The sequence below is a fragment of the Pollachius pollachius genome (assembly GCF_949987615.1).
Source record: "Pollachius pollachius genome assembly, chromosome: 5".
NCBI lineage: Eukaryota > Metazoa > Chordata > Actinopteri > Gadiformes > Gadidae > Pollachius > Pollachius pollachius.
The window spans coordinates 11,119,985-11,192,073 of record NC_136938.1 but is presented as its reverse complement, the minus strand read 5'-3'; the positions used below and the strand labels follow the sequence as shown (position 1 = coordinate 11,192,073).

Below are 72,089 nucleotides of genomic sequence, written 5' to 3'. Positions count from 1 at the left end.
AAAATCTGGGTCCAGATCTGGGCAGTCACCTCTCCATATTCTGTCTAGGGGTAGATCAACATATGAGGCCTCCAAAAAAAAGTATACAGTGTGGACACCATACCCCTGTTTCTACCCTGTACTGTAAACAATTTATACATTGGATGAGTAGGCAAAGGTTGTTGCCATGGAACACTGTGTGCTTTAAGAGCTGATCTGAGCTGCAAATAAAAGAAAAACGAGGAACCGGGCAGATTAAATGCACCACGAAAATCTTGAAAGGAGGGTAAGCCCTTGTCATCATAAAAGTCATTTAAAAGGCAAATGTTATTGCCACTCCAATAAGATGGTGAGATAGGTCTTCCTCCAATTAACAGACCCTTGTTAGTATATATAGGTGAATGTGAATGCCACTTACAGGAGATCTTACAACCCCGTTCAGCTGTGCGCCATGTCCGGATGAGATGGGAGACAATTGGGCCAAAGCGTAACTGACATTGCTTGACTGAAATATTAGCAAAGAGGACATCCTGCAAATTCCATGGTCTTACTATATTTTCTTCAATAATACGTCTGGAGACAAAGGCAGTAGGGTCACACCAAACTGTTATCCGCCGAAGAGTAAATGACCAAAAATAGAATTTAAAATTTGGCACTGCAAGACACACATCTTCCCTTCTCCTCTGTGTAGTGGTTAATTTCAGACGTGGGCGTCTTGTATTCCAGATAAACCGGGAGATGCTAGAGTGGATTTTTGACCAGAAGTTGACAGGAGGAGAGAGGGGGATCATTGAGCTCACAAAATTTATTCTTGGGAGAATATTCATTTTCACTATTGAGATACGGGTGCGAAGAGAATTAGGGAGGCAGATCAACCTATCTATGTCTGCCTTAATTCTGTTCCATGCTTCTGAGTAATTGTGTGTCACAATGCGGGTTATAGATGAAAAAATATCAATCCCAAGATACTTAAAGTGCTGAACAACCGGAACATTAGCTGGAACTTGCAGTGTTTTAGCTGGCTAATTTAAAGGTAAGAGGTCAGATTTGGACCAATTAATTTTGAATCCTGAAAGACCACCAAACTCCTCACAAATTGACAGCAGATTAGGCAAAGAAAGTGTAGGGTTTTCCATGACAACTAAAACATCATCAGCATATAATGCTTCATGGTTCAAGGGAAAGTGCAAAGAGTGCCGGACTTAAAGGGCAACCCTGGCACGAGAGCCGAGGGGTTAGAATATAGTACCTTGACCATATGTATAAAGTCCTTACCAAAACCCATTTTTTCCAGGACAGACCACAAAAAGGCCCATTCAAGTCTGTCAAATGCTTTCATAGCATCAAGGGAAAACACAGCTACAGGTTCTGTTTTGACACTTGCAGCATCTATTACATGGAGAAGACGTCTTACATGATCCGGGCTAGCCTTGATTTTATAAATCCTGTCTGATCACAGTTAACTAGTCCTGGTAAATAGTCCTGAATACGTCACGAACACACTGAGAGGCCTATAATTTTGATTCTGTTGGATCCTTATCTTTCTTTAATAGTAATGAAATCAGAGCTATATTTAATCTCTTGAGAAACCACCTTCATCTATAGAGGCTCTAATCATATCTAAGAGTAGTGGACCTAGTTTGCTCCAGAATGTAACATACAACTCAGGTGTATTCCATCCAGTCCTGGGGATTTATTCCTTTGCATTGTAAATACAGCCATTTTCAATTTTTCTAAAGAAATCGGGTCATCCAGGCGAGTAGAGTCACCTGCTGCAAGGTGAGGTAAATGTAATTGACCAAGAAAGTTGCTGCACTTATCTTTATCTAGCTTGAACTCTGACTGATATAAATCAGATTAAAAGGAGTGGAGAGTCTAATTTATTTGCTTAGGTTCAGTTATGATTTTTCCACTGGAAGCTTTGATGGAGGGGATATCTGCAAAGGGCTCACTAGATCTGATTTTCATGGCTAAAAGGTGACTAGGTCTGGACCCTTGGAAATAGTAGCGCTATCTAGTTCTATGTATAAAAAAATTATGAGCGTTGTTTCAAGATATCATTTATTTATTTCTTTATCATGTGACGTTGAGATGCTGTTTGTTTGGAGTAGTTATTTTGCAAAATGTAGTCTATTCTAGCAAAGTCTGCTTCTAGAGTTTTTAATTTGGCAGATCTAACCTTACTTAAATTTGCGGAAAACAATATTGCATTACTTCTTATAAAACATTTAACAGCATCCCATTAGACTCTAGCGTCCTCAAATGAGCCTACGTTGTATTCTAAGAATTCATCTAGTTGGGTCAAGAATTGTGATCTATAATCCTCATTGGCCAATAATGTGGTATTAACCTCAGCTGCCCCCGCCCCTGGGGGCAGCTGAGGTTAATACCACAAACAGCACCACCATGCTCCAACATGTCCATGGTGCATACCCACGTAACGGGAACAAGCTCGGATAAAAGCCCATGATAACCATTTTTACCTAAACAAAACACAATTCTAACACCAAGCAACTAAATGAGCCCGTAGCAAAACATGCAAAATGTGCATGCGCGCATACTAGCCGCCGCCGATTTCGCTACTTCATGCCACCCACACACAATATATGTCAAATGAAAGCTGAGGCTCCACAGATTCCAATGAACACAGATTCAAAAAAACTCACTGAACTAGCAGCCAAAGATGAGCAAAATAAATGGCGAATGGTGTTTTTTTACATGGATTTGGGTCCCTCGATTTGACTGACCCTCGACTCTATTGGCTCTGACGGTTCGGTAGAGGGGTCAATCATCCAAATTGACCAATGCATACCCAAGATATCTTCCCGCGTTTGACTGGATGTCAGCATAATTCGCGCCAGAAGCGCCGAGAACATTCTCAGACCAGACACTCTGGCTAGATATAGACATACGCTTCTACAACACGCTTCTTACAACGTTTGCATTCCTAGTTAGCTAGTAGTTAGCTAGTTATTTTGTATTTTCTTGCCTTTTTTTTCCATTTGTTATTCTTTTCAAATAAATAATGGCAGGCAGGAGAAAGACCTATACGTTTGCGGAGGCATTTGCTATCATTACTAGCCACAGTGGGGCTACTGTAGTCCCTCTCGAGTCCTCGTCTGACGACAGTGAATTGCTGTTGCCAGAACTGGACACAGAATAATTGTACTGCAGGAAGTGCCAGGTCCCTTTGTGCTTCACTTCCAAAAAGAACTGAAAATTGAAAATTGACATTTCTTACTATGTTCTAGCTAAATTTACTCTGACACAGTAACATCTATATTGATTCTGACACTTTTGCAGCCACCTCACAGGTGTTACCTTCTTTTTGAAACCAACTGTATTCATATAGCCCTTGTAGTTGTGGAGGCATACTGTATTCATTTTGGGCATGTCATTTCAGGCAGGAGGCCTGTGAAATAGGCCTAGGGCTTAACAGGTTAAAGCGCCATCTAGCGGTGCGTTTTGATATAGACCCAAAGTAGCCTGACAGAGTACTCCCTTATGGTCTGACAAAATTCTCACCCTTTTATTTTTTATAGCTCTGTGTTGGGTTCTAAATTCCCACATGGTCATCGCAGGCTGATAACTTTGTAACATTGGCTGATATGAGCTAACACCCTAACCCTGTTGATGAAGATGCTACACTTGTGGGTACCAGCAAATCTTTAAATGCTGAAGCTAAACATTGGTGAAAGAGCTGCCAAGAGGGGACGTGAGGGTAAGCCAATGCACATCATGCAACGCCTCTGCCTGACATTTGGTACTACAAAAGCCCTGGAGAACTCTTCCCCAGAGGGGGAAGAGTGTATGAGCCCCCAGTTACCACCAAAAGGAACACGTCAGCCACTTTGGCAGGGCTGAACGAGGTGGGGCTAGATGTAAAAAATCTCTGATTTAGGAAAAACCTGCACGTGAGGGAAAGGAAAAAGTACATGGGTTGAAACAGAGTTCAGGAATGGAGGGGGTCAAGATTTGATGGACCCCATTTCAACTAATGAGCAGAGGGGGGGATTTTTAAGGATGTGCCTACGAACAAGTTTTGTGCAATATACTCATGTCCCCTATGCTGTGACTCCGACTGCCGAAACATAATTTTATTATTATATTAATACATTTTCCAAAAACATTTTTTTCTTCTTCTTATCCTTTTTCCACAAATGATTTTTTTCAGCCTCTTATGTATTCATACCATGTATTTTTCTCAAAAATGCAAGCAGTCCGACTTTCTTTCGACTCCTCTCTCAAACGCTGAAAAATTCATACTGCAAAGAATCACCATAATAAACAGGAATGTCTGTTGGTGGTTAAGTATGAGACAGATTCTGTGGAACCAGAAGAGCAGTAATGTCCTTTTGCCTCTGAATAAGGTCACAGATACCACTTTGGTTACCATCATTTAGTATAGAGGGTGTAGTGCTAACATACCTTTTTGCACATGCGTCTATACAATTTGCTTATTCAGTATTGAGTCAAATGGGATGTATCATGAGTTCTAACAGATGGACCATGAGTTGTTTCCTTTGGTCTAACAACCTGCTGCTGTGAGGACGATTCGCATTCCCATCAATACATTCTAACTTTGTTGCTCAGGTAAATATTCAATTGCATGTGTATTTAATTTAGCCAATGTTTCCTTGTGAGCAGTTCCTTTACTGAAATAAGAATTCCTTGTTACCTTATTTCCATTTGACAATACTTTCCAACAGCGCCATCTTGTGAATTCCCTATCCCTTGAAGAGTCTGCATGATCAAGAAAGATAGCACTTCTTGTAGGGCTACAGCCCTACCAGAAACAACTCCCAAAGCCTCAACTGAAGTTCTTCCCAGACCTACATCCTACCCATCCAACATGCATATCAGAATCAGAGTACTATTTTATAAAAAAAAGTTATGAGTAAAATACACATGAACTTATTTTAATCAATAAGGGGCATGGTGCAGGCTCCTTTTGACATTTTGACCCCAGACTTGAAAATGTGTACACAGGCTAGCTGTGATTACATGCTTTAAGGAACAAATTTCCAACTCTATCCCACCACAAATGGGGAACTAGAAACGCCCGCTGTTTTATGCCTTTTTGCGCGACAGTTGGGGGTCACTACCCTTTTCCCGCCCCTTTGAGATGGCTAGGGATGCCAAAATCCTTAACAACCACCCTAGCAATGATAGCAAACGTTGTAGCATTTTGGTCTGAAAATATAAGACAACCCCATTTTTCCTCTTCGCTTTTCCAGGAAAGAATTCTCGTCTTAAATTCAGGTCATTACGGTATTATAAACATTTTCCGGCTAGACCCAAAATAATACTTGTTATAACTTACAAATTTAACGTTTACATTCACGGAAACAGATGCCAAATCTATATCAACGTATTGCATTTTCTGCTGAGGATAAAAGCCGCGTCCGTCTGTTTTTGTGGGCATGCGCACTGATTGCCCACAGTGCTAAAAATTCGTAGGAATATTACCAAAAAATCGTGTTATAGGCCTACACATTTTTTGTAAGACATACAAACCGTTTGATGAGGATATGTTGTCCACAACCACATATGGTGGTTTAGTTTCACGTGGTTGAACGTATGCTTTACTGTCTGAGTAGAAGTGATTTAAATTGTGCTCATTCATGTCACATCTTTATTTTTGACATATATATATGTGGCAAAGGCATTTGTTTTCCTGGATTAGCCTTTATTACTTCACTTAAGATAGTTTTTCTAAACTACCTCAAGCCAGTGATCATTAGCAGACAATTTCATCTCATAAATACATGTGGGTTGGTATGTAATTTTTATATCATTATAAGGTGATAAGTACATTCTAATGACAGAATATCTCACTGCCTTACATCTGATATGACTAAGATATTTGTAATGTGGTGATCTACTGAGAATCCGGAGAAGGAGGATAAATGTTTGTTTCGTTAATGAAGAACTGGGGTGGGATACATGGAAGGGGGCGAACCTCTAGGCCCAATGCATAGAGTGTTGTGATTGGTCAGTGCATGTAGGAGGAATCTAGCCTGGCTATTGCCAGACCAAGCTCAATCGTAGATTGCACATTGGTCTGGGGAAGTTGCTGTCATTTTCTTCAGCACACGAGGCGTGATCAATGGGCCTAGATCAAATTACTCTATATGCAATTGGCTGCTTGCCATCGCTTCCCTGTCGTCTTTGTGTTAAACCAGCCAATAGCGGGCCAGGGGGGAAAGCCAGCTTGCTGATTGGCTCCCGCAAAAATGTATCGAAACTAGAAAGAAATGTATTGCTCTTCTCCAGACCGTTCTGCAGGGCGAACTCAAATCGTCGGCAGAATGGGCGGGACTACCCAGTCTAGGAGGAATCCACGCATCCAGAAAAGGAGTTGATTGTAATCCAGCCCAGGTTTTTGTTGTTACCTCTTACAAGTGATAATAAAGCCTTCGGCTTTCGCGTCCTCTTAATTTGTTAAAGTTTGAGTTTTTTCAACGATACAAACATGCATCCTATGTTAACCGTTTCTGTATAATGTTTGATGATGATGATGATGATGATGATGATGATGAAGAGTGCATCTTCTCTCCGTCTCTAGATGGAGCACCGTCAGAAGTATGGCAAGATTTTCCAGCCTCGCTTCGGCCCCAAGCTGGTGTTGTCCATCGCTCGGTTTTGTAACTGTAAAGGCTCAGATACTCCAAGTGTATTTTTGTCCTCTCTATAGTATTGCAAAAGATGGCTATGATAGTTCCAGCACCAAAATTAAAATGACTACGCTAGTCAAGCCTTAGCAATGCAACGAGCCAACAGCACAGAGAAAGCGTGAGATCACCAAAACATAAAAATAGTGAAGAAGTTCAAAATCAAGGTGCACGTTTCCAATTCCTTTTCTCCCAAAATGAATGACTGCGGAGAATACTTGTTTCAAAATGTATTCTTGGGCTCATGCAAGATACCCAATACAACCACTAGAGTGCTTTCCGTGGTTACACAACTTCTCTGCTTATTATTCCATTATTATTCATCCATGCGGGGCTCTAAGGGCGGGGCCCTCAGTTACTTCCAATTACTACTACTATAATAGCAGGCCTGTCTGAAGTTACTCATGTGCCAAGCAGCCTGCAGCTCACACACACACACAGCACACGCAAACGCATACATGCACCGCAAGAATGCACATACACACCGCATACACACACCGCACACACACGCACATGTGCACGAACATACATGGAAAATAACACACACACACACACACAAACGCACGCGCACACACCGCAGCGACACACTCGCCGTCGACAAACTCTCCCAGGTAACACCTTCTGTCTAAAGACTGTAGAAATTGCGATAAAAGAAGGGAAGAGACAATTTCTCACCTCGACAAGCAACGGCGGGTCGTTCATTTTGTCATATGAAAAACCTTAAATTCAAACATCGCACCGACCGGCATATCAACACAAAAGTCACATGATCTTAAAGAGACAGTGTCCCTATAATACAGAATGAAAACATGTCAGTAACACAGTATGGTGAATTATGTCTATAGATTCCACCACAAGACTACACTTTGTTGCTCAAATGTCCCCCTGAGCCTCCCGAAATGTCTTTACACTTTGTTTCTTAAACTTAATATAACTCTCCTCCTTGAGCCTCCCCAAATGTCTCGCAATATCGATATCCCCCCTCCCCCCTGCTTGTTTTATTTTTCTTATGTTTTGTGTGTATGCTATGTGTGACTGTAGGCTTCTGCTGCCTGTCTTGGCCAGGACACTGGAAGAGATGTTTAATCTCAATTATGATTATTATTTTCAACTAACCAATAGTAGTTGCCTTGGACTAACAGTAAAAGCTATTTAATAATAGTTTTACATGCATAGTATACTACACTTTCCATTGAACAATTACCCCAGTTACCATAAATTGACAAATTTTATAATGTAATAAAATGCTCACAACACTACCTGCTTTCAGACACCTGTGTAAGTCCTGATATTCTCCTGATGGGCCATATGTGTGAACAACATATCCTGACAATTGTACCCTTAAAATCTCCTGTTCCCTTTTGTTTGCTGAATGGTTAAAAAATATTTAAATGTTGCTTTTAAAGGGGAACTATGCAACTTTGGCCACCTTGCTGTTTTCTTAGTTTGCGCTCGCATTGAGCTGCCCCTACAGCTTCGGAGGAGATATTTTACAACACTGTTGTAACAACTCATTGACGACCCTTCCCCATCCACTTCTACGCCATGTGCATTTGTTTTCAAAGAAGCCGGCGAATGCATGGAGCCATGTCCGAGGTAGATGTTCATAAAGAGTAGAGAAGGTTATACATTTTGAAAGGGTGTATGTGTTACAATAAACCCATCCTTTTTTATAGTTGACGGGGAGATGTTATATCCTAGATCAGAATTGTGTTATCTTTGGTTGTTGAACAGAACGATCAGTGTAAGAGTGTTCGATAGCATTAACAATTTGCGCAGCAATCGTACATTTATGTATCTGCTGAAGTACGTCACTTGTGTACGGAATTACAGGGAAATGGATTCAGAGATCAAGACGGTATGCTGTCGCTAATCCCCGCAGGAGTTGTCATAGGCAGATGCTGTGTCTGGAAGATTAGGGACACATTTATGTTTACGTGTAAATGCTTGCAAATAAACATTGTAAATATGACGTGACGGCACATACGAGACATGTATCTTTCTCACTGTGCTTTCTCTACAGCCATTAACTGAACAATTGCACAATAAACGGTCAAACTCTTGACATGAAAAATTATCATTTAAATCCACAAACAGCATATGTGTAATCCGGGGCATATAAAGAACATATAAAAAACATGTCTCGTATGTGCCGTCACGCTCCCTGCGACTGGCGTGGACAAGACCAACAATCTCCCCATCGGCATAACTGAAACTCAGGTTAGCCCTCGGTTTTTTCTCTTAACCTTAAGAAAGGGTATAAAAATGAGTGGGGGAGCTGGACCGAGTAAGAAGCCAAAAAAGAAGCCGGAAAACGAGCTGAGAACGAGAAAGGTGAAAGCACTAAAATGCCAGTTGTCCGGACAGCAGTCGTTTTTTCTCACAGCTAACTTAAAAAGCCAAAGCCGCCACCGAAGCATCGTTCCGGGTGAGACACTTAATCGTTGAGAACAAGAAGTCCTTCCAAGACGGAGAGATGGTAAAAGAGGCATTCGTTAAAGCAGCTGACTCATTGTTCTGAGACTTTAAAAACAAGGCAGAAATATTATCTTCGATCAAAGCTCTCCAGCTGTCAAGAAGTACAGTTACACGGGGCAGTGAAGCCATGGCTGAGGATTTGACGCAGCAACTTTGGAAGGACATCGCAGATTGCGAGTGCTTCTCACTGCAGTTGGACGAATCTACGGACGTGAGTGACACAGCCCAGTTGTGCATTTTTATTCGGATGGTGTTTACTGACATGACTGCAAAAGAGGAGCTGTTAACACTACTTCCCATGAAAGAACACACGCGAGGAGAGGATATATTTCAGTCTTTCAATAACTTTATCACGAAAACCCAGCTCCCAGTGCACAAATTGGTGTCCATCACCACGGATGGAGCACCCGCAATGGTTGGCCGCGTGAATGGATTTATTGCCAAGTGCAGGGAGGACGAGGCTTTCCCGGACTTCCTGAATTACCACTGCATAATACACCAACAAGCGTTGTGCACCAATGTGTGTACACCAATGTGCTAAAATGCTCAACATGAAAGAGATCATGGATGTGGCAATGAAGATCGCCTGTTCTATTCGTGCCAGATCTTTTCAAAGACGGCTATTCCGTGCAATTCTGGAGCAGGCTGACTGCGACCACACTGACGTGAGATGACTTAGTCGAGGGAAATTCCTGCAAAGATTTCGAGAGCTCTGTCCGGAGATTAAGGAGTTTTTCTGTGTAGCTGGACATGCAGAATACAAGCAACTAAATGACAGTCAGTGGTTGTTAGACTTAGCATTTTTAACTGATCTGACAAACCTATTGAATGACATTAATGTAGAGCTGCAGGGAAAAGACAAAACAGTGATTAATATGATCAGCTCAGTTAATGTTTTCAAACGAAAGATGCAACATCTCTCCTTAAAGCTGCGGCGCCATGATTTGGCAAACGTCCAGAACCTGGCGTCAGAGCTGGAGATGCAAGAGAAGGCCTGTGTGCAACTTGACAGTGCACGCTACACAGAGCAGATAGGCAAATGTCTGTCAGAGTTTGACAAACGCTTTCAAGACTTTTCTTTGCTCGAGCCAGTCGCTACATTCATGTGCTATCCTTTTCAGGAAGATGCTGAGGTTGATTCACTCGTATCAAAAATTTTTACACTGTTTCACCTGAACTCTTCTGGAGTGGAAGATGAGATTTTGACATTACAAGCAGACATTCAGCTGAAGTCCAGAGCTCATGGAGAGTTCTGGAACTTACTCACAGAGGAAAAGTACCCCAACATGAGGAAATGTGCTACCTCCTTGACTGCTTTATTCGGCTTCACTTATTTATGTGAGTCAGCCTTTTCCCACATGAAGATCATTAAGTCCAAGTACCGTTCCACCATAACTCATGATCATTTGGAAGTGTGCTTGAGGCTGGCTGTCGGCAGCTACTGTCCAGACTATGCATCCCTGGCTGATTCCATTCAGTGCAAGTCATCAGAATAAGGTAATGACAAAAAATGTACATGGTTAATTGCGTTGTGTTGTGCAATATGGGCTCATGCTGTTATGCAAGGGACATCAACATACATTGTACATATAGAGAATTCTCAATATATTCATGAATAAATATGTTTAGCATTTTTGTAGTAGGTAGATCATTTTGACTTGATCATTTTATAAGTAGCTTGCATGCTGAAAAAGTGTGAGCACCCCTGATATAGGCTATACACTCTTAGAAAAATCTGAGGCATTCGAATAGCGGTCTAGTGATCTAAATAAACAGGAACCTGGATTTGGGGATTTAGCCTGTATCTGGGGGACGAGACAGACCAACAGCAAAACAAACATGAAAACAAATGTGTTTGGTAGCGGGTACGCTAACACCCCAGCAAACAAGCAAGCTAGAAACATACAGGGCTCACAACAAAACGGTCGAGCAAACACAATTTTACAGAGACTATCAACATCCAGAACCACAATACAAAGAGGACAAAATTCACCCAGGGAACTTACAATTTCAACTTGTGTCTGGCCTCTCTGTCGGTCAGTCTCCCTTTTCTTTTCTTTTGTTTCTCCGACATTGGGTTTCTCTGTCTCTTTTTAGTCGGCTGATCCATGATGAATGTAACAATCCCTTCGCTACTTGTGTTTATATCGAGCCAGTCCCGTGTTTGTGGGCCTGTAGTGCCGTAAAGCAATTCGGTGCTTCGCGAGACCCAAGACTCCCGCGAGAGTGGGCGGCGGGTCGCCGGCAGAAACTTGCATGTTCCCTTTTTTCCGCCAAGATGCGCTAGGGGGAGTCGAAACAGCGACCAATCGACCAATGAAGTGATATAGAACCATCACAGTGACTCTTAACCTGTTAAATTAAGGTAAATTAAGCCGAAAAAGTTGCATAGTTCCCCTTTAAGAGTCATTTGTGGTGACCGAATGTTATACGTTGTAAAATTATAGGCAAAATGTTATTATATTATGCGCTCAGAAATTTGTTACATTATCGACTGGGGTTTCCACATTATTGCTGGGTTTAATTACAACTAGATGTTGAGCGTGCGCGAAAACTCTAGTTATAGTAAAAGATGTAACCAACTAATTCATTGTGTTACTGTTAATCAAATCAAGCCAATCACAAACCACCTACAACCTCTCTAGGCTAAAGTTTCTGGCTGAGTCTGATATCTGGGCAAGATGGGCCTATATGTTGGTCTGAAGGGGGTTAATTCAATCAACTAGAAGTGGGGGTCAGAGACAGGGCTCTGTTGTTGAGCTGTAATACGAAAGAAGGGTCATTTGATTTAAATAAAAAACATTCAGTTGATTATTTGCTTTAAGATAAAAGGGGGGTTAGAGACAGACGTCTGGAAGGGAGGGGTATGAGAACAGGATGAAGGTGAATACACATAAATAGTTTGATAAACTCAAGTGTAGTGCATCGAGGAAAGACCGGTGTCCTTGCAGAGAGGGAGATTTAATCAATTAAAAGTGGGGTTCAGAGAAAGGGAAATGGCAGAGAGGGGGAAAGCGGCATGAGGTGAAACCATATCTGACTGTCTAATTGATACAATCCTCAACAAAAGCTAGCTCTTAAGCAAGGTGCAAATCCTCCTGACAAATAATCACATCATCATACAAGCAGTGTGTGCAACTCAGAATATGACCATGGCCTGGGGTAAAACGCATGACAGCAGACAAATCAAACATTCTCAACAGTAAAGCTATTCGCTAATCTTGTCATCCACGGGTATCGCGTATACCCGTGGATGACGGGTAAACACGAGTGGAGTTTAAATGCTTTTAAAAAGCTTTGGTTTTCTGAACCAATTTTATCTTTGGTCTGGCTCTTCATGTTATTAATAATGTAAATTTAACTTATATTTTTCCTTTCATGTACATATTACATTTGGGATGTATCTGGCCAGAGCTGGCACTGCTGCTATCCCATATTTTCAATTTATCCTCATAGCCTTAACACTTGTGAGGATATGGCTTTTTATTATGATTTAATGTGAAATCTTTTTAGCGATCGAAACATGAAAGTTCCCAATGTTTACTGCCAAATAACAGTGACTAATGTTAAGGTAATATTAAACAAAAGCCTCAAGCTGCCATCCGCCTTGTTTAATTACTCACTCCAATTAGGTGGGCACTCAAGCCAGCCCTTACCTATGTTTCTTATTAAGCTTTCTTATAAGGTGAGTGCTGCTAGGCAGCTTATGGTCTTCTTAGGTTTTATCCTTTCTTTCCCTATTATTCTCTACAAGCCATTCTCTAAACTCCATTCAAATTTGAAATGTTCAAATTTGCTTTGAATCGCCCGCTATTACTAAAAAGATGGATGTATTCTATAATTCTATACTACTAAAATATTCAAATTTTAAACATGATTTAAACATGATATATATATATTGGAAGTCAATGGAAAGACCTCAAAGGAGTCCAGCAATATCTGTGTAATTTCCTGTGGAAATCGAGCTGAAGAAACTCAGCAGCAATAACGTTCACAGAGTCATGTTGCATTTAATCATGGAATTTAATTTCATTGTAATGTAATAGCCAGACTAATGTAAGTCAAAGTAGTGTTAGCCTGCTAAGTTTGGATTAGTCTATTAAGCTGTTCTGTGCCTAGAGGAAGTGCCTGTATTTTATGACCACAATTTGATACATTGCTCATTTTAACGCCCATACACAATGACTGTACTTAAAAAGCAGTAGAAAGTTGGTGCGGGTCATAACCATGGGGATAACATGCCCTCCTCCTTCCAATAACTTAGGCAAAAAACATATTTTTATTGGAACTTATGGTTCAAATTCAAGCTGAAACAGTGGGTTAATTTACACTTTAACCAATGTAGCTTTATTAACATATGTTGAGGCATATTTGACACTACACTCTTGGCAGTTTCTGCAGTTAATACTGCAGGAAATACATTTCCTAATATAATATATTGTATCTTTATGTGGAGGAACAAATTAAATAAAATTATTCTAACGGTGCTAGCCAAATTTATCTTAATTCATTTTTTTTATGAGAATAGAATTTCGATTAGGGCACCCTGAATTACATCACCTTTCCCGTCTTTACTGCACCACTGGCTACATAACATGTTAGAGTCTTTAGAATGTTGGGGTACATAACATTCTCTTATGGGTCTTTAAATGTTTGGGTACATAACAGAGGGTGTGAACCACGTGGTAGGCGACCTTGTCAAGAGGATCAGCTTCCTAAGCAGCCAAATATTCGACGGGGAGTCTGTTGTCAACATCAATGACCTGTTCTTCGAATTCACTATGAAAGCCAATCAGGGCGCTTCCTACGTGCAGAAAAAATCTCAACCTGTTTCACTAGAATAGGAGTCCTTCTTACTCTCCTCCCTCCTTCATTTCCTCTATCGTCCCTCTTCCTCTCTTACCCTGCTCCTCCTTAATTTCCTCCTCCTCTTTTCTCTCTCTTCATTCTTCCTCCTCTCTTCTCCTCCCCTCTGTTTGTGGAAAGAAGTAACAGTTATTGTAAAACTTGATGTGGAAGACATTGCAGTAATGGGGGAGGAAGTTTGGTTCCACTTGGCTGATGAAGGAATGTTGGATATCAAGGGGATGTACTGTAGAATAGGAAAGGTTAATAACTACCATAAGTTCCAATGCTATTGTCTCTGGCAAGGGTTCAAATTCCACCCGCAACCCTTTGGAACGGCGCTGCGCGTTGGTGTTTATGTTTATGAGAGGGGGAGAAGGAGGAGGAGGAGGAGGAGGAGGAGGAGAAGGTTATATTGCTTTTCTTCCTCTTTAACCTACTTTGGTGTCGGACTGATGCCAAAAGTATGCTAAGAAAGCATATGAAAAGATGTGGAAATGTTTATTGTGAAAAAAAAGTCTAACAAAACGCCATTTTGCAAATGTAAAAATTATCATCATATTTCTTGTGCTTAGGCTTTTCACATGATTTTGACATGGAGGCGGGCTGTATGGGGCTTTATTGGTCACAAAACAAAAGCACTGATATGCTTCTTGTCTACCAGCCTGACTAAGGGCATGCAGTTTAGGGCGTTAGTTTGTGCATTAGCTTCCGAGCCGACAACTCGCTGGATCAGCTACTGGCTCGGCTTGTCCACAGCTTCCGAGCCTAGCAGCCAGCGTGCTGGTTGCTAGGCTCGTGTGCTGCAGCCTCAGGAGCTAATGACCAGCCATGCCAGTAGCTGACTCAACGTGCTGCTAGGCCACCTCCAACGTCAAAGAGATATCCAACATTGGCTGTGTGTGTTGAATGGTGGGTGTTTATGTGTTAAATGGTGTATGTGTTGTGGGGTGTAGGTTGAGTGGTGGTGTGTGTTGTGTTGCGGTGTGTCTTTTTCTGACTGCACTCTACACAAAGTAACATGAACAACAACAAAATAAACAGAAACAAACACAGAGGCAATTGGATAAATTAATTGTTGAGGACTGATAATAAGGAAACAACCTTGGTAAACCTAGACTGCACTTGGTTAAGATATGGACTTGATACTCAGCTGTCTGCTGCTTCTGCACAACCCCTTACTCTCTTCTCTCTCCCCCCCCCTCCAACACCCTTCTCCTGGTCAAGTCCATGTTAGCAAGAGTTTGTAGGAGGTCAAAGGTCAGACAGAGCGGGGGGTGGGAGATGACAGGGGGTCTCCTCACCCACAAACTGGTTACCATGGAGATGAGCCTTGAGGAGATCTATGCCAATGCGACCAAGAAGCTGCTTGCAGGCATCAAAGCGGGAGTGTGTGTGTGTGTGTGTGTGTGTGTGTATGTGTGTGTGTGTGTGTGTGTGTGAGGGAGAGAGAGAAGGTATGTAAATGGATGGCCTGGTGTTGACTTTTGGTTTCAATGTGTGAGATGGTGTGTGTTTTGGTTTGAGTGTTGCATTTCAAGGATGACGTTCCATGGCGCTAACGTCAGGGTGTCATTCCGAGGTCAACACATACACACACATACACTTTCTCCACCGTTAAAGATATACTCACCCAGATCCAGTTTCTTGTCGTTTGCTTGAGATCCTCACAGTGGGGGACTTTAATCTTATTGCCAGCTCAGTGTGGCTGTGCCGCACAAACACTCTGTTACACTTGTATAACAACCATTTATACAAGTGCATAGAGACACTGAGTGTGTGTGTGTGTGTGTGTGTGTGTGTGTGTGTGTGTGTGTGTGTGTGTGTGTGTGTGTGAGTGTGTTTGTTTGTTTTGACATATTAGGGATTAATTATTTTGTTGTTTACACTGGCTGGTGCTTGTAACCTCTGGCACATTTCCCTAGCTGTCTTTATTCTAATTTCTATTTTATTGTCGTTGTTTTCCTTTTCTTTCTTGTCTTTTCTTTTTTATCCATACACTTCTCTGTATCTATTTGCAAGTATGTGTACTAGATATAGTGTATTTTTTCTGTATATTATTATTTAACAAAATATGTCACACTTTTATCTGTTTATCTGTATTGTTTAAATAAAAAATTTGATCACGAAAAAAGGGCAAGAATTTTGCTTTTCTGCATCGTAGGTAAAATTGTTAAATGGTAATCATTTCTGCTTCTCTCATTCATTGCTTTATCCTCATCTGTTGACACTCCCTTCCATTATGATGTTGTTGCATTTGTTTTGGACTTTGGCATTTGTGCCAATTTGTTTGTTGGATTTTGAATTTGTGTTGTGGATTTTGCCTTTGTGTTATAGAGTATGGATTTGTGTTGTAGCTTTTGCATTAGTGTTTTTCCATTCATGTGTTTTTGTTTTTCGAATTTGTAAAGCGTTTTACATCTGCCCCCTTTGTCCCTTGAAAGTCATGCCAAAAAAACACTTCTTCTTTGATGTTAAAGTAATTTCCATAAACTAAATAAATGATGGCCAACTTCCAGAGTGAGGTCCATCATCCCAATCTTAAAACCGGTGATGACAACCCTAACATTCCTTCCTTAATAGCTCCAGCCGGCATATTAATGTTTGCAAAAAATGTAGTTAGTTGAGAAAAACTAACAAATAAAACCCACTAATTATTTGGTTTCTCTGGTGTAATAAAAAATCATTGTTCTGATTTCATCTGAGACAGTTGTATCATTACATGTAATACAAAATAGCTCTCGTGTTCTATGCCTCAAGATCTATAGTCAGCTCAATAAATGTTGTTGATGTTCTGCCGCGTGTAGGGAAATAATAACTCAGGAGGCAACATCACTGCAGAGGGCAAATATTGATCCACTAAACAACATTTGTTTGACACTGTCAAACTTAAATTGTGCTAGAATAGATGGACAATATAAAAATGTAGGTTTAAGGTTAAAGGATCAGGTACAGTGAAAAGGGTGATGCAGGACTTTGCGAAGTGGAGGCTGTATTTTTGTAGTAATTGATTATTCTAACTGTTAGTTACCTTTCATAAGTGCACCAAACTAAGAAATTATAAAAACATTTACATAATCAATGAACAGACTGCTGTTACCGTGAGAAATAACAGTCAGAATTTTGCAGCTGAAATATTAGATAACATAACTACTAACCACTAACTACTAACGTGCTTTTCCATTAACAATATTTCAGGTCGAACCAATTGTTGCTTGAAAATTGCTTGAAAAAGGTATGACTGAATTGAAGCCAGTGATACCGGCAATGATTACAGCAGCCAGAGAACTAGGAGCACTTGCTAAGCAATTGGCCATTCACAACAGAGCGGGCCATCTAACCAGTCAGGGCAGACTGGCTTTTCGGGAGGAGGGCCTTTAAGAAACAGGAGCTAGAACCAGTGGTGTCATTAGGCTATTTTAATCAGGGCTAAAGCCCCGGATCTTATTTAATTAGCCCCGAAACTAATTTTTGGGTAAAAAAAAAGAAAAGAAAAATCAACTTGCTTTTTTTTTTTTTTTTAGCTTGCTTTACACTAGAAACAAACATCTCAAAATAAAGTAGCTTAGTCCTTCAAGATAGTCCTTCTGCAGAGAGAATAAACTGTTTAAAAACATAACCAGACTGTTTACCACCTCAACTGAATTAACCTATCCTATCCCCAGTTATATATATATATATATATATATATATATATATATATATATATGTAAGGTCTGTCTCACTTGTATTCATTTTACTCTGAAATAACTTGAATGGGACTTTAGATGGGGATAAGCAGCACAGCAGTCAGGCAGCTATTTAAAGCTATAATAAACTGCATATTTTGTGTATTTAGGTAAAGCACTATGAGAAATGTGCATGCGCAATAAATCATACAAAAAAAATTGACGTTTCCCTCTGGGCTAAGCCCCGGATATTTCAAAAACTTAGAAACGCCCCTGGCTAGAACCAAGTGTTTCATGAGAAAAGGGCTGAGAGTGCAGCAATGGACAGTGTGAGAATAATAAGGTGTTTTTCTAACAGATAAGCATGTAAACCTATTTTTGTAGCGCCCAAAATTAAATTATTCATTACAAAACGTGCATAATATGACCCTTTTAAGTATGGCCCTCCCCTGGTGGATAATTAGGGCTACTGCATTGAACAATTGAACAATTAGAAAGAATACAATTTGCAGTTGAACTGATGCTTGCCAATTTCTGGAGAATATACACTGCTATGCTAAAACACCCCTTCAAGAGTTCTCAAATAATAAAGGAAGAAGAAAATGACAGCAATGACAGTGTTCAAAATAACCCAAACTCAAAATTCTAGTTTTGTTTAAGAAGGTTTCCATTGATCATTGTAACCAGCAGCATGCTAACTACCATGGACACCACTAACCACAGTTTTACCAGATTTTTGTCATCAGGGTGAAAATTGTGATAGGGTGATAATTCGATCCTGTAACAAGGTCTCACAGTCACATATTTAAGTTATAATTCAAAAATACCATGCAACACTGACAATATTGACAACAATTTGAAAGATAACATAATATCACATTCAGTTGCAAGAAACCTGTTCATCTGTACCGTACACCATGGATATGCCCATAATAAAAGTTGCACTGTTGTAAAATAAACACACCACCAGGTGGAAACCTACTCCAATGTAGAAATACAATCACTTATAGAAAATGAGTATCTAAATGTTCTCGCCAGAGTAGGCCTACTACCAACCGAGTAGGCCTACTTTGATTGGTCAACTAGTGAACACGATCTTTAACGTAATGAGCAAGACAAAAAACAAGGACACAAAGACTAAAAAAGGCCTCATTGATATTGCTCGACCCATAACACGGCACCAGTATCTTCAAAATGCATGTTCAATTCAACGTAAGAGCTAAACCTGACAAGCTCAAGCAGGCTGGGGCTTGAAAGCATCTCTGTTGCTAGGATGTTACCAATATTCCTCTACTGACTAGTAAACATTGCATGGCAGGTGTGCGTAAGCGTCATCATTGTCACGTCCTCACCTGTAATAATGCGTAAAGGTGTTTCGTGTATCATATAGTGTAGCATCTAGCGGAACGAATGTGGCAGAAATATAATATAATATTCATAAGTATGTTTTAAATAGAATATAATCCCATGAAAATAAGAACCTTTGTGTTAATTTGACCTTAGAATGAGCCCCTTATATCTACAGAGGAATGACCATGGAGGCATCCATGTTGAACCTGCATGTTTATACTGTTCAAAAAGTAACAGCTCTAGAGAGAACGCACTTTAAACGTATTTAAAAAACAATTATTTTGGAAGGTTGTGGCTTGGCAACGTCCCATCTGTGATCATTCTTTTACATTGTCATTGTTTCGTAGCGCTATAATGAGCGATGTTGTAGGCCTATATGAAATGTGTCACACGTTGGCATTATAGGCCTAGTATGTATCCGAGAAGCTTAAACTTCTCCCATCAGAAATCCCCTGCCGACCGGACGGAGCTCCATACATCCACATATGTATACATCTAGGTGAAGAGGCCCACCTATGATGTCAGAAGAGGCAGATTTTCAAAACGGCTTGTAACGGCTACTTTATGGGGTTAAGGGAAAAAAATGTGATTGCTGTAGACATTTTTTTAAATGTTTTAATGTGACTACAGGTCGTATCAACGCATAATCAGCATATAACTGGGTAAACATTTAAGCCAATCAGGGGTTGAACACGTCATAAAAGCAATATTTTATGGTTCACGTGGGTACTGGAGTTGGTTTGCAAGATCTTGTTTTTTATTTTTTAAAAAACTGTTGTTTATTAAAATGAAATACATAATAAATATTTTTACACATATATATAGTATTATGGCTAATTCTTAAAAATATTATGTAGCATTGGGTATTCAATGATGTTTTCCATTTATATTTTGTGTTTGCTGAATAATCACACACAGTTTTTTTTTGTATTTGTATAGACTTTGTATTTCCACTGTTTCCCACTGACCTTGGCCTTTCACAGTAATAATTGTTTATAAAGGGGGCGCTGGCACCCTTTGCTTAGCCACTGCATGTGTACTCATAATTTTTTTACTGTCTGCTTATGAGGTGGTCCGAGAAAGGTCTTGACAATTTAGTGGTAATCCTTAAGTCAAAGGCCAAGAACCACTGCTGTAATGCAAACCAATCTACAAGTGGTGTCGGGGTTTAGCTGTCCTTGCTGAATTTCATCAACCTCAATTCCGAGAAAATGTTTACATGTATCACATTGTGCTGATATAGTCTACTATAAATAGATTTGTTCTGTTTATGATTCAACTTATTTAGTTGGTAGTTTCAAGCTTACCTCCTAAGCCAACTTATGAGGTAGGCTTCAAGAACCCACCTTGACTGACACAAGAGAAGTTAGTCCATACATTGATTTTTGTTTACAGTTGAGTTTCTGTATGACATTCGGGTGCTCTCAGCGACCTGGCCTTGTTATGTCATGATGGTAATGAATATTATTGTGGGGCAGAACTATGGGTCAGATATGTACTACACAAGTTTTTTTATTGCTGCAAATATTTAGACTTTCTTATTTAAATGGAGAGAAGATCACAGCGCCAAGAATAAAGAAACATGCTATTTTTTTTTATCATTTTATTCATTTATTAAAAAAAATTAAAATAAAGTGCCTTTTATGTACATTATAATAAAAACAACAGTCACAATATCAATGTATGATACAAAAAATACAGCTTACAACATGTTTTTGTACACAACTGATTGGATAAAAAAAACAAAAACACACGCATACACACACACACACACACACACACACACACACACACACACATACGCGCACACAATTTTTCATGCAGACTTACACAACCACATTATTCTAATAGTTCAGTCAACTAAGCTTATGGGGTTCAGTAGGGTAACTATGCTGAGAAATAAACGGAGCTGGCGTCGTGCAGTGTGAATGCACAGCCCTGGGGGTCATGTTTGGGATGAAAATAAATGAACAAGCACAAACAGAACGAGTTGATTATCTCTATTGGGTCGTGCATCGAGACCTTTACAGAATCTCGGGACAAAACATGAAGCCAAGTAATGCCTATTTGAGAATTTGTGTGTGTAGAGTAGGGAGTTATATCCTTGAAGACTGACTTTTGACTGTTGAAATGTGTCATATATTCGAGCTGGTTACATTCATGTACAGTACAGTAAAGTGTATTACCTTGCAGCCACTCAAAAGCATAACCGTATACTGGAAATATTTGATCTGTTATATTATATCATTACTCTCTGCTTCTATGAAGAAAAGCATGTGTCGCAAATAAATATCCACATCTGTAAAAAAAAAAAAAAAAAGACAATAGCTATATTGTATCACAAAATAAAAATACAAGGCCAGATTCGACAGTAATATATTGAATCTTGAATCTTTTAAATACAAGACATTCTTCATTTGAGGAACAGGTTTGAATTATGTTGTCAATTGTGGGGGACATAAGAGAGTGGTCTGTTTGTATGTGTGTAGACCTTATGGTTCTGATAATACACATGTCTAGCCGAAAGTTCTAATGTAGTGGTGAAGGAGTTAATTGATCATTTAAGATTTTCAAAGCAAAACTATTTATCTGAGATCTGAATTACAATTTAGTTTTGCTTTATTACATATGTTTTGTTTATATGTTTGCCATTAATTGGACAAATGGTCAATATTTTAAATGATGTGTCTATTTGAAGAAAGAAAATGGATTCAACCACTAGCCATGAAATGTAAACCTTTATATTTTTTGCTATTTAAAAAATTAAACAAGATGACATCCACTACTGTCATTGTTTGCCTCTAATGCTCGCTTGGTGGGCAGAAGGTCTAACACGAGTTATTGGGCCAAATCCAATGTTTGATATCATATATCTCACTGCCAATTTAACAAGCTTGAAGCAAAATGTTGAAAAGTGGGGGAATTAATGTTGGGGTTAGGCAATGAGGCACTATAAAATAAATCAGCAGTGTGCACGTTTCTAGATTGTGAAACTACCTCTATAATACATCTTGCACAAGGTCCCTTAAAAACGCACACAATATTAACTACAGTTATATACACAAACAGAACAAATGAAGGAAAACAAATCCAAAACGAAACACTGACTGACGCCGCAGTATGCTTGTTGTGCAATCACTTTGTCAAACATTGAGCAGACGTAGCTTGCGGTCATATTTTTAAGGGTGTGATCAAACACACATTGATTGTTTATGATGTTTGGAGTACATACTACTGGACTAATACAGTGAATGGGTGATACATTCCACAACATGAACGCAGCCAAGCCATTTGCATTGACCTGTGAAACGTGTCAACTTTAGAATTACACAACACTTTAAATACAATCTCCTACATCTTTGGAAAAAAAAAAGTCTAAACACCTGCTCTATGGATTGGAATTTGTTTTAAAATGTGGCAATGGTCCCTGTCATATTATATATTTTATTTAAAAAAAAAAATCAACCTCATTCTCTGCATCAGTCAAACACTATTTTTCTTCTATCAGTAGTCAGTTCTTGTAGAATACTTACCTGCTTTGCTGATCTTTCTTGTTATCATATTTATTGAAATGTGCAAACAACCTGAATGTTTTTGACACCCCCCAGTAACCTTGTGCTTCCACTTGTACCATGGCCAATCAGCGCCCTGGCGGCAGCAGCATATGAGTCTACCACGAATGAGGCGTTAACTGCTCTGGGCTGGGGTGTGACCAAACCGGTTTAGGCCTCCACATTGCAGTTTATGTTGCCAAGAGTTTGTAAGAAATAAAAAAAAGAAATAAAGAAATAAAAGACCAATGTCAAACTTGGGAGAAATCATTTTGTTTAAAGGGGAAATCTTAATTTTTGATATCATGTCCATTGGAGTAGCACGCTATACCCCCCTAAATAGCTAACCAACTAACTAACTTGTGAATTCACTAAATCACAAAATAGCTGAAGCTCTTCCCCCACTATCACATGGGCAAAGAGGGAAAGTAGAGAATAAGTCCTCCAGACATCTAGTTCCTACACTAGCAATGGGGTACGAGAGTCATCCCTGTTGAGTTGATGTTATTAACGTTTTAGATGTTTCTTGGGCACCAACGTTTGCTCCAGCAACATGTGTTTCTCGTGACTGTGATCAGTGCTAACATAAGGCATACGATAGAGAGGGCTTGTGATAATGGCACTATTGCATTTGGATTACACAATCAAGATTTTTGGCACATTGTGCAAGATTATTTTGGTGACTAGTGAGCAACGCTCTCTCTTCTTGGCTTGACTCGGGACTGTTGAATTCTCTCGCCATCTGTTATTTGCGCATCACTAGTCTCCGCCATTAGAACAAATCTATGCATTTCCGATTGCGCCGAAAGGAGTGGGTTCCGGTCAAACCTAACTTGCATATCAAAAGTCGTATTGCCTTCTTTGATCAATACTTGGCTAGATGAATACTTGGCTGAAGACCAGAGCCTCTTTCTCCAATCTCTCGTTAAATTACTAATCAAGTTACTTATTGTACCTATTGCAGATTTGGACTTCTTAACCGTTTTCGTTGGCTTAACGGTGGCAATTCTAGTCTTTCTTCCGATTAGTCATTCTTTTGATTTGAAATCCACACAGGATAAAGAAGTCTGTCCTTGTGGTATCAGACAGCTCTTCAGTGAACAAGGGAAACCGATATTCAGACCATCAGTTGTCATCGTTGCGTCGTCATTGTGTGAAGGTGAACGACCTTCTCCCAGATCTCGACTCCTGGGAAACATTTGCATGGACATTCTGGCCCGTGTAGATCGGCCCCTGGTCAGGATGTCTAGGATATTTTTTTGTATATATGTATGCGTCTTTTTTCGATGGATGATTCATCGTGGTTAAAACAAGATCACAACAGTTTGTGACCTGTTTGTGCAACAGTCCCCTCTGCTCCAAGATGCAGGACCGAACTGCCAACTTGGGCGCGGATACGATGAGGGCAGATGACCTCTGTGGTGATCAAGAAACAACGATGACACACACAAATAAGAATGAGAAGCATTGTGGCTCGGGAGGGGCTTCCTCTGCACGCCCACTGGCTGCTGCCTGCACCCTGACAAAGATACAGCACACAGCTCCTGTTCCCCCCGAGCTCACACTCACACAATGGAGTCCTTGATCTCTGAGCCCAGCCGTACTCTGGGTCGTGGGCAGGTGGGAGAGTACTCCACGTGGCTCTCCTTCACGTTGAGGGGCCTCCGGTCCGAGGCCTCCGAGAAGCTCTTGCTGTTGTCGGGGGAGGACTCGTGGGTGGGCGTGCTGCAGATGTAGTTGTCGTTGAGCGTCTGGTAGCCCTTGTGGTCCGAGGTGGACACGGGGATGGCACTGCCGTTCAGCGGCAGGCTCTCCGTGGGCTTGCCCACGATGCGGGGCTTCTTCTGCTGCATGTTGGGGCACTCGCCCTGCTTCAGCATGGACTTCATGCGGTCGCGGTTCCGGTACACCACAAACAAGGAGAAGACCAGCAGGGAGAAGGCCAGCAGGGCGCACACCACGATCAGCTCGTTCCAGTAGGTCTTGGCGTGGAGCTGCGTGGAGCGCGACTCGCCTGGCAGGATGAGGATACTCTCCTCCCGCTCCACGTGCGGCGCCCGCGAGTGACCGACCAGCGTGGTGCTCTCCTGCCGGGGCTCCGCCCTCACGCAGTAATTGGCCAGCAGCTGCCGGAAACCCTCCTCCTCGGACCAGCACTCGTAGGTCTCCATCCGGTCGGGCTGCGCCACCACCACCAGGTGGCCCTCGGGTGTGGCGTAGAGGAACTCTTTGGCGCTGGCGCTGTAGCGCCACCGGCGGGTTGCCAGGTTGGAGCGCAGGATGCAGGGCAGCACTCTGAACGTGTTCATGGGGATGGTCATCAGCTGGCAGGCAGCAACCCCTGGAAGGAATACATGGTTCTCAAATGAACTTGCAATTTTAACTTCATATAATCAATCAAATGTGTTGGTTAAAAAAAATCAGAGCGGATTGGTACTTTTTCTTTTAACTTTGCAGAGATGTGCATCGTTGTGTAACGTGAGAAGCATGTGACCAAAAGAGATAGAGATTATTTCTTAAATGAATAACATCCAGGCTCTGTACGGTAGTGGACTACAGTCTGCTCTAGCTCCTGACGGCTCCTATCAGTCCTCAATTATAATGGCCGTAAAATGAGTACAGTAAAATATGTTTTTAAAAGAGGATTTTTGATTGTTTAGTCTATTTATAAAATTAATAGTTCCAACAGAAGTCACTTAGATAGGGTTTCAGTTAGCGTTTCTCAATGGTCAGTGGCGTACACGTTTTTTGCAATACTTTTTTGAAGTTTTTCTTTAAAAAATATAATACTACAAACTCTGAATCAATTCATGAATCAAAATCAACCTTGAAATATATAAATGACTCATCACTAGCGGTCGTGAACTCACGGGAGGCTGGTGCTTTGAAGGCAGACCGGGGCGTGTGAGAAGTCTTGTTGCAGATGGCCGAGGTGTCCGCCTCCTCCACGTCCTGCCGCCAGTGGCTGCGGCGGGACAGAGAAACCACAAGAAGGATCAACCTGACTGCAGCTGTGGTGAGAGGAACCTTCCGGAACATATGACCGCCCTGGAGCCTTTCAGTTGAATCTCCTCTAAGCACATAACAGACCCCCCTGTTCATTTCAATTGAACCGATCAAAGCAGATGGCAGTACACAGAGCTTATGGGTGTTTGTGCGGTTTGTGCATGCTTTGTAGTTGTATTTTGTACATTATGGGTGAAGGCGCGCACACACACACACACACACACACACACACACACACACACACACACACACACACACACACACACACACACACACACACACAATAGAAGTATGACTCAGTCATTCCCACTGCTGTGAGCCTGAATGTGTTGTGTCCTGATGAATAAAAACAGTAGTGAATTGAAATGGTGAAAACATATGTAATAGCCAAATTAAAGTGAAATGAGAATTCCTCTGAATTTGCTGTTAATTATTCTAAGGATATCCTCCTTATGTAAGTCATGATGTACTCTTAAGGTTTTTTACTCATCCCTCCATCTTTGCTGTGATTCGCTCAAGTAGTGTAGTCCACGTGATAGGCAGGTATACGCCGAATCCCAAAGCACCAGGATTTTCGTATAGTACAGACAGGCATGTCAGCTATGAAGTGGCTTATATAATTGTATAAAAAAACAGCGGCTGAGAACTTCTCAGAGATGAGTGCATGCTTAATCCTGAATGCCCCCCACCTCCCCATTGCAAAGATGTATTAATGCATTGAATCCCATGAGAAGGCAGTCATGTGACACATCTAAAAAGATTAGACTGTCTACTTTTAGTCTATCGAAACCATTGTTAGCTAAACTAAAGGGGGACAACACCAACCCCTAACACAATAAGAAGCATGTAACAAAAAATGGTTTCATTACTGTGCACATGCACATCAATAGCGATCTTGTACACGTTTATATATGCACACAAATGTGACTCTACTGATTCCAACAATTCAATCAAAATCACTTTCTGCCAAAAAGTCATCGAACTAAAGGCAAAAATCTATCAAGAACAAACGTTCCTTTTTCTTTTTACAACCAAACGTATGTCTTACCTTTGTTGCTTTTGTCATCAAAGTTTTGTTTTATCACATAAGAACAACCATAAACGTAAAGTCCAGTGTCTTATTACCATTTTGCAACTAAACATGGTATTTACAATCAATGTATATTAGCTAAGAGAGGATTTCAGGGGAAAGGAAAAATTGCCTTCAATAAGAACACTGTTCATTTGTCGCCATTTAGTGGCCATATAGTGCAAGTGCAATGGTTTGGCTAGGGGTAATTTGATTCTATTCACCCTGACCTTTCAATAGAGGGGTCAAGTGTCAACATTTTACAATGGGCTTTCAAGATATCGACCCGTTTGTGTATCATAAAATTTACACTATCATTTTTGCATTGGTTTGCATTCAATTCATTGATTTACTTGGAGTAAGGTGTGGTTCATCACCGTTTACCCATGACAATACACCACTGATAGGCTTGTGTCCACCGGTTGTGGGCCATGACTGGTCGGTGAGCTTACCTGTCGGGCGGCGCCATCCTGACGTCGCGACACAGCCGGCCTGTCCAAGCACAGTAGGGGTCCCTGGAGAGGACACATTCCCCACAGCTGGCGTAGTTGGTGCAGTTAGCCACCGGGACCTCCACCAACCCGGAGTACGACGACACAAACAACAAACCCTGCAGAGGCATGAGACCGGAGACTTAATGTATCACGGCATGATAATAATATTTGAGTTTAATATAGGTTACTAAAGCAGAGCCAGAGGACAGGAGACTCAATATATCATGTCATAATCATAATATCATAGTTTAATATAGCCTAATAAAGCAGAGCCATATAATATCAGACAATATTATAATGGTAATCATAATATACATAGTAATATATAAAATTATATACAGTACCAGAGGGATGGAGACGATATATCATAATAACAATAATTATATATTATAACAAAGCAGAACCATAAAACAGGAGACTTTAGTATGATACAGCAGACTATGTGATGGAAAAAATATAGTATAATATAGGTGGGCTGAAGGGATGAGGGTGTCTCACCCTCTGGGGGTCCAGCTCTATGTGCTGGACTGGCTGTGGCGTGGCAAACAGGGTCATCTCCTCGATGATGTGCATCCGGTCGTTGGTGTTGATCGCCTTGTGAAGCTTGCCATCGTCTGACACACACACACACACACACACACACACACACACACTTAATGTGTTGTATCTCACTAATTCCTAAGATATTTGCGAGTACTATTTACTAATACAGCATTTGATTATCACACTAGTTTTACTTTATGGTCAGGAAAGTAACTGCAGTGCATTTAGAAACATAAAACCAGAGGCAAGTGAAACGACGATGATGAAGATGGTGGTGGCTCAGATGAGGACTCTTGGACTACCTGTTCCAATGAAGAGGACGTCATAGGCCCGCTCCATGCCCTGGATCTTGTGCACAGCGATCTGTGTGTAGCGCACGTTGCGCTTGAGCAGCAGTGGCGGGCTGCGGATCACGCTGTCCATGAGGAAGTGGTCCTTGACGAAGTTGAGCACCTTGTCGGGCATGTGCAGGGACGACTGGATCCCGGCCTGCCTGGCGTGGCTGGTCACACACTGGGGGGCCGAGGAGCAGACGGTTCAATTGGCACTTGGAGGTGGTTAAGTGGTTCAGTCGGGTGAACACTGGAGTTTCACTAACTGTTATGAACAGCACATGCAGCCCTGCACTTGTGACAGTAAGGGTTCTCATGCCCCCTTATCAGGGGATGGGGTGTGTTTAGAGGGGGTGGGGCAGGGCTTACCGCCCCGGGACGCGGCTCTGGGAGGGGGTGGTTGTAGGTGTACCACTGCTGGCTCTCCCGGTTGACCTCGCGGTAGCGACCGCTGAACGCCCGCTCCACCTGGGCCATGGTGAACGCACAGACTGCAGAACTCCCTGATGCCCCTTTATACCTGTAGAGATCACAATATACATCACATTATTCACACATACAGGTACACCTTAATACCTGTAGAGGTCACAATATACATCACATTATTCACACATACAGGTACACCTTAATACCTGTAGAGATCACAATATACATCACATTATTCACACATACAGGTACACCTTAATACCTGTAGAGATCACAATATACATCACATTATTCACACATACAGGTACACCTTAATACCTGTAGAGATCACAATATACATCACATTATTCACACATACAGGTACACCTTAATACCTGTAGAGATCACAATATACATCATATTATTCACACATACAGGTACACCTTAATACCTGTAGAGATCACAATATACATCACATTATTCACACATACAGGTACACCTTAATACCTGTAGAGATCACAATATACATCACATTATTCACACATACAGGTGCACCTTTATACCTGTAGAGATCACAATATACATCACATTATTCACACATACAGGTACACCTTAATACCTGTAGAGATCACAATATACATCATATTATTCCCATATAAAGGTACACTTTTATAACTGTAGGGATCACAATATACATCACATTATTCACAAATACAGGTACACCTTTATACCTGCAGAAACCATATCATATATCACATTATTCACATACAAGGTACTCCTTTTACCTGGAGACACCACCCGATTAACATAAACAGGTAGTCCTTCACAAAACATCAGTTACATATAACATGGTACTCTTGTTGTTTGGGCTTCAGTTTGTACTTCTTTTACTATTTAGTAATTTTCTAGTAGAAGCTTTGATTCAAAGTAGAAACACACAGAAAAGTTACAATGGAGTGAACACTCCGACTATCCCGAGATTATTCTTTACATAAACAGTTGATGTTTCCGCACAAAATAAAAAGGTGCAGACATAATGAAGCAGTACCGTCATATATCAAGTACATAATAAGCACATAGAATACGTAACAGAACGTCAAGGAGGTATTATGAGAGGGAGCCGGTCCTGGACTCACCACTGGGAGGTGAAGACCCCGTAGAAGACGGTGTTCTCCCAGCCGTCCCCCATGGGCTTCAGGACGAACATGTCCTGGATGATGTTGAAGGGGAAGCCGTCGTCAGGCAGGGAGCACAAGAGCTGGGCTTTGAGGAAGGTGGTCCACTTCTTCTGGAGCACCCGCTCGCCCCCCTTGTCCCCCTGCAGGAGAGGATGAGCACACGGTGAGGCAAATAAACACACACCGCATTTCATGAAATAAACAAAAAAAAAAAAAGGGAAAAATAAATACAAGTTGCTAGAATCACTGGTGTAAGATATAACCGATTGACCATGAATTTTTCGTACCACATGGTGCATTGAGGTCAAATGAGAGCTGAGAGTGAGGTTGATGAAGGGCCTCTATTTTGGCTATCCAATACTAGCCATTTCAAACTCTACCCTGCGCTTGTCAACAAGACAGACACCAACACAAGCTCATGTCAGCGTTACGCACGCACAGCAAACACCAGCTTGTTAACCACCACGTGACCTTGTGACCTCCCTGCTAACGACGTGTAAAATATCTTCTCCCTGAGGCACCATGGACCTCATTCACCTATCAGCCATCTTGGTTCTAATTACTAGCTGGGTTGGGGAACATACTGCGGATTTGGTATTCCATTCCCCTATCCAGTTAGCGTTTATCTAATTTTTTATACATTTGGAGACCTTTCTTATCTAAAAGCGTTGGGATGCAGACACTTCTAATATCTAATCTGAATAGCATCAATCATTACTGGTACTCTTCAGGGGAGAACTTGTGTCAGAGGGTTAAACGTGAGCCTCTTACTCATTTTCCATTTGTGTGTGGGCATTTCATGATGTTGTCAAAGCAAGTACACATTTCATACACTGTACACATAGCAGCATGTTCAAACATGAATCTTCCAAGCACAAAGGTCTTTGATTTAATGGTAATATTAGAGTCATCGTGTGCCTCGCCTCCTGTTCAAAACATAAGAGTAAAGGGTTGTGGCAGGTTGTATAAGTGTGGCCATTACCATCATTCAGCTTTTGAGGAATGGCATCAACGTGCATCAATCCAACTACTTCCCATGGATTTGAATTATTAGTCTAGTGCCCCATGGCCATCCCAGCTACTAGATCACCACTTTAATACTGACTTTGGAAGAAATGCCCCTCATCCCCCTCCCCGATCCCGTCTAAACGATACATTAGCATGCAATAGCCCTTTTTCCCCCTGACACGTAACAATTATCTAATAATTGCAGCAGTAAGTCACTTCAAGCTGTGTGCAAAAGTGGTTTAAAAAGACAGTTATCATGTGATCATTTCTGATGACTTGCCATTAGAATAGATCTGGTAAACAAAAACAGCAAAGGTACTCTCCCTAGGCAAAATAAAAACTGCCAGCTAGAGGGAAGGAGTACGAAGGACTGCTACAATAGGCTTCTGCCCCTCCCTAAGACGATTTGGCTGGTTCACAGAGACACACCTCAGTTCCTAACCACAGAAGCTCAGGGCTACTCCCACCATCAGCCAAACCGCATGAAGACTTGCGCCTTGAGGAGATAATCAAATGTAAAAAGCTAGCCCACGCAGACTTCCTCCTTCTTGGATGACATTGGAAAGTAGCAGGCATGTTTCTCTGCAGTGGGGCGAAGCCACGTGGGACTAATGTAAGGCCTGAGAGCCAATTAACAGGCTGCCGCAGAAGCCACTCCACATAACGAGGACTCCACATTCTTGCCCTCTCAGCAGTCCCCAGCTATTGTTGCCATGCTAGCAGCTAGCCTGCTACACGTGCACACTCTTTGAAACCTCAAGAACCCTTCCCCATGTAGTTCTCGTTACAAAGCATGCTCCAATTTAATGTTCTAATGCACTGGGCAAACACACCGCAAGATAATGTCCTTCCCTGTAGGCAGTTGAACTGTACTGCACTGTACTAGAAGCTACTGTCCTGTAGGCTTATCTACTGCACTATACCAATGGCTAATGTAATGCACTGTTTACATTTCAGACTCCTCAGCTTCAGATATTTCTGCTGTGCCGTCAGCTAATGCTGAAAGTCTAACAGAAAAAGGCAGAAAAACACTGAGGCCACATTTTGCTCAAGAGCTGCCTGCTATCCCCGGGCCCCTCCAAGCACACACCTGAATAAACAAAAGAGACCTGGGATCCTGGTCGAGTGAGAGACAGGAGGAGATGAAAACAACTGGTGTTTAAAGTAGCCGACCTGGCAAACGTGATCAAAACAACCATCTAACACAGGAGAAGACTAAACTTAGCCAATGTTTTATTTATATATAATGCGATGAGCCCTCTACCTATTTCGAGGTTTCATCTTTACTCAACGCATTTTCATCCTCTGTTTTATGACCCAAGCACACTGAACCTGTTAAAGATAGGGCTTTAAACATTGGCACAAACTTAAACCCAAATTGTACAGTAGGTCTACATGTGCAGAAGTGACTTTGCAGAAGGTGTAAACAGGAGCATGAGCTCCTCTCTGAACCTCACGCTTACCTACGTTTGATAGCATGGGAGATGAGCACACTGTGGCAAGAAACACATTGTAACAGCCCTGCAAAATTGGCCTGAAATGACATCGATGGAGCGTTAAGGATCCTTTTGAATTGCTTCGATGAATCACCAAATTAAGAAGAAGAGCTAGAATTAGTAAAGCCTATGATTATTTCTTACGTAATATTATCCCAACAACAAATCCTCTCCTGAAATAAAGTTGAAATCTACGGCCTGTCCGCAGCACAGCGAAGAATGGACCACCTGTGACTGCAACCATACCGTCTTTGAATGGCGACTGAAAGGACCTGAGCTGAGTAGGAGGAGAAGAAGAAGGTGGAGGAGGAGGAGGAGGAGGAGGAGGAGGAGGAGGAGGCCTCAGCAGCATTCCAAAGAAATAAAGAGTTTCTGTAGAGCGGAGAAAGCAATTCTCATCTTTTCACTGCACAGTTCAACACAGCGGGTGCCATTGACTGAAGGAAAGGGGGGTTGTGTGGGGGGGTCTTCTTTCAATGATTTCCACATATGGACTCCAGGAGTGGCTGCTTGCTGGGCTGGTGAAGGTGTCGCGGCGGCGACGGTGGCGGTGAGTGTGAAAAGCCCAGCGGAGGGATTCAAGTCATTAGGCTGTCACTTGAGATTACACGCTGTCCCCTGGTGATTACCCCCATTACCGCTTCCACCAACACCCCGTTACGCACTGGCGGGTCTAAAGAACGCAACGCAGAGCAGGCTTTGATGGCCGGTTTAATCGATCGGACGCCAGGGAGAAATGTATTTTTGATTCTGATTATCAGGGTTGAGTTACCTCGATAAACGCTTTGCGGATTTGGGAGGGATGAAGTGAACCAACACAGTTTGGAACTGTTTTGAGTTTCAGTTTTTATGTGGGGTTTTCCTTGGTTCCTCTCTGGCAACAAAAGCAGGCAGTAATACTGTAGTAGAGTAGAGGGTAGAAAGCATTTCATATTGCGGTGTGAAGCCCCCTTGAATACTAATACCGGCTGCAAAGCTCAAAGAGCTGGAAGAAAAATACGAAGAGCGAGAGGGGCAGGGAGAGATAGAGGGAGGGAGACCGAGAGAGAGAGAGCTTGAGGGATGGACGAGTGCAGCTGACATCGGGAGGGAGACGGATAAAGAGGCGGAGAGCATATCGCAGAAGCGAAGGACGGGACGAGAGGAGGGAGGGGATGGTAGGAGGGAGGGAGAGAGAGAGGGAGGATGGGAGAGAGGGAGGGAAGGAATAGGAGGATGGAGATATGGTGAGCAGCGGCGGAGGTGGATTCCAGTAAAGAAAACATGAAAATGTTTTCCATCTACTCCCACTCTCTCACAACATAAACAAAACATTGCAATAAAAAGGTGTATGCAGAGACCTGGCCTATTCCCATAGGCGGTGCATGTCGCTGCACAACGAAGCTCACATGTAATCCCTTTAAGCTGTGTTTGACCACAAGCTGACGGAGGGTGCCTTTGCGTGTCTTACCTTACACACGCGAGCGATCCGCGACACAATGGTGTTGTCGAAGAAGTCAAATTCCTTCCCCGCCTCGCTGAAGAAGAAGTATATCTTGTCGTCGTCACCCACTGGGTTGCCCGTGGGCTGACTCTCTTCGATGTACGCCGAGCCCACGAACACCGGATCTAGCGAAACGAAACGAAAATAAATCAAAAAACTGTTTTAATAGCGTGACAAATGCCGTGACTAATGTCTTTTGTTGCTTTGGGTTTTTTGTATAAAGAGCTGTGACTGGAAATGGCCCCCTGAATCCAAGGCAGGGTGACTTGGAGAACGTATTACGGTATGTTTTACCAAGAGGACAAACTAAACTAACTACAAAGTCGGGAAGGAAGCGTTATTGCAGACATCCTGCATATAATGGAGTTCTGATGCTTCAGTGACAGAAGCACGCATGAATTACCTCAACATCAAAAGACGAAAGAGGAGCCTAATTGTAAGGAAAGTGCAGTTGGCTCGGGCTAAACCAGTACCATCCTCACGGCCTGTTTTGATGTACCCTGACTGATGACGGCCAGCCCCCACAATCTAGCAGGGCGCTCGTCTTTGCTCTTCAACCTTGCATACATTAGAGATTGCGGCTCAATAATGACCACTGTAATTCCGATCTCATCTTGTCCGTCGGGGGAGAGGGAGCCAAGATATCATAAAACATAGAAATAGTTGGCCATCTGAAGGCCAAATTGATTTCACCTTGCAGCCAGTTTAGGGAGTTCTCCGTCTTCAAGGCTGTGCCGTGCCCCAGGCTCTTGTAGATGACGGGTTCGTTCCCCTGGAAGTTGCTCACGGTACCTGCATAAAGTTCTCCATCTGAGGGGAGAAAAAAATGAAGAAAACACGATAGACTTGAGTCAGTCTGTGGCTGAAATCATGGATTATTTTATGCAAATGAACCAAACCACATAATCTAGTTGGGCTTCAGATCCTAGTACTAGATCGATCATTAAGCAAATTTTTGGGGTATCTTTTTTGTAAGAAGGAGATGAGGTCTGTCCGTCTTCAGTCAGTCAGTCTTTGTTGATCAGTCAGTCAGTCTTTGTTTCTCCATTGTTGACAAATGTATTGCGATCATTCGAATATATGGCTGGAACTATATGGCTTTTGATGACAGTCTTGTTTTTACAAATGGTGGGGGGGTGCTGGGGGATGGTCTACAGCTTGTAGTAGACTGTGTTGCAAATCCTTCACTACAGTACTTGCGATTTCAAAAAGGCACAAAATAAACTCTTAAGCCTCAGACATGCTTTCTACGTTCCGCATCAAGTACTGAGCTGCGATTGTGTACTGGTCATGCAGAGGCCCACACAGCCCCATTTATTGCAAAATTGAGGGTCCGCTCCGGATTGGGACACACCTATGCATGTGTCCAAATCCGAACTTCATGCCAATTGGCGGCGACAATGCACCATAACGTTGTTTGCCAAGCTCCATAAATTCAAGCACTGTTGGGTGATTTCTCGCCATTTGGCCGTCTCTATAATGTTTAATGGAAAAATTATATTTTGTGGGTAACAGTGGATCGCTTCCACTACCTCTGTTCAAAACATTGTATCCATCTTGTTATCCAGAGCACGTACAACCGGAGCACTGTCTATGTGCAGAAATCTGTGTATGCGATGCAAGCAGTCCGCGTGCTCAGACGCGGACTGTGTGCGGTGGTCCGCACAGGAGTCTGCCTGGGCTTAGCGGACATAAGCGAATGAAGACTTTTACGTCACACCGAACAAGCGGTCCCTTGCGGAGAAGCGGACGTAGAAAGTAGGAAATACAGATTCAGGCACAAAGGACAGCATACACTTAAAAACAGGTGAATCCCGTCTAGCTGTGTAGTCACTGACCAAGCAGCTACTAGGACAGAACCGTTAGTTTGGGTTGCAGCCAGCGGCCTGTTTCCTGGAAAGAAGACACCTGCTGGCGCGTCCTTAACGTGACAGTAGAGGGTGCTGGTTGGTGCTCAGTACTCACCCACTATGATGGCGGTGGATTTGTATTCTGGGTTGAAGGGGCAGCGGCTGCGTCCGTCCTCCATCAGAACTTCGCCAGAGTCGTCTCTCTCCAGGGAGAACGTAGATGTGTTCTTATGGGGGGAAAAAACATCTCCCTTAGGCCCGGTCCAATTAACCCCCAGGTACACTAGGACTACAGTCGCTGACCAGAAACTTTGCAACCCTTGGTTCATTGGAAGCCTTGTTCTTTTAATGAGCTGTTACATTCAACAATTACATAATCACAGTCCTTCCTATAGTAGTCTAATACATTAAAGGGGACATTATGACATTATTAACACTTTTCCTGGGATTTGGGGTGTTGTTTTGGGTCTCTGGTGCTCCCAAATGCATACAAACTTTGAAAAAAGTCTGTACATGATTTTTTGACTGAGATATGCATTTCTGAAAGGACCCCGCCTACAGTTACCAAACGAGCGAGTCAGTTTCGCCGCCCCCTCCTACGTAGGAAGGGGGCACAGTTGAATATTACCTCCCACTTCCCCACTCCCCTCCAATCAGAGCATAGCTAAGATTGTGTGGACCAGCGGACGAGCAGCTGCGGCGGGGGGAACTCGGCGGCGGCCTGGCAGCTCAGCTCCGGGAGTACAGGCCGGACCGCCGCCGAGCTCCCCCCGCCGGAGCTGCTGCCGAAGCTTCGGCGGCAGTCCGGAGGAGGAGACATGGAGGAGAAAGGGATTGTACTCTGAGCTGCCGGACTACCGCCAAAGCTTTGGCGGCAGTTCAGCTCCCGGAGTACACCCGCCGGAGCAGCCGGAAAGCTTCAGTGGCAGTGCAGCTCCCAGAGTACACCGCCAGAGCTGCCGGACTGCCGTCGAAGCTTCGGCAGCAGTCCGGCAGCTCCGGCGAGGAGAGCTCAGCGGCAGTCCGGCAGCGTGCCGTGACATGGTCCGGCACTCCATGTCGCGGTTCATGGACTTCAGAGAGTCAAGGCCAAAGTTCCTTTCCTCCAATTCTTCTCAACCATGACCGAGATAACCCCACTTCGAGTCTTTACTTTTTGTGAAAGTACCAGAGACGTCAGACGCAGTCTTTATGATTCATGACATCATCCGAGGCGCACATAGCTTTTGGCCTTGATATTAGATGTAATATTATATGAATACCCATATATAATATTATTATTATTATTATTATAATTATATTATATTATATAGATATAGAGTTCCAGAAGTCCGCAAACGGCAACAATCCCTTCTCCTCTATGCTGTGGTTCAGTCTGACAGCTCATTGGTCAATGGGCAGCAGCTCATTTGCATTAAAGCTACAGACACCAGAAACAGCGCATTCTGAAGGGACTGAGACAGAGGGGAATAGAGGTAGGCAAGATTTTTTTTCCTAAAAGCTATTTCCAGCGAACAGTTTCAAAAACAAGTTTTCTGGAACTCAAATACTATGTTTACTTGTTGGGAAAGCACCATAATATGTCTCCTTTAAACAAATCACGTTATTATTCTCTTCATATATAATCACAATATGGTCAATATAAATCCAGTCTCTAAATAAAAAATGTATAATGTTTGTGAAAACTGATTTAAAACTGCATTATTCTTAGCACTCTTTTTTTCTTATTAGATTTTTGCATCCATGCTTTTTTGTAAAAAAAGAGCGGAATTGGAAGGACAGCCACAGAGTCTGACAACGCTGTAACGTGCAGAATAAAACAGTTAAGACTAACTACCAAAGAAGCGCCAGGAATCCAAGACAAGGCCCCTTCGTCCAGTAGCGTGCTTCAGAAGTGACGAAAAATGTTTTGAATTATTTTGCTATTCTTTCATCCAACTCTTTTAGACTCCCTATTCTCTACAGAAATCAATGTCCTGTTTGGCTACTGACTATAACCAACCCCTGGTGCACCGATTCTGTAGACCGGCAGACGAGGACCCCCTGGGTCTTCATGCTGCCCTGTCCCGGGGGGGCAACCACACAGCTTGTCTACACACATCCTACCTCCTGTTGCCCTGTCATACTTCACTAACTCAGCACGATAACCTCATTCACGGGCAAACAACATGGGTCCTCTACTGCCACAGTGGAAAGAATAAGTATATTTTCCTTAATAATACAAATAAAAGACTAGACATTTCCGAAAAGGGATTGAGAGAGCAGTAGATCGTGGGGCTGTTGCTGGGATAGAGAAAACATTGCTTACTATGTAGGCACAGATGGGACTGAAGGCGTAGGTTCCACACACATAGAGGTGTGTGCTGTTCAGTCGCAGCAGAATCTTGATGTAATTGAAGCAATCGGTCTGGGTAGAAGAGAACAGGAGGTCACGAGAATGAATATGTTACAAAGACATGACGGAACCGAAACCCTGTTGAGAACGGATCCAAGAATAGCACAACCGCCGCGTAATCTTGCCTCTACACAAGCACTAAGGTACATGGGTAGTGAAATACAATGCCATTGATAACCAAGCTTAGTCTCCAAGGGATTCGGCCGCCCGTATGACAACAAGTGAGAAAAGCAATGCACTGTTACAAAATAAAAGTACAACTCCCAAATGAGTCACCCATTAGTGACCCAATGAGTAAATCCTGTTGTAGCTGGGTGACAGCTCTACAATATTTTCACGTCCTAAAGCTCTGTCACGGGCGCGCCAAGACAGACCGATAAATTGGAGCCTCTTACCTCAAGGTTCTTGCCCTTAAAGCTGCATTCCTCCCTTTTTCCGACAGGAGTGCCCCATGTCATCTGAATGACCACAAGGAGGTTAATATTTCTCCAAGCGAGTTGGCAAACTGGCTTTTAGTCAATATGTTCTAAAGCTGAATAACTGGATTTGGATTGTCTTTATTTAGGTATTTCTTGTCACTTACGTTCTTCTGCAGCTTGGTCTTGCTGATATCTGAGAGGCTGAGGGCAAACAGAGCTTCCCTGGCTCCGACATAGAGCATGTCGTCCTCCTTGCTGAGCAGCAGAGAGGTGTAGTTCGAGACACCATCCACAGAGAATCTCTTGGCCGATCTCTCCTTCGCATCTGGCAATGGGGAAAAGAATAAGGAAAACACAGGGTTTCGGATTATATGTCAACCTGCACCAAATGTGATCAGAGAGCCGGGTTAGACAGGGTTGGACTCCACATGTCACATCCTGTGAGACTGATGGTCCACATGAGAGGAGACATTGGTCACCTTCAAAACATATATGGCCAAGTTTAAGGCCTGGGGTTTATTCATTTTGCATGAGCCGGAGGGGAACAAACAAGTGGCCTTGAATGTTTCACAAAAATATATCCGTCTTTGAAAATATAATGTTATAATGTTGTTTCTTGAATTAGTTGATTAGGTTTTTGGCTTAATCCTTTCATTACACAAACACGCTAGGGAGACATATTTCAATTGTATTCATTAAATATGTAAATGTATTCACAATTTATAGATCTTAGGGTAACATGTTTTTATTGAACATTGCCGTTCTTAACGTCCTAGTCCCTTCATCATTGTGGAAACCCTTGTTACATTTATATGAGTCTTCCTGAAAGTCTTAATATAGAAATAATTGCCTAAAATGTTAAGGCTATCATGAATCTTAATAAGGACATGGCATTTATTTGTAATGCTGATAAATTGTCTGATGTCCACTACAGTTTTCCTTGCATAAAGTCAACAAGTTGAAATCTCATGTCACAGAAATCTGCATCTTCCTAAATACAGAAAAAGATAGGAAAATAAAGAAAAAAAAATGAAAACAATAAGGACAATCTTTTGATAAAGATTCATCAAACAACAATGATCAGTTCCAGATAAAAAGTACCCCCCCTCTCATATATATCATTGAGGCGTCTGCATATTTAAGGGATAAAGAAGACAGAATACACATCATATATGCAACCAAATATTTGTATAGCTAGAGATTACCATGCCCTCCGCGTGTCATGATATCTATGTAAATGTTTACCTAAAGACTACTCTTCCAAACTTCCAGCACACTCTTGAGAACCACTTGGGGCATGGACTCCATTTGCTTGACTTAATACGACTCCTGGCTCATATCGGAGCTTGTAAACATTAATATTTGTGCCTATAAAAACAATTTAAAGCTCTGCTGCTGCATGAAGTCATAGACTTGCATCCAGCCCTGACCTTAACCCCAAAATAAATTGGCACTCGTTGGCACCCCAGGTAGGGAATTGGATCGCATCCCAAATAGCTGCAGTAAACTGCAATTAATGTTTACTATCCAACAGTTAAACGATCCAACATGCTCTCAAACAAACTGTCCCTCTACAAACTCAAGGCACTTTGGCAGACGGCTATCTCCATGCTCTGCAAGACCAAACCCAGCTGTATGAGACACATCTTGTCCAACATCTAATCACCAGACCCTTTCCACATCAACAAAGCTCTTTCAGTTTCAGCATGACATCTGGAATCACTGGAGAAATGGACACAAAAACAGAAAGATCATCCAAGAGGGAGGAAGGGGGGGGGGGGGGGGGGGGGAGAGTCTTTTTAATTAACAGTCTCCTCGTTGTCCTTGATACTCGAGGGTCCTTCAAAAGCAAAACAAGTTGGCTACTTATTTGCACGTCTTTCTATCGCAGGAATCATTTCCAATTTCCTGGTGAGAAGTGAATGCAGAACAAAAGAGAGCGTCCCTCTGTAATGAAGCTCATATAGACAGCACCTCTTTGTCCCGGTGGATCGTGCACTTGGCACAGAATATCAGCGCCATCTCGTCTCCCAGCAGGGAGTCCTATCACAGTCGCGGTTCCACTGCTCCCCTGGGTCCATGCCATTCACGGCAACCTCAGAGGAAGACCCTGCCTTCCCTCAGACTACTTAAGGCCTGACACATATATCACAGGGACCACCGTCTGAACAATAGAATAAAAGAAGCAGTCAAGCACAGAACTTTAGTCAGGGATCAGTTTGAGTTCATCAGGGGAAGGGTTAAGGAGAACGATATCCCGGGAGACGGATGAAGCAGCTGGGAAACTTTGGATGAGATATCCAAGCAGTCGTCCCGCAGGTGTTTAAGTATCCTCTGCTAAAAATGTAAAACAGAGCGTTAAACACTATTAATGTAATGTTCAACACCAGAGACAGCGCAGCTGTGTAAACGGTGTTGTGCGTCTTATGCCATAAGTTAGCTAGAACGCCGGGCATCCATCGGGAGGCAGCGGCAATTACAGGCCAGCAGAGCCATTTAACAGCCCGGCTCCACATTCATTCATCAGCCTCCTGTTTAATCAACTGGCGCTGCCTCAACCCCCCACACTGGGCCTCTCCATCGCATCAGATGCACCATCCATATGGCCCCGTCACCATTTCAGATGGTCATCTGATGTCTTGTGTTGCTTGCTGCTACCTCTCAAATGACATCACATGGTCGGTTGGACTGGTTAACGGTAAGGGTTGGGCTTGAGTTTGTTTTGGCTAATTCTGATCCCTATTGAATGTGTAAGGTCCTTGTCCAAACAATGAGTGTGGAAACGGAAACGATTACTCCTGCCTTAAACATACATGAAGCTGTTGGTTGTTATTTCTGTTGATGCTGTGGGTTGATAGCCTTGGGTTTTTCCCACAGTAATCAGAGTTCCTTGTCCATTGTAATGATCTTTCTGTTTGATAAGGCAAACCACTCAGCGTCAACCGCTAAAGAATTTAAGCACACACCGAGGTATTTGTTGTGATATTCTAATAATTTCCATTCATACTAATTTGTACTGGAATAGCATCATTCAGAGCATACAAACCAGAGACATCATTGTGAGGGTCCCCTCCATTTGAATGCCAATATTTGAATACAATGTGGCACACAAATGGACCAAGGTATAATTTAGAACAATATTTATATTCATTCCCATCTATTAACTGTATGTTGACCACGAGATAGGTACTCAAATCAAATGAAGGTTGAACAGCTATTAAAAAATACTTTCTAGGCCATTGTCTTTTAAAATAAATAAATAATAATATATTATATTTATATAGCGCTTTTCAATGACCCAAAGACGGTTACAGTGAAGGGGGGGACCTAACTCACCACCACAAGTGAGTAGCACCCACTTGGGTGATGCACGGCAGCCAATCTACGCCAGAACGCTCACCACACACCAGCTTGAGGTGGAGAGTGAGGGAATTATTGAGTCAGCCAATTGTACAGGAGGATTATTAGGGGGGCCAGATTGAATTAGCCTGGTTGGGCCAGGACACCGGGGAAACCCCTACTCTTTGCGATAAGTGCCCTGGGATCGTTTATGACCACAGTGAGTCAGGACCTCGGTTTTACGTCTCCTCCGAAGGACGGCACCTTCCACAGCACAGTGTCCCCGTCACTGCACTGGGGCATCGGATTGATGAGGGAAGGGGCCAGAGGGAAGAGTGCCACCTATTGGCCACCACCCGACACCACTTAAAAAAGCTACGTCTCTAAATGAAAGTCTAAATTCCCAATATACCAGAGGTTGTGTGTCTAACTGCGTATGCTTATGTACGCCTGTGTCTCTTCTACATGCTCATTCAGCAGTGAGTTTTCACCGGCGTAAGATTGCACTAGGAGTTGATAATGCATTCAGGAGTTGCACGACAAGCGTTGGTGTGGTGCAGTGGCCAACTCTTGGAGTGTGTGTTCAGAGGAGTAGGCCAAGGGCGGGAAGGATGTGGTCAGTGTGTGGAATTGTTTGGTCGTCGTTGAGCTGTGTGGCAGAAGAATTACCCATTAACATGGCCCAGATTTACTAAGGCAACACGAGAACAGTCACAAGACACTGGGCGGCCGGGGGAGGGGTTATAGCCATGAGCAGCCATGGAACCCAGGGTGGAGAAAAAAAAAGGTGGAAAGAAGATAGGTAAGGTTTAAGAGAAAAAGAGGGAAGAAAAGAGGAGTAGTGAATAGGAAAGGAAATGAGAAATGAGAGAACAGGGAAGAGAAGAGTTGATGGGAAATGGCAAGAGGTGAGGGAGAGGATCAGTGAAGAAGAGGGGAGAGAGTGACGAGTGGTGAGGAGAAAAGAGGAGCACAACTGATATTCAGCTCAGGCTGAGCTCTGCTTATCCTTCATACGAGGGGCAGACGTTCATCAAAAACATTTTTGCCTCAATGCCCTCAATTGCCCAATGCCCATCTACACTCACGCTTCTTCCCCACGCGACCTGAAGGCTGCTGACGTTTTGACCATTTCCATTCATACTAAATCTCTTCACAAGAAGAGTCATGTCAAGGTTGCAATAACATCAGTCCTTTGGGAAAGGTTTGGGTATGCCGACGGATAATTCAGTGTCACAGTGTCATGGTGTCCTCATTTTGGTCCGCCCCCCCCACCCCCCAAAAAATATATATAGGTTGACGATGTTCAATGTTAGTTAGCGGATGAATTTCTTTCTTTACTTTGTTGGAATGAAGAAGTAATGAGATAGAAACAGGGGTTTGGGTTTTCCCCTCCTTCATCCTAAGACAACCTCATTAATCTCAGCCATCTCTACATGCAAGCTCAGTTTTCAGAAACCCCAGAGAGAGACAGAGGGAGATGGGTAGCAGCAGACTGGATACAAAGCATGGACAGACAGCAGCATCTCAGCTGAACCAAGAGTATCTGTCACCCTGGGCCGTTATAAATGGACCATAACACCTTAATGTGTGTGTGTGTGTGTGTGTGTGTGTGTGTGTGTGTGTGTGTGTGTGTGTGTAAAGGAAGGTAATGTTGCAGCCTTACCTCTGCAGCTGTGTATGTTTGTGTGCGTCTTTCTTGATGCATGCTGTGTTGATTGCTATTGTTTGCAGGGAGAGAGGAGGTGTTTGCATGAGGCTCAGGACTGTTTGAGAAGCTGCAGCTGGCAGATAACCACAGCAGGTTGACGGCCCCTGTGCCCAGTGTCTGCAGTCTAAGGGTTGTGCGGTTTGTAGTAATTATATAAAAAATAATAGTCATAGATGAATGTACACACACACACAGACAATTAGAGCAGGGAGAGTATAGTGAGTGGTCCAGCAGGGCTATAATTATCAGCTCTGGGGTGTCAGGCTCTGGTCAGACACACACACACACACACACACACACACACACACACACACACACACACACACACACTGAGCACCAGAGTACCTCTCCTTTAATGCCATACCACACACTGTGAGAGACAAAGAGACTGAGAGAGAGTAAGTGAGGGAGAACAATTGAGGTGGTAAAATTTCTCCCCCCACATAACCGACTTGTCTGTGCCTGTCATGTTTGTTTTCTGGGCTTCCATCTCCCCTCTCTCAGATTAGGAGAAGAGGTTGAATACCGGCATCCCGTTCCAATGACAACACACACTTATCTCCCATTTTTTAAAAGCAGGGACTGCAGGCCAAAAGCGAGCCAAAAACGATATTTAAGGACACTGCAAAAACTAGAATATTTGACATTGTAATTAATTTGCATACCATTTTTTGTATGGATGATAATGAAAACAACGCCATATGGTTATGTTACGTTGAGCATGGCCACAGCGTAACATCACGGCATTACAGCACTATGCCCAGCAGATCACAGGTCCTGAGGTGCTCTGGTCATGGTGATTTCATGCAGAATGAGGCGATGGATGTTCGAAGTGTTCAGTGTTACTGAAGACTCTTGCATACAGAAAAAGTAAGAGCAGTTCCCACACAGACACAAATTGTCTTAGGACTTAGGGTTAGGGTTAGGGTTAGCGAATAAGGACCGACATGTATCGTCCAATCCTGCTGTCTGCAAGAGTGAGTGAGTGAGTGAGTGAGTGAGTGAGTGAGTGAGTCACACACACACACACACATACACACACACACACACACACACACACACAACCTACAACCACAAAAAGCTTAAAGATAAGCCATGAGATGACAGTCTGTACGACCGCGTATAAGGTAGTCAAGATAAAGCTCTAGAGAGGAGTTCATTGTAGCACAGCAGGGGTTCTTGCATCTCTGACCAAAGGAAAATGTCTGTTTGTGTCAATGGAACAAAACCAACAAGACTAACAGAAAACTCTGAGCGAACTACATTGGTGATCCCTTCGTCGAAAAAAAAGAGTTTTCTGTTGTTAGTTCTATACAGCAGACGGGGGGCTAAATAAGTGTTTACAGTAAGTGTTCACAGTAAGGGTTTTGTCAACGAGTAAACAACGCATGAGCCCGTCGCTAAGAGACACGCTTCTGCGTAAAAAAACAACACACAAATCATCAAACAGGAAATCTCTGTTCTTCCTATCTGACCTGTTGGAATATGGATCATTGTTTTCTAACAACTGCACTGCTAGTGTTGAACTCATATCCAACAACATACAGACTCAGTTTCACACACACACACACACACACACACACACACACACACGCACACACACACACACACACACAAAATGTAGATGGAATGAATGATCAATCGATATGTTCATGAGCCTTTCCCTTTCCATTTCCTTAGCCAGCATTGCAGTATAAATAAACCTCATACATAGGGGTCTTCATCATTTAAACCCCAACTTAAGCTACTTATCATAAATATCTCCCAGCTAGTCATTATTATTCACCATAAACCTAGCAGTATGCAGAGTTCAGAGAGCTGTGGCGTGTTGTCGAGGCAGTGTTGGGAAGCTGCGGGCTGAAGTGCTTCGTCATCCTGTGTAGCTAAGTGGATAGCTTTAAGCTAAATAATAAGGCCCACCTAAAGATTTATGAATTGGTTGTAGAGGGGCCGCCGGCCTGAGTACTGTAAATAATTACTTTGAGGCTGTTGTGCTACGGTGCTGTAATAGAAGAGTGTGTATGTGTTTGGCACTAAATGCCAAACACAGGGAGTGTAGCAAACCCTATACCATAGCTACCAACTCTGCCAACTGTTTCAACCCAAAAATTAAAACAAGCTTCAAAATGTAATATTTTTGTCTTTTTTGTTTGCAATTCTACTGTCACACTGTGTCACAGAAACTGAAAAACAGTTTCTTGGCTGCATGGCAATTTCGTCCAATCAAACGTTTCTTGATGAAGAGTTATTACAGACGCGGTGTGTCTGTGGAGGAGGAGGAGGAGGAGGAGGAGGAGGAGGAGGCCAAGCTCTGTAATTAAACCCAATTTCTCTGCCGTAAGCAGGCTGTGTGCTGCCGCGTGTCAGTCACATCCCTGCTCTCCCTGAAACCACTGGCCAATTGTCTTTCTGCATCAGTGGTCATGACGGATCAGCGTGGGGGGCCCCCCACCCCCAATACTGATGAAACATGAGTGGTATCCGGGGGCGACATCCCCCCACTCACCAACTCTGTGACGCCCCCCCCCCCCCCCCCCCCCCCTTTGAAGCTGCAATCCCTGCTGGTGAGGTCCCTGGGTTTATACACATGTGAGAGAAAGAACCAGACATGCTGAGAGGTGGGCGTTTGGACCGCGCACGCAGAGCCTACAGTGTCTCAACCTGAGGTTAATTAAAATGCTTTGGTTTTAATACTGGTTTTAATATTAATTGCAGGTTTTCCGTTTTTTTTGTGAGTAGAACCGTACAGACTGGATTGCCTCTGTGTGAGTGGTTGAACATATGTTGCGTTATTGTTTGTGGAATTTTGTACTCTAAGCTGTCCCTTTTTGAAATATGAACTGCAGTACATTATTATAAAAGCATAATAATAAAGTTTCATGCACTGTTTTGTCTCACTTTACCAGTGCATGGTATAGAGACACAAAAGCAATGAACTCCACTCAAAACCCAGAGTAATATATCTTGGTTGTTGACCAGCAAGTCTCCATCAATATACCGTATATGAACCATAATTGATCTTAGATATGTGGAACAATTATTTGTTCGGGTCACAATAATGGTAACTCAAATCCCAAAGTTCCCTGGACAAACATGCTTGAATTCATCAATATTAACAAAAATCACAGCTACATATTTGTTTTTTTTTGGGGGGGGGGGGTTGTACCAACAATAATCCTATGGATTACAAACACTTGAATTTACACATTTACACATTTTCTAATTTATTTTAAGAGCTGCAGAATGGCATGCATGCCATCTGCCTGTTTCATTAGCCTGGCACTCCAACTCCCATGATGCCTTTGGGTCGGGCCTGGATCCCCACAAGGGGAAATAATGGAAAGCAGACAGACACGACAACTCACTCTCCTCTCGGGATACGTGCTAGAATAGCATGCTAGTTAGGAGGTAAACAAGGAGACAGGAAAAGGTAGGACAAGGTTGAAGGGATTGCAATTAAAAAAAAAAAAATCCTACAAGAAAGGGCAAAGTTTCAGGGAAAAAACTACAGCACGCCACCTCTCTCTTTTCTGGGAGACAATGCAACTCTAAATATGGATTCTGAAAGCTTTACATATTATGCTGAAACAACTGGATCTTCCAGGACAGCTCTACAAAATATATTATGCAAGAAGAGCGTCTATAGTATGTCATAGTACGTATGTGGTATTATGTAGTAGTGTGCAAGAGTATGTGATATACGAGTATATGCAAAAGTAAGAGTATGTATGTATTATGTAGTAGAGTATGAATGTATATCAGAGTATGCATGTACGATTATGTATTATTGCCAATGAGTGTCACAATATGTGAGACTACAGATCCAGTCTGGGTATGTGTGTAAGTGAAAATGGTTTGATGACTAGTCTTGTCATATTTAAATGAAATTATTAAGTTAACTAATCGCTATATTTAGTTAAATAATTACATCTCCAGACTTCATTGTTGAGAAAGGCAGCGCCATCGACAGGCGCTCATATAAACGTTTTTTACATGAAATGGGCTATGCGAGTACAGAAAAACACCAATTTCTTTTTGAGTGATGGATCCATATTGTATAGTAAGGAAAGGAAATCGAGGCAAACGACAAGCCCACAACAACATTCTGACAAACTGCTTTGTGGCAAACTGGCGTGTCTTCATTCTTTCCTTTGAAACGACAAGACAAAGAGTAGGATTCGCAGGGCTGTTCCCGGGCTGTGATTAATGTTATCGTGCGGCCGAGAAAAACCACCGCACTCGTTGTGCCGGTTGAGAGGTGCGGAAAAACAAGGGCCTCCCAGTCTTTATTTCAAAAGGGGAGTGTGTGGGAGTACAAGTGGAGACAGGCCACGACTTCGCCAAAGACTGTCACAGCTCGCACGGCCTGCCTCTGTAATCCCCCTGGAAGAGCCACCACTTACGGTGCAGCAACGTGGGTATTCGTCTACCGTACCACTGCCAATTTAACGAACCGGTGAGGAATAGACACTCAGGCAGGCAGAGGCTTGTGGGGCTGTTGGGCATCAACCAAAGTGGTTAAAACATTTAACAAGTTGAGGTGTCCCGGAATGAAGTCTGGCACTAATCGATGATCCATCTCTCCCGTTAACAAACAGCCAGTGCCATTCAGCGCGTTTTGTCAATATTTATCAACGTTCAGTATGCAATCAATCAATTACGGATTAAAACCTTAGCTAGACCCATACAAATACTAAAAGGGAATATTCAGTTATGCCTTGAATTTGGTCAGGGCGAAAGAAAATACATGAGCTGCATGTTCTTATTTTCGTTTGGTCCTGGAGAAAGAGAGCAGACATTGGTATAGAATCCAATTATCTGAATTTTCTGACAAGCAATTATGAGTCTGTAAGGACTTCATTACCATTACTGGACAATGGTACACACTGAAATGGACAATGGCTAACTCACTTACTGCAAAAAAAATGTAACCTCAACTAAAAACATAATGTAATCTTTTCTATTTTTATTTCAATGTGTGATTTAATTCAATTTGCCAGGGAGAGTCATCTTGTCCCTCCAACCCAAATGGATTTCCTTTGGGTTCAAAACAGACACCATTTCATGGCAGAAACTTGAACTAAAATACTCCATTGAAACCACAAGCTATATCTACATGCAATGGTACACTACAACCGTAAGACCATGGAGGTTAATAAATCGAATTGTTGTCATGAACAGCAAGTGGATTATTCGCATTCGTACGGGTTGCTTTGTGCCCAGCATTTTGAATTATTGAGCACATGAAGTGGTAGGCTATATGCAATTTGCTTCGCCATTTTCAAATCCATGCAAATGTGCACGCTATAAGGAGCTGTGTGTTCTGCCCTATATCAAGGGCTGTGTTGTGAATTTAATTATCTGGAAAACTAAAACAAAGATACATGTTTTCCTCGCATGTTATATCATAGTACACAGAAACCCCCACCAAATCGTTGCTAAACCCTAACGCCCAATAACGCAAAACAAATATTCAGACTGTCCGAGAAAAAAAATATGATTAAAAGAATACAGTTAAAATTTCCTGTTGTTGGATGAAAAGCTTCTGAATGAACCAATAGGTTTATCCATCCCCGTGTAATCACCAGATTCACTCCAGTAATAATCGTGATATGATGTCATGGTGTTGTAGTCTCCCTTTTGTGATGGCATACGTATACTTTAAATGTATTTTTACTTTTACAAATCATAAACTATTACTTGATGTACTTGGGGCTAGGGGGTTCTCTCCCCTGGACGTGTGTTGTGTACATGCAGGCACCCTGACATGAGTTATTGGGCATACCAATATAAAACATAAACAATGTCTGTTTCACAGAAAACGGGTTTGGACTTACTGTAGAGGAAACTGATTCTGGGCGTGGCGTCGTCCTGCGTGGACATGGCGGTCTGCAGGAGGCTAGCGAATAGCAGTGTAGCGGCTCCAAGGCAGCACGCAGTCTGCTCCAGTCTCCACATGGTCATGTGACCTTAACACACAGACATGCAGAAAACTGGGCTTCCCTGGATTCTACCACTCGTCATTTCCCAAATCAAGGCACGTTTTCCTCTTCTTTTTCTTCCGCTTGTTACTTCCTTAACTTGAAGGCTTTGATTGAGGGGTGGGGGGGAGAGTAGAGGGGGTACTCGGCCGGTTCTTGTCCTCCCAACGCTGGTGCTTAGACGCTGTTCATTGACTCTTGAACTAGGGAAGAGTGTCCTTTTATGGATTTAAAGATGGGCTCTTTTTTTTTTTTCACTTGTAGCCCTCGGAGATATCCAAGCCAGACCGGCTTCCATGTAGCAATTACGGCCGTCAGTCAGGATCTGTGGAAAGAGGCGAAACATTTGAGCCACGAACCGAGGACAGTAGACAAGCACCGCAAGTCACAACACATGATGGATGGTTAGACTGATGGGCCCCCCTCACATCACATAGTTGTCCTCACTTCATTGATTGATGGTGGGGCTATTGTTTCATCATTTATTTCATGCTTAAACAATATCATGTGCTAAAGCGTGGCTGAAGGTTTCTGTAAAGCACTTGCTGTTAAACAAATGAATACTTTTATTACTACCGAAGTTACATTGAGGCTTTGTTGACGTTCTTTAATACTCCTTTACATGGATAATTACTTTTTCTGTGAAATAATACTATTTTTTTATGTTTTGTGTTACGTCCGAGAAATCCACTGTTTGGATAGCAAGACTAAACAAACCATCTCGATGACCTTTAGTTGTTGTAAACTTGGTTCTCGGTTCCAGATGGAGATTTCTTGCCATCTGTGTGCCACGTGGTTCTCGGTAAGACCAAACATGTTTTGATTCACATAGCAAAGTACTTAATTAAGCTGTCATGGACACTCCAACAGTGAGTGATCACCAGTTAGATACATTACACAAGATGAGTTCTTATTTTGCGGCGAAGAGGAGGGAGAGTGGTACAGAGGGACGGAGAGATATTTAACACAACTCTATTGCAATTCTAGCCGCAAAGTATAACATTTCAAGCTCATAGCTCGTAGCTTAGAATTACCTGGCCATATCCATATTAAATTCTGATCTATAGTGATTTCAATAATGTCATCAATAAAATTACATCCTATGGCTGATATATTCTACAAAATGCTGTCCAGACCGTACAACTTTCTCTGTTTACAAGAATTGGCAAGGTAGAGTCGACGCAAAGTTATTTTGTCTTTAGTCTCATGGTCTCTGACATACTAATGGGCAGTGGCTTGACCTTGCACATTCGGACATTCCTTTAACAATGATCATGCTAGATATTAATAAATATCTAGCATAATATATAAATAAACGTATTCCGTTTTCCAAATGAATTCCACCATCAACCATGGAGAAAAAAACACTGTAAGCATTACAAATGTTTTTAAAAGTTTCCATCTTTCAAGCGATCATATTTCTTAACTTCTAGTACAATAAAGTGGATAGCGTGAATAAGATCGAGAGCGAAAGAGAGGGAAAGAGAAAAAGAGATAGAGGGAGAGGCATCAAGACATCAAGGCTGTGTATTATAATCTATCCCTACAGCAAACACTCAACACAGCTGCCTGGAGTTTTACTGCCTCGCACTTTGCGGATAAGCTGGCGACTCATTGTCCAATTGCCACCGAGATTTCAAATGTCATTCATGATCATGACGTCAACAAACCCCAATAGGGATAATATAAATATTAGGCTAATGGTGCAAGATTTTCTAAACATTATGAGGTCGACCAGCCCTAGGTGAGGGCTTCAAGACCTTGGCCGAGGCTGTTTATATTTCAACATTTTGAACGGATTTCCAGAATATCGAATGCAGGGTAAATATGTCCTCATTCAGGTGAAAAGAATCGCGGCCATGTAGGTGTGAGAGTAAACACAAAATTCATGGCGTCTCGCTCCCAGGTCAACCAAACAACTCCACTTCAAGAACCTGATTCGCAAATTTACAGCGGTCATAAAATAAGACCTCTTGCCTCTTGTTGGGAGCTGTCCTGGGGGGGGGGAAGTCCCAATGAATGACTGAAATGCAGGCAGTGAACAGCTTGCTGTCTGATAGACTTGTTGGTTGGCCGGCTGACAGACTGGCTGGCCGATTGTTGGTGGTTGTCCAGAAGATTGTCTTCTTGTTTGTTTCAGGAGTGATTGGACTTCAGAGCAAGTGTTTCTAGAATGGCTGATGGGATGGAGACCGTCGGTTTGTCTGCATGGGTGGGTATCTGTCTGGCTGTCTGGTTCACCAGCTGCGTATGCTCTGGTGGGTCTACTGGGCCGAAGAACAGCCATGTCACCAAAAGCAATTGAATGCTCAAAAGGGCATGGGGTTGTGTGTGGTGTGCGTGTGTGTTGATCTGTGTTTGGTGCGCTAGGATGCCAAGTCTATGTGATTTCAATATTTGTAGACAGAGATCCATCTTTTCCCTGATCTGTTTGTGACTGTCGGGGGTGTGTGTGTGTGTGCATAGAGTGTTGTCACTCCATCGCCATGCTCGATTGCCTCTGAGCAGCACACCTTCATTCTCTCCTTCCCTCCTCCTCACCCCCACGTCCCACTCTGACCCTGGCTCTGTTCTAAGGTGTCTACTGCTGTCACTGAGGAAAAACACAGTGTCTCTGTCCTTTGCAGCAGTCCACGTCCTCATCTCCACTTCCTCTGACTTCTCCCACCCTTTCTCCCCATCCCCTGGGTCTCCTGCAGTGATCCGCGAAGTCTGCGTGCGTCACACCAAGTCAACCCCCTCTCCTCCTCCTCGTCACACAGCAGCAGACAGCGTTGGTTGCTGCTGTTCAGCTGGTGTTGTACCTCATTCACTGGGGACAAATGACATCATCGCTGTACTAGTTCTGAACATCTCGTCATGTCAGCTGGGACTGCAGCGATGCCCGGGCTCACAGCCCACAGACTCCCCAGTATTCCCAGGGCATCGCCTTATGCAACTCGGAACTTTGCTCAAGAAAATCTGAGAGAGAAGTGCAATAAGTAGTGGGAGTTGTGCTGGGGTTTGGGGTGAATGTCTCTTGGGGAGGGGGTTTAGAGGAGTCGGTGCAACATTTTAAGTGAGGGATAATATACAGATCCTGGGAGAATGCCTCATCAATGGCTTTGCTAAACAAGTTAACCAATGGATTGCTGATACGTTTTATTGTGCCATACATAAGCATTAAATGATGAGTCATTGTTCTTTATGCTTCCACCTGGATCAGATCCAGCATTACTGCAGGCACAAGCAATGCAGGCCAGCCTATTCAGGGTCGCGTACACACACACACACACACACACACACACACACACACACACACACACACACACACACACACACACACACACACACACACTTTAGGTCCTACCGACATCCTGCGTAATGGCCCACCCTGCAGCATTACACTTAATAAAAAATAAGAAATAAGTTGGAGTGCTCAATAATGAATAAGCTGCTGGCCAATACAAACCCCCTTTGCACCAGAAATGCATGGCAGAGAGAGGAAAAACACAATGAGTGACTCAGAGTTATGACGTCCGTAGCGTCTGTGTTCAGTTCAACTATTCATCAGTGTCATTTAAAACTAGCAAAAATTTTAACTCAAGCCAACCGAATCACTACAATCAAAGCACACTTCTTTTTGCATTGTATAAGCGCGTGTGCACTTGCTTGCATGGGCGTCACTGACTGCGTGGCATTACGACCCACAAAATGAATATGACGTTGTATATTCTTCAGAGGTGTTTCGGTCTCATATAGTCTCATATAGCCATGACATCTCTGGATGCTCTCCTGTGTCAAAGCCCCCTAGACATTAAACCGTCTACTCAAATGAAGCCCCTGCTCTAGAATCCCATCTGCTCATCTCACGGCAGGGTTTGCCCCTCCTTGTATGTATGGTAGCACTGAATCTTGGCGCCATATTGCCAGAGGGTAGAGTTTCATTAACCTCCTGACCTCCCCCCGTGGGTTCCTATTTATACCTGCATCTGGTGTGATGCAGGGGGCGGGGCCTGCAGACACTCTAGACGAGAGAACACACTGTCCAACCAGTTCACAGGAAGTTCACTTAAGGGGTGGAAGTGGTGGTGAGGTTGGTGGGTTGGGGTGGGGGGGGGGGGGGGGGGGGGATTGTGTTCTAACGACTAACATCCAGTCTGTTCCAATGAATAGGATTTCCAAAGTGGCCAGGTTAGCTTGCTGCTGTTTATCCGGACAAAGTGACTTGACTTTCCAGTGTATTATTTGGCAGGGACTCAGCAGAACGTCAGCTGCTGGCCCCGAGATGGCAGCTCAATTACAGAGCCAGACATCAGGCTATATTAGGCCTCCTTCCAATCCATTAACGCTATCACCAGTCCATCGCAGGCCGGAGCAGGAAGAGTACAAAGAGCAGCTACGCATTCACATTTCATTTGCTTGGCTTCAATCAATGCCGCTGATTTTTGCCAGGTGCAAAGGATGACTCGGCGAGATTTAATCACAAAAAGGGAAAAGGCACAGCAAACAGCAGACAAAGGGAGATAAGAAAAAAGGTCTGATCAAAAGGGTCATAAAAAAGTCTAGCAGGGGAGTTTAGTGTCAACAATTTGTAATTATTTTTGCCTGGATGTGTTCTGTCTGTCTAAAGGACAAACCGCAATCCTGGCAGATTTGACATGAATTTTTCAGCCGGATTCCAGGAATGATTGGGAGTGTGAAGACAAGGCTGCGGCCGGCTGGTGGCTAAGTGGAGGCTGCATGCTGAGTCTGTACTTTTAACTCATGGCTCATCAGGCTGCAGGGCAGCCCACAGTTAGTTTAGTCATGGTGTTGACGAAGCATGAAGCCACACCATTGTGTGGTGGTAGACAACACTGATAGAGATGCCATGAGATTATAGTGCAACACTGAAAATAAAGTGTTCATTCATGCTCATTGATGTTATAATCAGGTGCTCCTGTGATGGATGTTTACTATTTAATTGTGCCGATGCATGTCCAAAATGAGCAGGTGTGGGTAAGGCCATCTTGCTCAAGGATGCCAAGAGGTACACTGCAGACATTGGGTATCAGCCCAAGTCTTGGTCCAGATCTGTGTATTTATTGAACAAAAACAAGTGGAGTTGAGATGTTGAAATACCTATGGAAATATGCTTGTGTTGTAGGTAACAGGATCCTTTGGGTATGGGCCTAACCCATCCACACACAGGGGAAACGTGGTGTCGCAGGAAAGGATAGCTTCTAGCTAGGTAACACAGTTCGGTTTTCCTTCTCCCTCCCTTATCTATAAATCTATACGGAGAGACATGACACATTTAGACATAAAGAGGGCTATTCCAGTCTCTCTCAGTGTCCCATGGGAGAGAGAGAAGAGAAGAGCACATGGCTTCTGGCTCCAAAAGGCAGACTCCTGAATGATTCACAAGCAGCTTTTAGAATAAACGGGAGATCCCCGGTAGCAGAGAGAGTACCCTGTGTAGCCGCCGGGGCTCAGGGTAGGTTCACCAGCACCATGATTTGGTAAGATCACACTGAACGTGTGAATCAGCACAAAAGGCTGAGGGCTCAGGAGGGTGGGGGTGTTAAGGGTGAGGTGGTTGATGATTTGAAGGGTGAGGCGGGTCGGAGGAAGCTGTAATGGTAATAAGCACAATTATGATGCCCTAATATTCAGTGAGTCTTGTAAGACGCAATATCAATGTGATGCATTATTATTAATTATACGAGAATACTTTCTAAAGTTTGATATAGTTAATTGGAATATAGTTTGAATGTATAGTATAGTTGTATAGTTTATATTGTCTAGTTTGAATTAACATTTAAAAGGATTAATAAAGTGGCATCTTCTTTTTGTAATAGGTAAGCTTATATTATTCTTTGCAGATTGCATGCAAGTATCAATAAGGATTTAGGGCAGGTATATGGCTGGGCTATTACAGCATGTTGTGAAATAAAGAAATATACTGTAACACAGAGACTGTAAATCACTATTAAGAAGCTTTATCCGAAGTGACTTTATAGAGGGTAGAGAGACAGGTTATTAAGGTTTTTTGTGTGTCTTGCTCAACAGTGCTTACAGGTAGGCGGACATTGGAAATCGAACAAAGAACCTTTCAGCTGGGAGTGAAACCTTTAAACCACTAAACTGCTGTGAGCTAATCCAGTATGTGAACAGTCAAACACAAGCACACACGCAGAGCACTTGCAACACACACACACACACACACACACACACACACACACACACACACAGACACAGACACACAGGGAAAACGAGAGAGATATAAAGAGAGCGAGAAAGAGAGAGATATACAGAGTGAGCAGGAGAGAGAGCAAGAGCAAGAGAGAGGTAGAGAGTCGGGGATCATTTTGTAATTTTCTATTTCAACATCAGCTCCACCTCGCAGGTAGCCCCTGCCCTCTGGCTTCTTAATGCTAGCCTCGGTCTAGAACGTGGAAGCCAACTCAAAACGTTTCTTGTGGAAGATCTGACTGCCAAAGATTTGGGATCCTAATTCCTCAAGACAACGCCTTAACCATTTCACAAAGACCAGCCTGTTCGAATGAAGCAATCATTAAAACATAGCAATTCATTTCACTGATCCCCCCTATTTTCTTGATCAAGGGATTTTCTTTTTAGATAATAACAAAGTGGCAGACAAGACTGGCCATGTGATTAATTTAATCTCAGATGGCACCTGTCCACAGCCACACCCCAAAACCCAACTCCATCCCTATTGATGAAGAGCCCAAACGTTACCTGAACCGCTTATTTAAATGACATTTAAATGTAACTATACATTAATTAAAGTATTATACACCTCGTAGATTGTGCCCTATCAAAATAAACAATATCATAAATAGTTTAGTTTTTTGCAAGGATTTCACAAATAGGACAAGGGTTCGGTTTGAAATCCATTTCCCATGAAGATCTACCAGTGTAACCAGTGATAGCAGTGGTAGCATAAAGAGACACCAACGAAGCAGTGACAATCCGCTCTGCAGTCACATCATATTCCATCATAGGAAAATATTCTGCAAGGACATTCTTAGTGAACCCACCTCTGTCACATAGAGCTTTGCCTTCGCAGTGGAGAATTATTATCATTTCAAACAAGCGGGACGCAAGAGCGATGGTGGTGGAGGAGTAGGAGGAGGAGATAAGTGCTTAAAGGAAGGGTTTGGGTCGCCGTGCCCCCGTCTGAAGACAGCGCCGTGATTGGAGGCTGGCAGGGGGTAGACAGCGAGGGGGGGGAAAATCACTGGAGGGGGGTGGGGGGGGAGAGAGAGACGGCTTGTGGAGCTGAAACTCTTGTCGGTAATGAACCACGTGTTTCAGTTGGAGCGCAGTGTGGTGTGAAAGGATGATTTCCCTGAATCCCCTCTTGATTACACCACTGTGTAAAGCGCTCCAGGACCCATGCATGGCTCCCGTGGTCTCAAATACTCACCGGGGGAGCAGCATTTACTGCATCAGCTGCATTTTAACAAATTGGACAACTACTGCAATCGAACTTGGAGATAAATTACAAGATCTTTTGTCAACGGCCTGTTTTTGGACAAGCAAATGAGCTTGTGTTCACCAAATGATCTTCCTGAAAATGCTTACCACCGGTAGATGACAAAATATCAGTTTCCTGTGAATGTAATTTATTAATTGACGTCCACATCATATTCTTCCGTCTGATATTCTTTTGACCACAATTTTGATTTCTGAAGGCTCTAGCCTGCGAATAAATCAGTTTAGCAATCACAATCGGGTATCTTCTTCATAGTCACCATCATCACTGAATCTGTTGTAGGACATGAATAGCATTTTTGTTTCTCAACAAACAGGGCTCTCATTGCATCTATAGTGGTAAACTACCTCACAAACCTATATTTATTGCTCACTCTTATATGAATTGATCATTTAATTAATCTTGATAGCAGTCGGCGCTTCAAGCCAATGTTTATAATACTTTAATACTTCCCCAGGGGAAAAAAAACAAATGTCTCCAAAACATGCATTCATTAAAGACAAAAACTTATCATAATCCCCCTCATCCGCAAACTGACATTCGCTATGCTACTTTATACTTGAAAAGTAACTATTATAATTTAATTCCTAAATACATAGAATATTTTGGTGAAAGGACAGAGCATAAGATCCTCATCATAGGCTAGATGAGCTGCGTCCCAGAGAAGGCAAGTTTCTCATGTAGATGGTATTATATATTCAAATGTAACTTTGCTTACATTATTTAAACACTCCTAAACAATGACGTTACTATAAAAAAACAAAAACATTCTCAGAAAATAGATTAAAATGGGGCTTTCCCCAGGTCTTGATCACACCACTGCTCAGGAAATCACAGTTCATCTGCAAATCATGCCTCCAGATCCCCTGATTGGCCGTCAAGTGTAGGCCGTCAAGAGTGGGCCTTTCTCGTGACTTACAGCATTCGAATGAGTGAACAACATTAATCCCTATGGCTAAGCCACTCTGAGACTTCATTTCTTGACGTGACTAGACAGGCAGGGATGGAGGACTTAACAATAGGCCTATCAGATGACTGCTTTGCTTGAGCTCTTTTCCTTCCCCCTGCCAGACCCTCAACACCTACACACCACGAGATGTTTACCACTGACGATTACGCAAGAGTTTCAAGCTTGTTAGCCTAGTAGCCTTAGTAGAAGCATTAAGTTGTAAAAAGCGAGTTGGAAATGTACTCGCTTGTGAACAGCTTGGGAAAATGCAGGAAAACAGAGGGCTCCGAAGCATCTGACGCGTGATTGTGATGTGATATTACGGTCATCAACGGACAGCCAACGCTTAGTGTGGATTGCCAGCATCTTAACCGAGAGGGAAAGGCTAGTATGGATGGAAAACGGTTGACATGAAAACATTATTTACATTCTGCATTGGTGTAATTTGGATATGGCCTCAGAGAAAAGGGAGGCACATGCGGGTCGTTTCATCAATTAACCGCCGTTGCACTTTGCAAACATGTGTCCGGTACAGAGCAACATCTGAGGGACCTCCAACTGTGTGTGCCGTCGGTAGGGGGCTTCCTAGGTGGCTTGGGGGCTTTGTCTTTGCACACCGTTGCAGGCAATAAAGGAAGTGATATGTCAACAGTAACATCCCGCTGATAGGTGTTGACAGAAGGATGCATCAGGGAGAAAGCTATGAAATAATGGTGCGTTTGTAGCAAATCACTTCGTTAGGGTTTTGTGACCCCGCCCTGGCTGAACCACAGTTGATCGGGTCATGTTTAAAGATTGATAGACATGCAAATATACTGTATGTTGCTGAAAAAAAGCATTACATCATATTTAACTATTTATGATTCAGGATGGAGGGATGATAATTTAAGGTACGGAGCATGATTCCATCTATACATATAGCTAATAAAATATTTCTCATGGCAACATCAGAATTTGCCCGCCATGCTGAAAGTTGTCAAAATCAATAGTACATATCCACAGGCCACAAATTGTGTCCAATTTTCATGAAACTTGCCATATATGATCTTCAGACCAAGCTGAACGAAGATGTCAAACAGCTTTCTCAAATTCAAAACCGTTTGGCCGTGACAGCCAATCAAACTTGACGGCAAAGCCGCCAAACAGGAAGTAAGCCTGTTCTCAGCAACTCTTTAACATATCATAGCCAAACTTAGTACATAGACTCATGACGAGTCCTTTGACCTCAGGGGGACAAAGTGAGCTCATATCTGCTGCAAGGCTGCAAGGCCTTCATGTATCCAAACCAGTCGCATAATGCTCTAGTTCATTCCACCAGCTGTCGTTATTACTAATTACTGAGATGGTCATCATGTAGCCACCTAGCCGATTACATCTGTCCAGCAGAATTAGTTTATTGAGTCCTATTCTGCTTGACCCCCACATTATATAAGATGTTAACTGGAATGGGATATTCTAGAAATACTTGGATCAAACATATTAATCAATCGTGACAACGAAATGCAGTCAAATAACAAATACCTAGTATACTGTATGTAAGCTTTTACATTGTCCCGTCTCTCTAGTATGCACACTGGTCACAAACATAAAGAATTATGACAACAAGTATTATCCAAAGTCTTATTATACACTTATACACTGTGTTTCTAAACAGCATGAGGTCCCATCCAACAGAAACATTTCTCTCTTTCGCTCTCTCTCACACTCTACCATGGGGTCGAGCGACCATCTCTTCCTCCTCCTTGTTTATCATGTCCACACGGGAATGAGCAATATTTTTCTCCATGGCTTAAAACTTGTGTTAGCCCAGGCTGTATCTTGGCCCGCCTGCCGCTAGTCAGAACGCATGACACAGTCAGTGTTTGTTTGATTCAAAGCACAATAAAAGCAGTTCCTCCCAGTTATTTCCTGTGCTTTAACCACACATGAGGACGGTCCTGGAACCCATAACACAGCGGCAGACCCATCCAGAGAGCCTCTGAACCGCAACCCGAGACAGCATGAGATCTGCTTATCAGCTGATATCGGGGGAGGAAATATGGCAACCACATAAGAGGTCTGTTTTGCATTCAGGAACTAAGCGTTCCTGACCACAGATTTGACACAATATCTTTTTTCATTTGAGCAGGAGGAAATGGAGGCTGCTGCTTTGCTTATTTCTTTTTTATATAAGGGGATTTGTGGTTGTTGTAGCGAGCATGTGCGTTAGATGTGCCACTTTCATTCCAGAGTGGACATCTCGGTTGAGACCTATGCAGAGTCAAGATAGAGTAGATGTGTTATGGAGAGACCGCGGATAAGCACAGGGCTGGAGGAAGCATGAGGAATGGGATCACCTGGAGACAAAGCCTACAGAACTCCATGAGCTCTGGCCTCTAGCCCCCGGCCTGTGCATGCCTTCTCCACAACCGTCGAGTCAGCCTATGAAGGATGTCTTCCCAAAAGAGCTTGTAAGGACAGAGGAAGCTGGGACATAACTGACAGGACTGACCATCTCAATGATTAACACCCATGAACCACATGAGGCCGTCAGTTTGCCTCATCTTTTCAACAACTCGCATGCCAACAAAATAGCGTCTTTGTTTTTACATTTCTCTATCCTGGGAGTTTACTATGATCTAGTTTTAAGGGTTCAGGACGTTGCCTCTCCTCTCACGTAGTCTTCAGTGTTTGGATAACAAGAGGCCGAAGTTATCTCAAGGTGGTGTGGACTCCTGCTAGCCTGATGAGTTTGGGGCTCCACCCACCCTCCACCCTTCTCTGCTCCCCTTAAACCCTTCCAGCCCTGCTCACCACAAGTCATCCACACGTTGACCCGCCCTCTGAAGTGGTGTGGGTGGATGGAGTTACTTTGTTTTGCGTTCTACTGGAGCTGCGCCCTTTGTTTGGAGTGTCTGGCTGTGCGTGTGCAAGCCCGTTTTAGGGGGGGGCGTTAGTGGGGGGCTGGTGTGATGTGGTGTGCGTGTGTTTGCTTATTTTATGTCTTTCTGCACAAGTATGTGTTGTTGCTCCCCTATGTCCATTAAAACGAAAGAGAGGGAGAGAGAATTGACAATATGTGGAAAAAAAGTAAGGGCATCAGTGCTTAATTGTGTGACTGTATTATAGTAAAGAAAATGTAAATTACAACTGCATATATGATATGATAATATCAGTGTCCTTATTGATGCGTGTAATGAGGTGATCATAATCACACAATGTTTTAAAATAGGATAATTCATTATCAAGGTTATTGTAAAAAAAAAAAAAAAGAATAGTAACATTGAGTAAAAGGAAGTATGCTAAAAAATGTTTTACAGTTTAATGGAATGAGTAATTCAACCCATTCTAAAACAAGAGGATCCACAAGGAGGAGGGGAGGGTTTTTTCTAACCAAATGGAAACAAGCTGAGGAGTCGCATGCCAGCTTGTTTATAAAACGTGTGGCCAATGTATGCCTCGGGTCTGGTCGATACATAATAACAAATAACCCAACGCGTGTTTCCACCAATATAAGCAAACAGCTGCAGAAGAAGGGCGGAAAGGTAAAAAGTTGGAACCGCCGCGTACAGACCTCCAGCATTTAATAGCCGAACATCTACTACAGTTATAGGATGGGCAAACGTTTGTAGGCTACAAATGAAAAGCAACACATTCTTATCCTTTGTAAATGATCGACATCCATAGAATAGGCGTAGCGTAAGACCTTGTTGCCTGGTCGGGTAGAATGTGCTGTTATGTGAATTGAACCAAGTGTGGAATCATCATGCATGCGCCTTATGCACAGCACACTCCGGTGAAAGCGTAAAGGCGTAAACGTGTTAAGTGTGCCGTGGAGGCGAGCCACCCCACTACGGCCGTGGGGTGGCTCGCCTCGGGAACGAACGTAGACGGTTCAATGTCCGTTTAAAGGGTGTAGCCTACTCTCCTCCGGCCATTTAAAGACCCCAGTAGTAGGCTTACAGGACAACGAAACCACAGAAAAGGTAAAACAACCAAAACTACCTTACCGTTCAGTGGAAACGGATTTTCCGTTCACATTCACCTCAGTCCAGCATGACTCGAATTCGTTTAGGATGAAGAGAAGAGTAACTGGTATCCTCGCTAAACGTATCACACAGTGCAACGTTACAATACGAGATGTCCGTCACGTCCCCACTCGAATACTGCCATCCTTTTTTACTACACATGACTGAGGTTCACCGCCTCCAAGTGTGGAAACTTTGGCCCCTCCTCCAACACGCAGCACACGCGCTCCCCATCTGCAGCCGGTGAAAGCTTGCTCTGCTCAGCCTCACTTCCCATCCACTTCTAATTACGGTTCATCTGGAACTAAATCGCTTTACCATTCGTCTATGCGTATGACTCATACAAATAAAGATCAAACTCGCTTTCTCTCTCTCAAAAAGACACGCACGCACGCATAGAAAATCACAGATGGTCATGCAGACTAAAACAAATGCCCAATTAATCAAACATGATCAACAGCTTGTATCCATGTAAATAATGTTAATTTCCCCTCCCGTGAATCCAAGTATACTCCCGTCGTGTGGCCTGTGTGTGCCATGGGTACGCAGACAGCAGCCCCCTATCTCATTCATCAAAGACAAGTCGAACAATGAAGACGGTACCCACAGAGAGAATTACAAGGGATTACGCAAACAGAGACTCAGACCTGAGCTCCAACACACTCCCTCCCTCTTGGAAGCCCATTGGAAGCAGACAGAGGAGTGGGACTACATCAACTTTTCCTCCTCCTATCATCGCTTCATAATGGTTCCCTCACAAGGAAGGGAAAGACACAAACTCCCCGCGTCTCAACCTTTCAACCGTGATGACTATATCTCTGTTTAGCCTCTACTTTTGGAAATAGGCTAGACCTGAAGGCCGGTCTGACAGGATTGGGAAGTGTTAATAAGGAAGGGTTGACACACTTTCGGATTGGTTTTCAAGCTCACACAAAAGCCCCCATCTGAATGTTATAAAGGAAATATAGGGAGGGAGGGAGAGACACAAGATGGATAGATAGTATATAGATGAATGGATGGATAATATATAGATCTATGGATATTGGAAAGTAGATAGATAGATTGATAATAGATAGAGATAGATATAGGATTTGAATATTATGCTCATGTTGTTGAGGTTGGAGGCACAAGATTAGTGTTACAGGTCCAGCTTCGATTTGATTAAAGTACTTGTTTTCAGTTCTGAGGTACTGACGTATTACATTTGCAGTTCATGTATTTATTTTAACATTTAATTTCACTAATGGCTGCCGGGGAACAAATTAATGATATATGAATCCTTTCAACATGGGTACCGGTGATCAGTGGAATTGGAACAAGAATTACAGTATCATCTTTTTAATTAAATTCAGGATTAGGAACGAGGAACAAATAAATCCTCTAAATGTAGGTCGTTTTTTCCCAATCTGTCGGCTGTCCATCTTTAAAAAAAGTGCTAATATCGTATGGTAAGTTATCTCCTCATGTCTTCTTAGCCTTGTAAAACGCTTGATTAATGTGTAAACGATCACGTGGCCCACGTGTCTGAGTAAAGAGTTGTCCTGGGGTGAGGAACAGCAAGCATGGACAGCTCTAAACAAAATGCAGTGAAGCAGCCATTCAGATGCACAAGTGGTCTCTAGTGAGAGGAGACTAATCAGGGGGACATGTTGTTTGGAGCAATTTAAGAGACAAACAAGGGCATGATTTCTACTGGCTTTTTTTTTCTTTTTCAACAGGAAAAAAAAAAACTTGAAAGAAACCTCTCAGGGCCACATGAGGCTGAGAACCGCGCAGAACAAACGCCCAGCGGGATGCTGGGGCAAATCTGGTTTAATCTGTCGAGACGCTTTGTCCATCTCCCCTCAGCCCTCGGCCCCCTCACCCTCCTCACCCCTGGTCACAACACGCAGAACAACCAGGACACCATGGTATCACGCAACTCCCCCTCGCCCACTCGTCTGCATCATGTATTGGGGTTAAGTATATGGCAGACCCTTTGAAACAAACTACTCACACTCAGTTAGTCACACACACGCACACACACTAGGACACACACAAACCGGTCAGACACACATTGTCAGACCGACGGACAGACCACACACACACAGTCAGTCAGTCAGACAGACAGACAGATAGACAGACAGAGAGACAGACAAGACAGGCAGACAGACAGGCAGACAGGCAGACAGACAGACAGACAGACAGACATAAACACCCAAACACACAGTCAGACACACATGGTCAGACAGACAGCCAGACAGACGGACATACCGACAGCATCATTCCTATTATGCCAAAGGGTTGGTGGAGGGGTGAAGAGTAAGGAGAAGAGCTGGACGAGAGAGGAGATGCTGAGTCAGGGTCAGCAGTCAAGCTTTGAACCAATGACACTGGGAACACACTCCATCCATCCTCAAATTGAGGGTCTGATGGGCTGAGTGCTGCACTTTGGAAAATATCTGCATGAGTCATCCATACTATGTCCTCACCTTGAACAAGTCCCAATCAACGTCCTCGCGTTGGGACAATGTTCCTTAGAGGGAATGCTAGCTGACATGACTAGCTTCTACCGCTTAAAACCGGAGAGAGACAGGAGACAGTAAAAGGGTAGACTGCATAGCTGAGGATACAGAATGAACTTGATACACACACACACACACACACACACACACACACACACACACACACACACACACAGGCATGCATTCACGCATAGGCATACACACTTACCAACCAACACACAAACAAACAAACACACAGGAGATAGAGATCCACCCCATTGAACCTACAAGGTATCTCCTTATCTGTCATGCTGAAAAAGAATCAATGCAGCTGGTTATTAGTTTGTCTGTACAGAGTGGGGGAAGGGCCCAGCAGGCTGTATGTTATAGATATGGACCTAATGGTAGGCTGGGATATTAATATATACGTCTACTGCTCTTCATCAGGCCCCAGAGAACTGGAAAAATACATACCCAGCAGACATATACATGAGGAGGTCTTGTGTGTCTGTGTGTGTGTATGTGTGTGTGTGTGTGTGTGTGTGTGTGTGTGTGTGTGTGTGTGTGTGTGTGTGTGTGTGTGTGTGTGTGTGTCTGTGTGTGTGTGTTTGAGTGTAGGGGTTTGTTTGACCATTCTGAGGAAAAGCCTTCAGGCATTGAGATGGAAATAATGATTTCTGTCTTTTTCAATATATCTGAAGCAGTCATTAATCATAACTGTATGTATCTGACCAAGCCTTGAATGCCAAAGACACTAAATTGAACTTGTCATTAACAAAAAATATAGATTAGACATATATTACAATATATTATTTATTTAAGATATTCACATTCTCTTTAATATGTATTGCCTGCAGCAGATCCATTATGCTTAGCATAAAGGGCAACTGTTTGAGATTATACGAAAAGATAATGGATCCTGTTATTCTCAGCGCAAAATCAACAAGATGTCTGTAACGATTTGACAGCACATCTTGCTGTTTTAATTCAAGTTAATACACTTTGTAAATAAATAACCACAATAGACATAACACCACAAACAGTGTCACACGCACACACACGCACACACACACACACACACACACACACACACACACACACACACACACACACACACACACACACACACACACAAACACACTCACACAAACAGAGGGAGGTAAGAATACTATAATCAAGTACACTAAAACCAGATTGCTAACAAAGCAACACCTCAGATGTGAGATAGCTATTGAATTGACCTTCACCAGTCTAAAGCTTCCTCATGTTCAAATCTTCCTGTTTCTCCATACTCTTGATTGGCTGGACTCATGTATGGCTCTCCTCAAAATGACCCGGTTTAGCCAGCATGTAACTGCAGCAAAGTGGATTTATGCCAGCAGCAGACGGCTGCTTCGACTCTCAATCGAAGGGTTCTTTAAAAGCCAAAATGTGAGACTACAGCTCCGGTTGAAATAGTCCATTTTGCTTAGGAAGCTTCCTAACTGAGTGAAATGACCCGGAAGCATCTAGTGGCAGCTTAATAAGAGCTGTTTGAATTCTCTAAATGCTAGGGGAAGGTGCTCCAGTGCTTCCTCTCTTATCTCCTCTAGCATAGGGTATGACCTCCTTTGTGAAAGGAAAGGAGATAATGCTTCCCACAATTGATTACGGTAGCAACACTTTAAGCGAGGCACCGTTCGCCAAAAATATCAGTTAAATGAAAAGTAATGAGCAGTAAATAGGGGGGTGTTAAAACAAAAAGGGACAAAACAACCAGTACTACTACGTCCCAGATATGGAGAAAGTGCTTCAGGGAGAGGGAGTAAGCTGGGCCAAACCCACCTGTGATTCATGTGTGAGCTAGGTCCTCTTCTTACTTATTTAACATCATTATTTTCAGGACAATACACGAAAAAAAAAAAGGTCTGACTCTATAGTTGTAATTCATAGTAAAACTGGAGCAATAAATAGCTTTGCCTTTTATATGACACTACCGTGACCCAGGGAACAATCAACTTCCTCATTATTTGCTCTGTGAGATGGTTTGATTGGATGCAGTATGGATTGGATGTTTATTAATATTATGACGATATAACTGCAACAACCAAAAGCTCACTAAAATAGGCTTAGTGATGATATTTTATTAACAATTTGATTTAATTGAAAGTGTTTCAATTTTAGAGATTATGATTTCAGATGTGTTCAATGTCATAATAGCACCAGCCACTGTAATTCTGAAGTTAATTTGTTGAGGTAATCAAAGAATAGCACATCGATGAATAGGCAAAGGAAATACAGTATCTGTATTTTTTTGTCAACCCAGTAGATCTATGACACTCGATATATATTGCTCGATATACATTTATATGTAAATGAGCACATACGAATTCCCACATCAGCAGAATATAAAACACAATGTAAATCTTCATATGAACTGTTAGCATCACCATGCAAAAACAATTAGCCCCATTTCCTCACCAGAGGTATACAAACCCTCCCTCTGTATGAATAGGTCATCACAGAATCAACGTGTTGAAAATAATATTAATATTTCAATGATCCAATAAAATACAACTTTACAAGCCTAAGACATTCTGCCTGGGAGAACGAATCTCATTCTTTGCTTCCCATTAATGTCGTCGTGTCGTTCAGATATACCCAATTGGAAATAATGGAATTACTATTCCACTATTCCTGTCTTAATATCCTTTTGTGGACGGACAATAGTGCCGGACAGAAAAGTGGCCTGGGTCCCACTCGCCCCCCCGTGACACGCACAAGAGAGTGGTCCGCGCTAGTGCACACCGTATGCCCACACGCCCCGTTTCCGTAGTGACGCCACGGGGCCAATCTATAGCTCCATAATAAGCCTGTCAATCAGGGCTTCAGTGGGCTATAAATTCACGCCGGTACAGATGGTTAGAGTTGGACGGAAAAACACATTAGTCCGGAACACTGTTCACGGATGGAGAAATACGCAAGACCCAACGGAAAGGTTATTGGACACTATGTCAACACACCAAGGTGACTGACATTCAAGTCTCGGAGGGAAACTGTGTGCGCACACATGCACCTATGTGCACACACGCACATACACACACTCAGACACGCACACACACACCTTTTCTCTATCTCTCACACACATCCCTACTTAAACATACACATGCAACAGACAGTGATTTACAGCACAATTTCAAATGGGCAACCCCCCAACAAGCGCACACCCCTACGTTCACTCACACACACGCACACACACACACACGCACGCACACACACACACGCATGCACGCACACACACACACACACACACACACACACACACGCACGCGCACGCACGCACGCACACACACACACACACACACACACACACACACACACACACACACACACACACACACACACAGACCTCTACACACACACCAAGTGACATGAAGCTGACTTAGTACCGTCTATCACCATGGCGCCCAGTTCCCAGGTGTCAGGAATCTGAAAGCTACGCTGTCAGAGAGAGAGAAAAATAGAGAGATAGAGAGACTGAGAGAGAGGGAGAGAGAGATAGATAGATAGATAGATAGATAGATAGATAGATAGATAGAGAGAGAGAGAGAGAGAGAGAGAGAGAGAGAGAGAGAGAGAGACCAAAAGAAAGAAAGAGAGAGAGATAGAGCTCTTACCACAGTACACGCCGTTGCTTGTCACCTCGGCGACGCCTTCAGCCGTGTCCAGTGTCTACTCGCAGTTACCCCCCGACCCTCTGCACCAACAGGCAACCACCTCCTCCTCCTCCTCCACCTCCTCCTCTCATGCTGCCCAGAGCAGCGCTCCGCACCGGCGATCCTCCCCCAAGGCGGAGACCCAGAGACGGGCAGGCAGGTGTCTCCAGGAGCCGGTTAGCACTGGAGGATTCCCCCTGTTACGCCTCTACCTCCACCAGCAGCAGCAGCAGCAGCAGCGGTGGAAACGTGTGTGGGGAAATGTGTGTGTGAGTAAGACGGCGAGCGAGATGGATGTGAGTGTGTGTACATGAGTGTAGTAGTGGGAGTGTTTGCGGGTGTGTGTGTGTGTGTGAGGAGGCAGAGCTGATCCAGCAGATGCAGACCGGAGCCACCAATAGCAGGCGAGGAAAGGGATAGTGTGTGTGTGTGAGAGGGAGAGAGGGAGAGAGAGTAGAGGAGGGGTCTGAGGCAGCAGCCTGATAGCATTACATCATGGACTAGGCAATGGTTGGTTTGCTTGGGATGCTGAAAGGTGTGTCTCTGCGTGTGTGTGTGTGTGTGTGGTTGTGTAGTTGTGTATTTATACGTGTGTGTGTGTGTGTGTGTGTGCGTGTGTGTTTTTGTGTGTAGGGGGGGGGCCTTGTGTGATAATGTGTACCTCGGGGTGTGTGTGTGTGTGGTTGTGTAGTTGTGTATTTATACGTGTGTGTGTGTGTGTGTGTGCGTGTATGTGTGTGTGCGTGTGTGTATGTGTGTGGGTGTGTGTGTGCGTGTGTGTGTGTGCAAATTTGGAGGTATACGTTTTTATCTGTTGGGGGAGGGTGTGTGTGTGTGTGTGTGTGTCAATATGGGGGTGAATTTGTCTCTGGGGGTATTTGTGTGTGTGTGTGTGTGTCTGCACACAGAGGGGTGTGACGGATCCCCTGCTGCAGACTACAGGATGATTAAAGAGTGTGTACGGGCTGCATACTGTTGTCATGGCGAATTCACCTGGGAGTGTTTGTTCTGGAAATCTTTATGTGTGTGTGTGTGTGTTAGAATACATTTGCATCGATACATCATTACAAATAAGGGTTTTTCTTTTTGTAGTTTTACTCCTGGATATTGCCAAACAACAAAAAGCGCCTTCCAGATTACCTTTCATTGTAAACCTATGGACTGTCGCAATCTGAAAAGGACAGTAGAAGCATGCGCACAACACACATTGCTATGGCTATGATCAGTGGAGAGATTATCAGTAGAACATTGATAAATAGTGTTTATCGATTGGAACAAATGTTTATAAATTGTTACATTGAAACAGTTGTAAGACTATTGCAGCTATGTGATGATCACTATTGTAGCTATGTGATGTTTATGGATTGTTCTATTTCTTATTCTATTGCAGCTAAGCACAGTACTCCAGTTGAAAGAATGTGCTGGGCCATAACCATCCTCATACATCAGACCTCATCCTACCTCCCTCAGACAGTAGGGAGGGGACAGCAGAGCCGTACCACCACGGGTCACCTGGTCCCTCCACCCAGGCCGGCTCTGCCTGTCAGCAGCCAGACACCCTGCCAGATAGCGGCCACGCAAACCGCCAGAAACACTCAGCAGATAAACCCAAGGGGAGAAGGGTGAGACCAGGGCCGCACGCAGCTGTCGTCCTCGCGGTGCTTATGGGGGATGGCGGCACGTCGCCCCCGTGGGTCTTGTGGCGGGCCTGTATCTGCACGGCGACGCCTCAGCTTCCTCCCCGCTTGTTGAAGTCACCGCTGAGGCTAGCACATGCCTCTCAGTTATCAGTTTTAAATGATGTACCGGCATGACAAACTGATTTCTGCATTGCCAAAGCAAAAAAAACTACCAGATCATTGAAAAGAAAAAAATCGGAATGAACATTACAATTGCTGTTGGGGAATAAAACGACTAATACCCCTCTCTCTCTCTCCCCCCCCCCACACACCCCCACCCTTGGTACATTCCTATCACCTGTGTAGATTATTCATTCTCTACACCTGTGTTCTCGTTCTTTAAGTTCCCCAGTTTCTGTCCCTTGTTATTATGTTTTTTCTTTCTGTCTGTGTTTCGATATATAAACCCTTATTTCATCTTAAAGAGCAGGAGGGCTGAGGCATCTTGCTGAAGGATGATTGGGGGATCCCACCTAGTACCATTTGGTGGGGAGCTGCACACACCCTATAGCCACTGTACCATCCTGCCACAATAGGTCTTTGTCCCAGAGGCGTAATAGTAGGGGAGAACACAGGTGTATCTCATGATGCTAATTATGGGCAATGGCATGCCTACACAGACCCATGATTAACTTCATGAGCCACACCTGTTTTGGCCCCTACTTATAATGATACACCTCTGTGATTAAGCATTGCAATACCTTAAACCAAAAGTATGGCGAAAATGAAAACACATGGATGTACTCTTAGAGGGTTCAATTTCAAAGTAGATCCGTCTAGCTGGTAATACCAGTAGTAAATTCAACACTTTTATTTTGGTTTAATCCAAACTGTTAAGGGGGATGATTGTTTAAAAGAAAATAGTGTCTGGAGGAAATCAAAGGACCATTCTGCAAATTCTCCTCCCTATTCAACAGCCCATTGTTTTAATAGATTTAGCCCCATCAAAGCATTGACGTCTAGGACGTCCCCCTTTCTCCTAGCGTGAAGCCCATATGATAAACCATTATTTTTATAAAAATAAAAATAAAATATAAAATCATAGAATTGCCCCTTGCATGCACTCAGTGGTGAACGATGTTTTTAATATAGCATACTATACTTTATATCATATTCTACTCTAAACTTGGCATCCATAGCACTGTATTAAATGGGTGACTGCCTGATCTAATGTGTGCTCACAGCAGCTTCTACTGTTGTTGCCATAACCTGCTGTGTTTTCCATGCCTCGTTATTCCGTAATGACATATGTATGTTATATTTGATGATGAACTCATGAGACAAATCAACAAAGCGTTTTTCAAGCAGCACATTTATACATATGGAACAACATTAGGAAATAAGCTAATTAAAATGGTTGTTTATGAAATGCATGCATTCATAATGAATGATGAATCATGCATAAGTAACATGCATTCATTCAGTGGGGTGATCAGTCACTGCAGAAAGCGTCCTCATCGGTCTGGTGCTGTTTCAGCAGTAAGCGTTGGTCTTGGATGTCTTGAATCAGGATACTAAACACATTGTACTATCATCTCTCTTTTATGTATCACACTTAGCCCCGGGGTTATCAGTCAAGCTCTGGGGTTTTGACTCATTACAAACAACCGTATGTTGCGGGCCGGGCTTTCTCAGATCCGGCCCGCAACATACGAACATAACGGTAGCTATACACAATACTTTGAAAGAACAATTCAAACTTGTAATCTCTCATCTCATATTCATGTCATTGCTCGAAAAATGCATACTCTATAACCACTAACCTTACATCGCTGCAGCCATCCTTTTTGGTCCAACACAATATGTGAGTGTTTCAATAAAGCAACTACGCTTTTTCCAAAGTATGTTTTAATTGTCCGAAAAGTGAAACCCAGCTACCCAGGACTTCATCTTCCCAAGGGGGTTTAACTCTGTGAATGAAGTGAGAGATTCATGGCGGCGAAAAAGATCCACGTCAGCTTCAGCTTGCGAGGCGCTTCAAAGTGGGAGATGTGCTTTTATTATGTTGTTAATTAAAGAATATATTTTATTACTTCACCAAAAGCAATGACTGCAGTGAAAACATAACATACCGGCATTGGACATTTTAAAACACCCTAACAATTATGGACTCTAGTTGTTGATGGACTGTATTTGCAGTTGTTGTGACCAGAAATGTATTTTTTTTTTATCAAAGGACCCTGATCTTAACCTTCTGGATGCTTTCAGAGACCCAAGTCCCCTTCAGTGGAAATAAAAACAAAACAAAAGAAGCATGCTTTTCAGCAGAATGTTCATGCAAACAAGTTGGTTGGTCTACATTGCTTTTTGCGTGTTGTGCAAAGCTGTGCTGTGCCCATATCTTGCTTCCTTTGTGAAAACAAACTCATGCCTCAGCGGGAAGGGGTTGTATCTTAAGTAAACACAGTGTCCGGGTTCCCATGGCTCGGCAGCCCAAGAGGCAGTGAGGGCACTGACACGATGTGCAGCTTGACCAAACATGATATGAGGCGGTGGATTAGCCAACAAGACGGCAGCCTGCATGACGGATTGATGTAGA

The 72,089-nt window shown here is 43.0% G+C and overlaps 1 protein-coding gene across 1 annotated transcript; it reads right to left on the bottom strand.

Annotated features, from left to right (window-relative positions):
* Positions 1-20,736: 20,736 nt before the first annotated feature.
* LOC307075620 (semaphorin-4B-like) lies at positions 20,737-49,242 on the bottom strand. The gene is made up of 14 exons (XM_079736272.1): positions 49,111-49,242; positions 38,388-38,548; positions 38,200-38,262; positions 37,718-37,816; positions 35,525-35,636; positions 34,253-34,369; positions 33,527-33,684; positions 29,531-29,712; positions 28,359-28,509; positions 27,960-28,170; positions 27,613-27,728; positions 27,073-27,230; positions 25,416-25,510; positions 20,737-24,886 (listed from the first exon to the last, which is right to left on the bottom strand). Exons 1-14 carry the CDS (start codon positions 49,235-49,237, stop codon positions 24,111-24,113), a joined length of 2,526 nt encoding a protein of 841 aa, XP_079592398.1. The 5' UTR covers positions 49,238-49,242; the 3' UTR covers positions 20,737-24,110.
* Between the last annotated feature and the right edge of the window lie 22,847 nt (positions 49,243-72,089).

Coding starts and splice junctions, on each gene's coding strand:
- LOC307075620 (XM_079736272.1), bottom strand. CDS start 49,237: ATGACCATGTGGAGACTGGAGCAGACTGCGTGCTGCCTTGGAGCCGCT. Junction 38,263..38,387: donor AGACCAAGCTGCAGAAGAAC/GTAAGTGACAAG, acceptor GTGGTCATTCAG/ATGACATGGGGCACTCCTGT. Junction 28,171..28,358: donor CAGAGCCGCGTCCCGGGGCG/GTAAGCCCTGCC, acceptor TCGGCCCCCCAG/TGTGTGACCAGCCACGCCAG.